The sequence below is a fragment of the Arachis ipaensis genome, chromosome B03, assembly GCF_000816755.2.
Source record: "Arachis ipaensis cultivar K30076 chromosome B03, Araip1.1, whole genome shotgun sequence".
In the NCBI taxonomy this organism is placed as follows: Eukaryota; Viridiplantae; Streptophyta; class Magnoliopsida; order Fabales; family Fabaceae; genus Arachis; species Arachis ipaensis.
In genome coordinates, this window is record NC_029787.2 from 83930074 (window position 1) to 84002162 (window position 72089).

Consider the following 72089-nt stretch of genomic DNA (forward strand, 5'->3'; position numbering starts at 1 on the left):
TAACGTCATCAAGATAACCTCGGCAAACACGGAAAATCCCTAAACAAGCTCTAACTAAACAGCTCCTAACGCCTATATAAACAGATAAGTAACTACGGAGTAAAGCAGGTTACAGAACACACTCTCAGTTATTTCATTATTCTCTCATACTCTTGTTTACTTACTTGAGCGTTGGAGTGCTTTTTGCAGGTGCTCCCGCCGCGGTGTTTCTCCTCAGCCGAAGTATTACTCTCCCGTTCGAGCATAGTCACAAGCAGGAAGGGTTGCTATACCTCGGCAACAATAGGACGGAACATTTGGCACTCACCGTGGGGCCCTGAGTTAATTTAACCCCACTTTTACTCCTACATTGCCCTTTTTCCTTTTCTTTTGTGCAGGGATTTTGACCTTCCAGATATGGCTGAAAACGGAGCTCAACCCTTCAACCAAGCCGAGCTCCTAGCCCAGATGGCCGAGCTCCAAGCAGAAGTTCGAAGACTTGCCGAGCTCTCCACACAGAATAATGCAGGAAAGCACGAGGAGAGTAGCTCTAAAAGCTCGGCCTTGGGAAACTCAGACCCCTTGAGCATCACCCTGCCAAAGGAAAAGTTGACGCTAGACAACCCCGTCTCCGAAGAAATCACAAACTTCAAGATGCCGAAGAATTTCGTGTTGCCTAACTCCCTAGAGCCGTATAAGGGGATTGGTGACCCCCGAGCTCACATTAAAAAATTTCAATCTATGATGTTCTTTAACGGCGCTAATAATGAACCTATACTTTGTCGTTCTTTTCCCACTTACCTTGATGGTGCTGCTTTACTGTGGTTCTCTAAATTATCTGCAGGATCAATTTCATCCTTTGAGGACTTGGCGAGGTCTTTTATTGACTACTTCGCTGCCTCGAGGATATACGTCCACGGATCGGATTACCTCGGGACAATTAAGCAAGGACAACATGAGAGCCTTAAAGATTACCTAACCCGATTCGCCGAAGCCACCATGGAGATTCCAGACTTGGACCCTAAAGTCCACCTACACGCACTTAAGACTGGACTCAGGCCTGGGAAGTTCAGAGAAATAATTGCAATTACCAAACCCAAGTCGTTGGAGGAATTCCGAGAGAGAGTTGCAGGCCAGATGGAGATCGAGGAACTACGAGAGGCACAAAAGCGGACAAATAGCCGACCAGAAAGGAGGAAGAAAGGACGTTCAAGCCGCCGAGCAAGAAAGAACAAAAGAAACCCTTCAAGCTCACACCAAAATTTGATACCTACACCAGATTCAACACAAAAAGGGGGAACATAATCAAAGAAACCCTCAACGCCAAGATAGTTAAACCTCCCGCCAGAGCAGGTAGTTATCAAGATCAACAATTTGTGGACAGAAGCAAGCACTGTGCTTTCCACCAGAAGTACGGACATACAACGGACGAATGCGTGATAACCAAAGATCTGTTGGAAAGGTTAGCTCGACAAGGACTCCTAGACAAATATATCAAAGGACGGAAAAGCAGAGAAACCAAAAGGGAGCCAGAAGAGCGAAACAAGGGGGATCATAAACTGCATATCAGGAGGATACGTAGGAGGAGGCGAAACAAGCTCTGATAAACCACTATTTTATGGTTTATATTGTGTTTAATTGTGTGGTTTTATCATGATCATTACCCACTTATTCATTAAATAAGCATGCATTTATAATTCCTTCCTAAAGTTATCACATGATTGAAAACTTGCTTCCTAGAGACTTTTAATTATGTATTTTATTTCTCCTTTATTCCATTCGATGCCGTGAATTGTGTATTAAGTGTTTTAGGCTTTATAGGGCATGAATAAGTTGGAGATTGGAAAGGAAGCTTGCAAAAATGGAAGGAACACAAGAGATTGAGGAGATGACCAGCGAGAAGCGACGCGGGCGCATGGATGACGCGACCGCGCGAAAGAAAAGAAATCGCAGTGACGCGGCCGCATGGATGACGCGACCGCGTGGCAAAGCAGAAAGCCGAATGACGCGGCCGCATGGATGACGCGACTGCGTGACATGCGCGATCTGCATAATCTGAAGAATCGCTGGGGGCGATTTCGGGCCTTATTTTGACCCAGTTTTCGGCCCAGAAAAGCAGACTAGAGCCAAAGAACATGCAGAAACCAACAACAACATTCATTCCGCGTAGTTTTAGTTTTTTAAATCTAGTTTTCCTCTCCTCTAGGTTTTCTCTCTACACATTCATAGTTTTTAGGATTTGTTATGTTCATTGTTTTGCATTGGGATATTGAGAAGAGTTATTGCCTCATCAAGACTTCGACATTCTAGTTCGTTTTCTTTACATGTCTCTTACTGTTCCATGTTCCTTAATTTACTTAATTTTACTATTGGATTATTTTAGCATTTATTAAATACAAGAATTACTTTTTATTTTCAATTAATCCTTTGATCATTATTTATCATGTCTTTCTTTAATTCCCTTTCTTATGTTATGAATTCTTCATTTACAATGAGTGAGTAGTTCCCTAACTTGATGGGGAGTTGGTTGAAAGAAACCCTTGAGTTGGGATGCTCAAGAGAAAGATTGTAATTGGATTTATTGTTGGATTGCTCTCTAGTCATTAACACCAATCCTCCCAAGAGCGGATTGGAACTTGTGGATAGAACAGCATTCCAACTTGTTTGACTTACCCCTTACTTAGTGATGAGCGGATATTTTATACGCTTTTTGGGGTTAATTTCATATAGATTTTAGTATATTTTAGTTAGTTTTTAGTTTATTCTCATTAGTTTCTAGGCAAAATTCATATTTCTGGACTTTACTATGAGTTTGTGTGTTTTTCTGTAATTTCAAGTATTTTCTGGCTGAAATTGAGGGAGCTGAGCAAAAATCTGATTCAGGCTGAAAAAGGACTGCTGATGCTGTTGGATTCTGACCTCTCTTCACTCAAAATGGAATTTCTTGAGCTACAGGAGTTCAAATGGCGCGCTTCCAATTGCGTTGGAAAGTAGACATCCAGGGCTTTCCAGCAATATATAATAGTCCATACTTTGCTCAAGGATAGACGATGTAAACTGGCGTTCAACGCTAGTTCTATGCTGCTGTCTGGCGTCCAGCGCCAGAAACAAGTTACAAAGTGGAGTTCAACGCCAGAAACAGGTTACAACCTGGCGTTGCACACCCAAAACAGCCCAGGCAATGCAAGTATCTCTGTTTTCCATTCAAACATGCGTGTTCCTATCTAAGATATCCATTCGCGCCTAATTATGGAGAAGGTGATGATCCGTGACATTCATCACCTTCCTCAATCCATGAACGTGTGTCTGACAATCACCTCCGTTCTACATCAGATTGAATGAATATCTCTTAGATTCCTTAATCAGAATCACTGTGGTATAAGCTAGAATCCATTGGCAGCATCCTTGAGAATCCGGAAAGTCTAAACCTTGTCTGTGGTATTCCTAGTAGGATTCTAGGATTGGATGATTGTGACAAGCTTCAAACTCGCGAGTGCTGGGCGTAGTGACAGACGCAAAAGGATAGCAAATCCTATTCCGGTATGATCGAGAACCTACAGATGATTAACCGTGCGGTGACAGCACACCTGGACCATTTTCACTGAAAGGAAGGATGGTAGCCATTGACAACGGTGATCCTCTAACACACAGCTTGCCATAGGAGGGACGTGCGTGCGTGAAGAAGAAGATAAGGAGAAAGCAGAGATTCAAAGGACAAAGCATCTCCAAAACTCCAACATATTCTCCAATACTGCACAACAAGTAATTAATTTGCACTCCTTTATTTTCCACTATTTAAACTGATAAACATAATTGACTTTCTGACTAAGATTTACAAGATAACCATAGATTGCTTCAAACTAACAATCTCTGTGGGATTCGACCCTTACTCACGTAAGGTATTACTTGGACGACCCAGTGTACTTGCTGGTTAGTTGTGCGGAATTACATTGTGAAGTAATTTTCGTGCACCAAGTTTTTGGCGCCGTTGCCGGGGAATCAATTTCGAACAACAATTCACAACCTGAGTAGCAATTTCGCATACCAAGTTTTTGGCGCCGTTGCCGGGGATTGTTCGAGTTTTCGGCAAGCTTTTGGTCCGGTAACATCAGTGCCAAGTTTGATCCGGCAACAACACCAAGTTTTTGGCGCCGTTGCCGGGGATTGTTTGAGTTTGAACAACTGACGGTGAATTTTGTTGCTTAGATTAGGAAAATTTTTCCTTTTGGTTTAGAGTCTCTTATTATTGTTCTTGGTTAAAAATATCCTTCTTCAAAACAAGTGTTACATTTATTGCCCAATTGGCTAGAGTATTGGTTTATGTTCTTGATGATTGGGCACCAGTTTTATTAAAAATCTTTTTCAAAAATAATTTTCCCTTGATTAAATCTTGTGCCAAACTTTAAGTTTGGTGTTTTCTTGTTGATTTTTCTTGGGTTTTCTAAAAATTTTAAGTTTGGTGTTCCTTATTCATGTTCTTGTGTTCTTGTGAATCTTCAAAATGTTCTTGAGTTTTCCTTTTATCTTGATCTTAAAATTTTTAAGTTTGGTGTTCCTTGGTGTTTTCCCTCCAAAATTTTCGAAAACTAGGAGCAGTAGATCTAAAAATTTTAAATCTTGTGCTATTTTGTTGTTTTTCTCTTTCCTCACTAAATTCAAAAAAATATCTTTTCTCTCTATTTCTAAAACAAATTTTCGAAATTCATTTCTAAAATTCAGATTTTTTTTTCAAAATTTAAAATCTTTTCCAAATCATATCTTTTTCAAAACTCCCTTACCACTTTCTCTCTCCTCATTTTTTTCGAAAATCTTCACCTATTTTTATTTATTTTATTTCAATTTATTTCATTTTCGAAATAAATAAATAAATAAATAAATAAAAATAATTTTTTTTTATTTTACATCATCTCCCTTTCTCCATCATGGATCTAAGTGGAAATGAACAGTCCAGGAGGACTCTGGGGTCATATGCTAACCCCTATACTGCTTCAAATGGGAGTAGTATCTGCATACCCTCCATTGGAGCCAGTAGCTTTGAGTTGAATCCTCAGCTCATTATCATGGTGCAGCAAAGTTGCCAGTATTCCGGTCTTCCACAGGAAGAACCTACAGAGTTTTTGGCACAATTTTTACAAATTGCTGACACAGTACATGATAAGAAAATAGATCAGGATGTCTACAGACTATTACTGTTTCCATTTGCTGTAAAAGATCAGGCTAAGAGGTGGTTAAATAACCAACCTAAGGCCAGCATAAGGACATGGAACAGCTGACAGAAAAATTCCTGAATCAATACTTTCCCCCAAAACGGATGACACAGCTAAGGCTGGACATCCAAGGCTTTAAACAAGGAGATAATGAATCTCTTTATGATGCCTGGGAGAGATACAGAGAAATGCTACGAAAATGCCCCTCTGAAATGTTTTCAGAGTGGGTTCAGTTAGACATCTATTATGGGCTTGCAGAAGGAGCTCAGATGTCCCTAGATTACTCAGCTGGTGGATCTATCCACATGAGAAAGACAATTGAAGAGGCTTAAGAGCTCATTGATACAGTTGCCAGGAATCAGCATCTGTACCTAAGCAGTGACTCATCCATGAAAGAAGATGTTAGAACAGTAACTGCTGAACTCAGCCCTGTAAAACAAGCTGCTGAATTCAATCAGCAATTGGACTTTCTAACAAAGCAGTTAGCCGAATTCAAGGATAAACTACAAGAGACAAGGATGGCTAATATAAATATGGAAGAACAATTGAAGCAAACAAAGCAGCAGCTGTCAAGACAAAAAACAGAAGAATGCCAAGCAGTTCAATTAAGAAGTGGGAAAACATTAAATACCCCACCTCAAGGCAGCAAAGAGCTAAGGAATGAGCAAACCACCCAAAATTCACCTGAGGACAGTAAGAGCCCAGGGAAAAGTAATTCTGGCATTAAAATGCCAGCAACCTGGTGGGAGGCTGGCGCTGAACGCCCAGACCATGCCCAAGACTGGCGTTCAACGCCAGTAACAAGCAAGGACTGGCGTTCAACGCCAGAAACAAGCAAGGATCTGGCGCTGAACGCCCAAAATGGGCAAGATCTGGCGTTGAACGCCCAAAATGGGCACAGTTCTGGCATTCAGACGCCAGGAACAAACAAGGAGTTGACGTCTCACGTCACTCCAGCTTCTAACTCTGGCACTCAATTGCTAGTGAAGGATCAGACACACACAAGTGCTGATAACAACCCCTCTAAAAAGGCTTCTTCAACCACTTCTATAGGTAATAAACCTACAGCAACTAAGGTTGAGGAATATAAAGCCAAGATACCTTATCCTCAAAAACTCCGGAAAGAGGAGCAGGATAAGCAATTTGCTCGCTTTGCAGATTATCTCAGGACTCTTGAAATAAAGATTCCATTTGCAGAGGCACTTGAGCAAATACCTTCTTATGCCAAGTTTATGAAAGAGATCTTGAGTCATAAAAAGGATTGGAGAGAAAAAGAAAGAGTTCTCCTCACTGAAGAATGCAGTACAGTCATTCTAAAAAGCTTTCCTGAAAAGCTTAAAGACCCTGGGAGTTTTCTGATACCATGCATATTAGAAGGTAGCTGCACCAAGACAGCTTTGTGCGATCTTGGGGCAAGCATCAACCTAATACCTGCATCCACTATCAGAAAGCTTGGCTTAACTGAAGAAGTTAAACCAACCCGGATATGTCTCCAACTTGCTGATGGCTCCATTAAATACCCATCAGGCGTGATTGAAGATATGATCGTCAGAGTTGGGCCATTCACCTTTCCCACTGACTTTGTAGTGCTGGAAATGGAGGAGCGCAAGAGTGCTACTCTCATTCTAGGAAGACCCTTCCTAGCAACTGGACGAACTCTCATTGATGTCCAACAGGGGGAGATAACCCCGAGAGTCAATGATGATGAGTTTAAGTTGAATGCTGTCAAAGCCATGCAGCATCCAGACACATCAAAAGACTGCACGAAAGTTGATCTTATTGACTCTTTGATTGGGTGAGCCCTGTCCAAGTCGTTCCAAAAAAGGGAGGCATGACAGTGATTCATAATGAAAAAAATGAACTGGTTCTTACAAGAACAGTTACAGGGTGGCGCATGTGTATTGACTACAGAAGACTCAATACAGCCACCAGAAAGGATAATTTTCCTTTACCATTCATAGACCAGATGCTAGAAAGACTGGCAGGTCATGATTATTACTGCTTCTTGGATGGCTACTCAGGCTATAACCAGATTGCAGTAGATCCCAGGATCAAGAGAAAACAGCATTCACATGTCCATCTGGAGTGTTTGCTTATAGAAGGATGCCATTTGGGCTGTGTAATGCGCCTGCAACCTTCCAGAGATGCATGCTCTCTATTTTCTCTGATATGTTGGAAAAATTTCTGGAAATCTTCATGGATGACTTCTCAGTATATGGGGACTCATTCAGCTCTTATCTTGATCACCTGAAACTTGTTCTGAAGAGATGCCAAGAGACCAACCTAGTTTTAAACTGGGAAAAATGTCACTTCATGGTGACTGAAGGGATTGTCCTTGGGCATAAAATCTCAAACAAGGGAATAGAGGTGGATCAAGCAAAAATAGAGGTAATTGAAAAATTACCACCACCTGCCAATGTTAAGGCAATCAGAAGCTTTCTGGGGCATGCAGGATTCTATAGGAGGTTTATAAAGGATTTTTCAAAAATCGCAAAACCTCTAAGCAATCTGCTGGCTGCTGACACGCCATTTGTGTTTGACACAGAGTGTCTGCAGGCGTTTAAAATGCTGAAAGCTAAGCTGGTCACAGCACCAGTTATTTCTGCACCAGACTGGACATTACCATTTGAGCTAATGTGTGATGCCAGTGATCACGCCATTGGTGCAGTATTGGGACAGAGGCATGACAAGCTTCTGCACGTCATTTATTATGCTAGTCGCGTTTTGAATGATGCCCAAAAAAATTACACAACCACAGAAAAAGAATTACTTGCAGTGGTTTATGCCATTGACAAGTTCAGATCATACTTAGTAAGATCAAAAGTGATTGTGTATACTGACCATGCTGCTCTTAAATATCTACTCACAAAGCAGGATTCCAAACCCAGGCTCATCAGATGGGTGTTGCTTCTGCAAGAGTTTGATATAGAAATAAGAGACAGAAAAGGGACAGAGAACCAAGTAGCTGATCATCTGTCCCGGATAGAGCCAGTAGAAGGGACGTCCCTCCCTTCCCTGGAGATCTCTAAGACTTTTCCGGATGAGCATTTATTTGCCATTCAGGAAACACCATGGTTTGCCGATATTGCAAACTATAAAGCTGCAAGGTTCATACCCAAAGAGTACAACAGGCAACAAAAGAAAAAATTAATCACTGATGCAAAGTACTACTTGTGGGATGAACCCTATCTCTTTAAGAGATGTGCAGACGGAATAATCCGTAGGTGTGTTCCTAGAGAAGAAGCACAGAGGATCCTATGGCATTGCCATGGATCTCAATATGGAGGCCATTTCGGAGGTGAACGAACAGCCACCAAGGTCCTCCAATGTGGCTTCTATTGGCCCACACTCTATAAAGATTCCCGAGAGTTTGTACGTAATTGTGACAGTTGCCAAAGAGCTGGTAATCTGCCTCATGGTTACGCCATGCCTCAACAAGGAATCTTGGGGATTGAGTTGTTTGACGTATGGGGAATTGACTTCATGGGACCTTTCCCACCATTATTCTCAAACACTTATATTCTGGTGGCAGTTGACTATGTATCAAAATGGGTTGAGGCCATTGCCTCACCCACCAATGATACTAAAACAGTGCTGAAGTTCCTCCAGAAATATATCTTTAGCAGGTTTGGTGTCCCTAGAGTACTAATCAATGATGGGGGCACTCACTTCTGCAACAAACAACTTTACTCTGCCATGGTTCGGTATGGGATTCGCCACAAGGTGGCGACTCCATATCATCCACAGACTAATGGACAAGCTGAAGTCTCCAACAGAGAGCTAAAAAGAATCCTAGAACGGACTGTAAGCACCCGTAGAAAGGATTGGGCAAGAAGCTTGGATGATGCTCTGTGGGCTTACAAAACAGCATTCAAGACCCCTATAGGGACCTCTCCATACCAACTTGTGTATGGTAAGGCATGTTACCTGCCCGTGGAACTGGAACATAAAGCCTACTGGGCAACCAGATTCCTAAACTTTGATGCTAAATTAGCAGGAGAAAAGAGATTGCTCCAGCTAAATGAGCTAGAGGAATTCAGATTCACTGCTTTCGAAAATGCCAAGCTTTATAAAGAGAAATAAAAAAAGTGGCATGATAGAAAGCTGTCATCTAGAATCTTTGAACCAGGACAGAAGGTTTTGCTGTTTAACTCTAGACTCAAGCTATTCCCCGGGAAACTGAAATCCCGGTGGAGGGGACCATATGTGATTACAAGTGTATCATCATATGGTTATGTGGAGCTTCAAGATATTGATTCTGATAAGAAGTTCATTGTCAATGGACAGAGAATCAAGCACTATCTTGAAGGCAATGTTGAGCAAGAGTGCTCAAGGCTGAAGCTAGATTAAAAGCTCAGCAAGGTCCAGCTAAAGACAATAAAGAAGCGCTTGCTGGGAGGCAACCCAGCCATGGGGCATCAATCCTCTAAGCATTTTGCCCTATTTTTATTTTTATTTGTTTATATAAAGTTCATTGATAACAAGGTAAAGAATCAATTGCATAAGTTCACAGGGTTACAGAAGGATTCTGCACACAAAACAGAGAAAAAGAGCTCACTAGCAAGAAAACGCCAGTAAAAGTCTGTTTTGGGCGTTCAACGCCCAACAGAAGCATCCACTGGGCGTTCAACACCAGTAAGGATAGCCATCTGGGCGTTAAACGCCAGAAAGAAGCTCTTTCTGGGCGTTTAATGCCAGATTTACAGCATTCTGGGCGTTTAGAAAAACACCCAGTAACAAAGGACTTCCTGGCGTTTAACGCCAGAAAGAAGCAGCAGCTGGGCGTTGAATGCCCAGGAGAGGCAGCATTTGGGCGTTGAACGCCCAAAACATGCAGCGTTTGGGTGTTCAAACGCCAGGATGGTGGGGAGGAGGTAAATTCATTTTTTCTTCATATTTTTCATTTTAATCTTAATTTTCATGCTTCAATTCATGATTTCTTGCATAAACATGTTAAGAACCCTGATTTCTAAAATCCCTAATTTCTAAAAACCCTACCTTAAAAATATCAAATGTATCTTAATCCATAAGCACAAACCCTCTTTTTCAAATTCATTCCAACTCTTTTTCAAATTTTCAAAACAAATCTATTTTTTTCAACTAATATCTTTTTCAAATCTCCACATTATCTTTTTCAAAATCTAGATTTATCTTATTCAAAAATTTTTCATATCTTTTCAATTTTAAACTATATCCTCTCTTATCATATCTTCTATCTTATCTTTTCCAAATCAATCTTTTTATCATATCTTTTCAAAAATTTTTGAACCCACCCCCCTCCCTTTATATATGGGTTCGGCCTCCACCCTCCTCCATCAACAATTGCACCTAGCTCTCCTTCTATCCCTCTCCTTTCTTTTCTTTTGCTTGAGGACAAGCAAACCTCTAAGTTTGGTGTGTTTATCCGTGATCACTAAGAGCATGGCTCCTAAGGGAAAACAACCCACTTCAAGAGACAAGAAAGAGAGCGTTCCAAAACCACTTTAGAATCAAGGGAAGTTCTTATCTAAAGAACATTCAGACCATTATTACAAAATAATGGGTCTAAGATCAGTGATCCCGGAAGTTAGATTCGATCTGAAAGAAGACGAATATCCAGGAGCAAATTCGAATCAGAAACTGGGAAGTCCTAGCTAATCCTGAAACAAAAGTGGGAAGGAATATGGTCCAGGAGTTCTATGCTAATATATGGCATACAGACAGGCAAAGACTATCTGGATCTGATATCTATGACTATCGAACCGTGGTCAGAGGAAAGATTATTCATACCCACCCTGACAAGATCAGAGAGATCTTAAAGCTACCTCAGCTGAAAGATGATCCAGACTCCTTCAATAGGAGAATGATGAGAACAAACAAGAGCCTGGATAAGATTTTAGAGGACATATGCATCCTTGGAGCCAGGTGGACCACCAGCACGAAGGGTGTTCCTAATCAACTCAAAAGAGAAGATCTCAAACCAGTAGCCAGAGGCTGGCTGGATTTCATTGGGCATTCTCTGCTGCCCACCAGCAACTGTTCTGAAGTCACTATTAGAAGAGCAGTGATGATCCATTGCATCATGATGGGAAAAGAAGTGGAAGTTCATCAACTGATTTCAACTGAATTCTACAAAATTGTAAATAAAAATTCCAAAGATGCCAGGTTGGCTTATCCAAGTTTGATTTCTATGCTCTGCAAGGACGCTGGAGTAAGGATGGGAATAACTGAGTATATCTCAGTTGAGAAACCAATCACCAAAGCATCAATGGAAAAACAACAAGCACATGATGATCTCATCAAGAAGAAAGCACAGGAATTTCTCCCAGAAATCCCTCAATCTGAATATTGGGAGTATCTTGAAACATCAGCTACCAAGATACGAGAAGCTATGGAACAAATAATAAAGAAACAGAAGGAACACAGTCAAATTCTTTGCTATTTGATTAAAGAACAGGAAGAGCAAGGGCGTGACTTGAGGGAATTAAAGCGCCAGAAGTTATCTCTTGAAGGACCAAGCACCCCACAGATCCGAGGAACATCCACTTCCCAGAACAAAGGTTGTTAAATTTCAATTTCTGCTTTAACTCTGTGATAGTTGTCGTTATAGGAGTTTACCTTAGGAGTCATATAGTAGTAATTAGTGTCTATTTTGATTTTATCTCCAATTAAGTTATAGTCTATTTTTCTCATCATCAGCAAACATGAATAAAATAGCAGATCTTTTGAATAAGAGGCAATAAAATTCGAGTTTTAATAAGAAAAATTCTAATTAGTAACATGTGGTGGCAATGCTTTCTGTCTTCTGAATGAATGCTTGAACAGTGTATATATCTTTTGAATTTGTTGTTTAAGACTGTTAAATATGTTGGCTCTTGAAAGAATGATGAACATGAGACATGTTATTGATAATCTGAAAAATCATAAAAATGATTCTTGAAGCAAGAAAAAGCAGCAAAGAACAAAGCTCGCAGATAAAAAAATATAGAAAGAAAAAGAAAAGCAAGCAGAAAAAGCCAAAAGCTCTTAAAACCAAAAGGCAAGGGTAAATAAAAAGGATCCCAAGGCTTTGAGTATCAGTAGATAGGAGGGCCTAAAGGAACAAAATCCTGGCCTAAGCGGCTAAACCAGGCTGTCCCTAGCCATGTGCTTGTGGCGTGAAGGTGTCAAATGAAAACTTGAGACTGAGCGGTTAAAGTCAAGGTCCAAAGCAAAAAGAAGAGTGCTTAAGAACCCTGGACACCTTCATATAGATTTTAGTATATTTTAGTTAGTTTATAGTTTATTCTCATTAGTTTCTAGGCAAAATTCATATTTCTAGACTTTACTATGAGTTTGTGTGTTTTTCTGTAATTTCAGGTATTTTCTGGCTGAAATTGAGGGAGCTGAGCAAAAATCTGATTTAGGCTGAAAAAGGACTGCTGATGCTGTTGGATTCTTACCTCTCTGCACTCAAAATGGAATTTCTGGAGCTACAGGAGTCCAAATGGCGCGCTTCCATACTTTGTTCAAGGATAGACGACGTAAACTGGCGTTCAACGCCAGTTCCATGCTGCTGTCTGGCGTCCAGCGCCAGAAACAAGTTACAAAGTGGAGTTCAACGCCAGAAACAGGTTACAACCTGGCGTTGAACACCCAAAACAGCCCAGGCACGTGAGAATCTTTAGTCTCAGCCCCAGCACACACCAAGTGGGCCCCAGAAGTGGATTTCTGCACTATCTGTCATAGTCTACTCATTTTCTGTAAACCTAGGTTACCAGTTTAGTATTTAAACAACTTTTAGAGATTTATTTTGCATCTCATGACATTTTAGATCTGAACTTTGTACCTTTTGACGGCATGAGTCTCTAAACTCCATTGTTGGGGGTGAGGAGCTCTGCTGTGCCTTGATGAATTAATGCAAGTATCTCTGTTTTCCATTCAAACATTCGTGTTCCTATCTAAGATATCTATTCGTGCCTAATTATGGAGAAGGTGATGATCCGTGACATTCATCACCTTCCTCAATCCATGAACGTGTGTCTGACAATCACCTCCGTTCTACATCAGATTGAATAAATATCTCTTAGATTCCTTAATCAGAATCTCTGTGGTATAAGCTAGAATCCATTGGCAGCATCCTTGAGAATCCGGAAAGTCTAAACATTGTCTGTGGTATTCCTAGTAGGACTCTGGGATTGGATGACTGTGACGAGCTTCAAACTCGCGAGTGCTGGGCGTAGTGACAGACGCAAAAGGATAGTAAATCCTATTCCGGTACGATTGAGAACCTGCAGATGATTAGCCGTGCGGTGACAGCGCATCTGGACCCTTTTCACTAAAAGGAAGGATGGTAGCCATTGACAACGGTGATCCTCCAACACACAACTTGCCATAGGAGGGACGTGCGTGCGTGAAGAAGAAGATCGGGAGAAAGCAGAGATTCAAAGGACAAAGCATCTCCAAAACTCCAACATATTCTCCAATACTGCACAACAAGTAATTAATTCGTACTCCTTTATTTTCCACTATTTAAATTGATAAACATAATTGACTTTCTGACTAAGATTTACAAGATAACCATAGATTGCTTCAAACCAACAATCTCCGTGGGATTCGACCCTTACTCACGTAAGGTATTACTTGGACGACCCAGTGCACTTGCTGGTTAGTTGTGCGGAATTACATTGTGAAGTAATTTTCGTGCACCACTTAGTAAGGGAAAACTAAATAGAATAACCCCCAATTATCAATTAATCTTGAGAGTACTGCAACAAGAATAGGGCTTCCAGCTAATCAACTCCCAGTCAAGGCTTTTATTTAAATTTATATAAATTCTCTAATTTAATTTTCTGCCATTCAACTCAAATCTTTTTGAAAACAACTGATTAATAAAATAGCACACTTTTCTGCAACTCATTGGGAGACGACCTGGGATTCATACTCCCAGTATTTTGATTTTAATTTCTGTGACACCCTTCTAAATTGATAAGCGGATTTCTGGTTGGTTGAGAACTATACTTGCAACGCATATTTTATAATCATTCTTAACTCGCCAATTTCCGCTCACATCAATTTTTGGTGCCGTTGCCGGGGAGTTACAATAGAGTGCTAAAGTTATTAATTGGAATTTATTTATCTGCATTTTATTTTATTTTGCTACTATGAGTTGCTTGTTTCTTTCGTTAGATGACACGTTCGCTTCCCGATCCAAGCTTGCTAATATTCAATCCTGAGATTGAATGAACTATTTCACGAATAAGGCAAGCTCGGCGTCGGTTGGTCCTCTCTGAGGGCGGATCTGAAACGTCATTTGAGAAAGAAACCAGCCCCTATTCTACTGATTTGGTTGTTTTACGTGCAGGTAACATGGCAGCAGCCAAGAGAGTTACTATCCAGGAGGCTGGAGCCCCTGATTTTACAATGTAACCATTTCAAGCGCATCACCCAATGGTAGCTACAGATTTTGAAATAAAGACCGCACTGCTCAATTTGATGCCCAAGTTTCATGGCTTACCTGCTCAAGAGCCTATCAAGCACTTGAGAGATTTTCAGGCAGCCTGTTCTACTGTCAAGCGTAAGGGTGCAGATGAAACTTCAATTTTGCTGAAAGCTTTCCCGTTTTCTCTTGAGGGGAAGGCAAGAGAGTGGTACTACACTCAACCAGCAGCAATTGTATCTAACTGGGATGCACTGAGAAGAGAATTCTTGGAAAATTTATTTCCAGCTGAAGTTACTGATAAACTGAGGAAAGATATTTCCATGATTGTTCAGGATGATTCTGAAACTCTTTACGAGTATTGGGAGCGCTTCAATAATCTTCTGGAAGCTTGCCCCCACCATATGATTGATAAGATAGTGTTACTCGGTTATGTCACACAGGGAATGAGGCCCCATGATAAGACCACATTGGAAAGTGCTAGCAATGGGTCTATGAAAAAGTACAAGACTACTGATGAGGCATGGCAATTGATCAGTGACTTAGCTGAATCTACTAGGAATCACAGGCAGAAATAAGGCCGTTCAAAAGCTGTTGTAGAACTATCCTCTAGCAGAGAGACTACTGCTTTAACTCAGAGTATCTGTGAAATGACCAATTTGCTGAAGCAGATACAATTGAATCAACAACAAGTTCAGCAAGCTCAACCTTCTCCACCACAGCAAAACCAACAGTTAGTCCCACAGAGAGTCTGCGGAATCTGTGCTGATTATAGCCATTATACTGACGAATTTCCGCAGCTCCAGCAGGAAGACAACACCGTGGCAGCCACACATAACTTCTATGAACGCCCCAACCAAGGGTACAATCAAGGTGGCAATTACAACCACGGATGGCAAGACAATTCTAACCAGAATTAGAGGGACAACAACAACAACAGAGGAGGAAGAGATAATCAGGAAAATCAAAGGTGGAATAACAACAACAACAGGCAGCAGAATCAAAATCAGCCTTACAGAGCACCTCACCTAAGGCAATCCCAAGGACCACAGAATACCCAACAGCAGACCTCTCAATTTACCCATCCTTCTGCATCTGCCAATGATGGCTTACTACAATCTATTGATCGGAGACAACAGACCATGGAAAATAACATTAATGCCACTCTAAATGGTCTGACCGCTACTTTGCAGGCTCTTGTCTCCCAGATAGGATCGATGAATAACTCCAATAACCAACCTTTGAGCTCCAGTGGGATTCCCTTTCAACCATTACCCAATCCCAAGGGTGGTATTAATGCCATCACCCTGATGTCCGGAACCACACTGCAGGAGAGGAATCAAGAGGAGCCAAACCCACCAGAACACGCCTCAGCTGAAGAGGTAGTAGAAATAGAAGATGTTGAAGAGGAAGAGGACATACAGGACATAGCTGGAGAAGAAGAAGTGCAACCACAGGAGGAAGCACTAAAAGGTGCAGACACTGCAGAAAATGCCACTCCCATCCCATTTCCACAACTTGCAAGGAAGCCCAGAAAGCAGCTGGAACCTGATCCCAAAATGGTAGAGATATTCAAAAAGATTGAGGTAACTGTTCCTCTATTTGATGTTATTCAACAGGTACCTAAGTATGCTAAGTTTCTAAAAGATTTATGTATACATAAAGACAAAATTAATGAATTAGAAACTATTCTTTTAGGAAGTTCCATATCTGCTTTAATGGGAGGTTTACCTGAAAAGTGTAGTGACCCAGGTCCTTGTATAGTTAATTGTACTATTGGTGGTGTGATAATTTCTAACTGCATGTGTGATTTAGGAGCATGTGTGAGTATAATGCCTTTGTCTATATATGATATTTTGAGGCTCCCTCCCTTAAAAAGGTCGGCAGCTCATTTTGTGTTAGCAGATAAAAGCATTATTACAGTGGTTAGAGTTGCTGAAGATGTACTAGTAGGCATTAAGGGACTCACATTCCCCACTGATTTTTACATCCTGGAAATGCCCCAAAATGACTCAGACAAGCCATCATCAATTCTACTCGGAAGACCATTCCTGAAGACCTCAAAGTTTAAATTAGATGCTTTTTCAAGAACATACTCTTTTGAAATAGATGGCCGAATAGTGATCTTCAACCTGAATAGAGTTATGACGCACCCTCCGGAGGATCATTCTATCCTCCAGTGTGACATTATAGATGAAACCATGGCTCGAGGGAGCAAGACTTGTCTGTCAACCCCAGAGAAGACTGAACCCCACTATACTAGAGGTTGTCAAAAAGGAAGTGACCAGACTACTAGAGGCAGATATCATCTATCCTATCTCAGACAGTGAATGGGTAAGCCTAGTACAAGTGGTGCCAAAGAAGTCTGGAGTCACTGTAGTGAAGAATGAGCATGGAGAGCTCCTGACAACCAGAGTTCAGAACGCCTGGAGGGTCTGCATTGATTACAGACGCCTCAACCAAGCAACACGTAAGGATCACTATCCTCTTCCATTCATTGATCAAATGCTGGATCGCCTGTCAGGTAAATCGCATTATTATTTTCTAGATGGTTACACAGGTTATTTCCAGATTCATATAGCTCCTGAGGATCAGGAAAAGACCACTTTTACATGTCCTTTTGGGACTTATGCTTATAAGAGAATGCCCTTTGGCTTGTGCAATGCTCCAGCTACTTTTTAGAGGTGCATGATGAGTCTTTTCTCTGATCTTATTGAGGACTGTATGGAGGTTTTTATGGATGATTTTAGTGCTTATGGCGATTCCTTTAGCCTTTGCTTAGATGGATTATCTAGAGTATTAGATAGATGTGTCAGTACAAACCTGGTATTAAATTTTGAAAAATGCCACTTTATGGTTAAACAAGGGATTGTACTAGGACATGTTGTGTCTGATACTGGCATTTCTGTAGATCCAGCAAAGGTAGACGTTATTTCTAGTTTATCTTACCCCTCTTCTGTGAGGGAGGTCCGTTCTTTCCTTGGCCATGCAGGTTTTTACAGGAGGTTCATTAAGGACTTCAGTAAGGTAGCACTTCCCTTATCCAGACTATTGCAGAAAGATATTGAGTTCGAGTTCAGTGAAAATTACAAACAAGCGTTTGATAAGCTGAAGACTGAACTGACTCAAGCCCCAATTGTAAGAGGACCAGACTGGAGCCAACCATTTGAGATAATGTGTGATGCTTCCAACCATGCAGTAGGAGCAACACTGGCTCAGCGTGAAGGTAAGGATCCTTTTGTTATTGCTTACGCGTCTAAAACCTTAGATGCCGCTCAGTCGAATTACACTACTATTGAGAAAGAGCTTCTTGCTATTGTTTTTGCTCTGGATAAATTCCGAGCCTATTTACTTGGTACTAAAGGTAGTAGTGTATTCAGATCACGCAGCTCTAAAGTATTTATTATCTAAAAAGGAGTCCAAGCCAAGGCTTATACGTTGGATACTGCTATTACAAGAATTTGATTTAGAAATTAAGGATAGGAGTGGTAACCAGAATTTAGTGGCAGACCACCTGAGTCGCCTTGAACATATTACAGATGATTCCACTCCTATATCTGATAATTTCCCATTTGATAACCTGGAAGCAGTATCTGAGATAGTCCCTTGGTATGCACCTGTAGCTAATTATCTAGTTAGCCGCACCTTCCCTCTAAACTTTTCTAAGCATCAAAGAGACAAGCTGAAAAGCGAGTCTAAATATTATATATGGGATGACCCATATTTATGGAGATGTGGCGCTGACCAGATAATTAGACGGTGTGTGCCTCAATCAGAATTCCAGTCCATCTTAGAGGCCTGTCACTCGTCTGAGAGTGGAGGACATTTTGGCCCTCAAAGAACTGCTAGAAAAATCTTAGACTGTGGATTCTGGTGGCCTACTCTTTTTAAGGACGCTGCTGAATTTTGTAGATCTTGTTTTCCATGCCAGAAATTTGGTAATATATCCAGGAGGGACGAGATGCCTCAACAGATTATGCTTTTCTGTGAAATTTTTGATGTTTGGGGCATTGACTTCATGGGTCCATTTCCAAATTCTAATGGTTATTTCTATATATTGTTAGCTGTGGATTATGCTTCCAAATGGGTAGAAGCAATTCCTACCCGCAATGATGATGCTAACACTGTTGTTTCCTTTGTGAGAAACCATATTATTTGTCGCTTTGGATCACCACGAGCAATCGTGAGCGATCAAGGCACCCATTTTTGTAATAGGAGACTAACAGGACTAATGAAGAAACATGGGATAATTCATAAAGTTGCAATAGCTTACCATTCTCAGACTAATGGGCAAGCCGAGGTGTCAAATAGAGAGATAAAGCGTATCTTGCAGAAGATGGTCAAACCTCATAGAAGAGACTGGAGCACCAGGCTACAAGATGCACTCTGGGCATACAGACATCATACAAAACACCCATTGGGATGAGTCCTTTCCGCTTAGTTTATGGAAAAGCTTGTCATATCCCTGTTGAAATAGAGCATAAAGCCTTTTGGGCAGTAAAGGAATGCAACATGGGAATTGGAAAATCCGGAGCTGAAAGAAAGTTGCAACTGCAGGAACTAGAAAGCCTTCGCCTAGAAGCTTATGAGAACTTAAGACTATACAAGGAGAAGATGAAGGTTGTACGTGATCAGCACATCAAGAGGAAAGAGTTCCAACCTGGGGACTTAGTCCTCCTTTACAAATCTCGAATGAGACTCATGCCAGGCAAGTTGAGATCAAGATGGGAAGGTCCATACAGAGTAGAGAAGGCCGAACCGTACGGAGTTTATCACCTAAGCCATCCTTCAAGCTCTGAACCTATCAAAGTTAATGGACATCGTTTAAAGCTGTACCATGGCAAGAAGCTGAAGAAAAACAAGGAGCTTGAGATCTTCCTCTTGGAAGATCCCCATATAGCCGAAGACTGAGCTAGTGGAGCATCCAACTTATGGACGTTAAAGCAAAGTGCTAGGTGGGAGACAACCCACCATGGTATGATCGTTCTTTTCTTTATTTTTAGTTTTCTTATTCAATAACTCTTCTCTCCATTTGTATATTTCGTGCATCTGCATTTCCATACTTTTAATTAAAATAATAATAATAATAATATCACGCGACGCGACCGCCTCATTGACGCGTCCGCATCGCAGGGAGCTGGGAGACAATAATAATATGAACAGAGAGTTACGCAGGAGCAGGGCTGGAGGCGTGCCAATGGCACAAACTGTCCCACGCGACCGCGTTGCCGACGCAACCGCGTCATATGGGAACAATGACCTCCCACGCGACCGCGTGCCCTACGCGGCCGCGTGACCTGGATTTCAACGTAATAAGGGTGCACAGCCAAAAGTTGTGCTAGAGTGGTGCTAGACTGGCGCTGGACGCACAGTCCATCTCACGCGACCGCGTGCCTCAAGCGGCCGCGTCACATCCTAATATTTGACCACTCACGCGATCGCATGCCCCATGCGATCGCGTCATCCAAAATTTGGCACTAATATGATTTTGAACAGAGAGTTATGCGAGTGCGAGGCTACCTTCGTGCCATCAGCCTAAAATGGGTCACGCGACCGCGTGACCGACGCGATCGCGTCATTGAGTTTAAGCGCAAGTCGCACGACCGCGTGCCCCACGCGACCGCGTCGCTTGCGCCGCATAGCCTCCCCAATTTTGCCAATTATCATATCTTTTTCTCCCCAAATCCTATTTTCTCTTTTCCCTCCTTATTTCTTCTCCCTCCCTTCTTCCCTTCTTCCTTCTTTCTCACTTTTTACTCTCTCTCACCCCCATTAGCAAGGTTTTTCTTTCTCCTTCCCTCCTTACTTTTCTATTATTCTTCTTATTTTTATATGCCATCTTCTTTTCTTTTCTTTTTACCTTCATTATTCATATTTTCTTTTTCTTTCTTTTCCTTTTTACTTGGTGTTATCAATTTATATGAGTCATTATTTATTATTATATGCTTGTGGATTGTTGTACATTTGTTTGACAATTATATATTACTTTTTAAGGGATTACTTGCATGTTCAAATTCTTATTTTCAAGAACTTCTTCTACATGCATGCTATGTGTTTGTGAAAAAGCCTATATGGCATTATGAACTTCTCTACATTTTTCTACTCTAATATTCAATGCTTGCTTTTCACAAATTCCCTTTACTATTTTATTCATTGAATTTAATTGTCAATACAAACGTGATGGTTTGTTACGAGTGATACTTGATCTATGCTACTTGATGAGATATTTTGGAGGAAAAATAAATCTCTTCCAAAACACCACAAATCTAACCGGCAAGTGCACCGGGTCGCATCAAGTAATAAAAACTCACGGGAGTGAGGTCGATCCCACAAGGATTGAAGGATTGAGCAATTTTAGTTTAGTGGTTGATACATGTACTCATGAGCGTGTGTTAATATCATTTACCTTTTTGTGTGCATTTATAACCATCCTTTCCGTTCTCTTCCTTGCTCTATCTCTTTAAATTTAATTTACTTTCTCTTTCCTTTTTCAGGATGGCCACCAAGAAAGGAAAAGAGAAAGCTACTCCCAAACAACCAGCAAGGAGAGGAACGAAGAGAGCATTAGTGGCAGAGCCCTCTTCAACTGCAGTTAAGCCCTCAACAAAGAAAATTAAGAGGATTATAAAGGTTGATGATAAAGAAAGAGCTTTCCCAGCAAAGGACACTGCGCGATTCCCCAATCGCTACTGTGAGCAGATGTTCCCCACCCTGGCTGAAAGGAGTTACAACAACGAATACCTTCTTCTCCTCCCGCCCAATATTGCTACCTTTGTTGAGCCGCAAATTGCCCGAAGACAATGGGGTTTCCTACAGAGACAGCCAAGGCAGGTCAATCTTTCTTGGGTAGTCGAGTTCTACTCCAACTTCCACCTGTCGACCCTGCAGTCTGTCTATGTCCGTCAGAAGCAAGTCCCCATTACAGAAGAGGCCATTCAAAAAATTCTATGTCTTCCCCCTATTCTAGAAGGATTGGATGCCTTTCAAGAAGCCGCACTCAAGCGCTAGATGTACCAATTTGACTGGGACGCCGTTCTCAGAGTTATCGCACTACCTGGCAGCCAATGGATCTACGGATACCATCGTACCCGCCCTAAGGAAATTTCGGCTTCAGCACTTACCTTGGAGGCTTGCGTATGGGCACAGATTATGTCCCATTACGTCTTTTCGAGCACTCACGAATCCTCCTTCACTGCGGACATGGCCGTTCTACTATGGTGCATCCTTACAGACCAACCTATGAATCTACCAAGACATATCCGGAATGCCATGGGACACGTACAAATCGCTGGCAACCTACCTTTTCCAGCCCTGGTCTCAGATCTTGTCTCAGCAGCCGGAGTCTCCTACAGAGCTGGGGACACCAAAGCCATGCTTCCACGGGATGATCAGTTTGTCCCCAACGGGAAATACCTTAGACTTCCAGCAGCCACTATTAGCCAGCCTACTGAACCAGTTGAAGATATTCCTTCTTCAACACCACAAGCACCTATAACAGCCCAACTGCTCTATCAGATACTTGAAAAGTTGGATCGGCAAGAACACAAAGCTAAGATGAGAGAGCGCTGTAACAAGCGCCGATTCACATACCTCAAGGAGCTGATCATGGGAAAATTCAAGGACTCAGATACCCCGGACTCCACTTCTTTTACCAGCACAGGGAGCCATGATGGTCCCGACTGTGGAGAAACTGCTACCAGCCCACCTTTGTTCTTGACAGATGGTACTGAGGACGGTGCAAAGCCTTAAGTGTGGAGAGGTCGGTCAGTACCTGACTTCCGGAGGTAATTTCTCTTCCCTAGCACCAATAAATTAGGATATTTAATTAGATTTTTCTTTTGTAGAATAGGATAAATTGCATAGTAATAGGTTAGTTGCATGCATGTTCTGCTTGATTGAAAAGACAATAAATTTCTTCTAAGACCCTATCTTTGGAACAAAATTTCACTAATTTTAACTAAAATTTTTATGTTAAATTTGCTTGAAGTTGTATTTGGAACATGATTTTTGAGCTAAAGAATACACAACCTGTGAGATTTGAGCCTTTATGAATGGTTACATTATTTAACCATAATTATTTTATTCTTGTGTGTTTACTTCTCTATGATTGTAATCTATATTTTGTTTCATCCTATATATCCAATGTTTATTATATTTATATGTTTGCATATGATTGAGGCCATTATTTGTTTAGCTCACTTATCCAAATAAAGCCTACCCTTTCAATCACCTTTGTTAGCCACTTTAAGCCTTTAAATCTCATTTGTTCTATATTTTACCACATTACTAGCCTTAAGCAGAAAAACAAGCGGAAAAACAATTATATATCTCAAATTTAATCTTTGGTTAGCTTAAGATAGGACTGTGTGTGTTATTTAAGTATGGAAAATTGTGGGAACAAAGGATAATAAGGGAATGAGTCATGATAATATAATGGGAATTTGGATACATACTCATGTGAAACTATAAGAATTAAAACTCTATGTGCATTGATAAGCTATGTTTATGTTTATGTTTATATTAAAAAAAATCCAAAAATACTCAATAAATAAATAAGGGGACAAAATTACCCCAATGCCAAGTCAAGCATTCAAAGATCAATGCATGTATGATAAAATCAAAATAAAAGGTTGAAACATGAGTATGGATGTGAAAGAGATTTCTGGGTAGCTAGGTATGAATTCTAAAGTTATATAGAATATATATAGGTTATGTTAAAGCTTGGGTTAATTAAAGATTCAATTTATAAGCTTACTTAGCCATATATGTATCCTTACCCTTACCTTGGCCCCATTACAACCTTGAAAAGACCTCATGATGTTTGCATTGGTATATTAATTGTTTTTGATTGGTTAGGAGAAAAACAAAAATTAGAGAGCATGATTAGAGAAGGATAGAGCGATTACCCTATACACTAGAGAGACTAGAGTGTACATACATCATCAGTGAGGGTTCCATGCTTCAATTTCTATGATCCCTGCTTTCATGAGCTATCTTCTTGCATTTTTATCTGTTCTTACTGTATAAGAATTGAGTTAGTGGAATTTGATTTGTAATTATTTTGAAGAGCTTACTTACTTTTGATCAAGTGGACAAAAATCATATAGTTGCATTCATATATATAGGTTGCATTGCATTTCATAGGTTTTACATGTTCTTACTCATTCATTTTATCTCCTTCAACTAAGCATGAGGACATGCTAATGTTTAAGTGTGGGGAGGTTGATAAACCACTATTTTATGGTTTATATTGTGTTTAATTGTGTGGTTTTATCATGATCTTTACCCACTTATTCATTAAATAAGCATGCATTTATAATTCCTTCCTAAAGTTATCGCATGATTGAAAACTTGCTTCCTAGAGACTTTTAATTATGTATTTTATTTCTCCTTTATTCCATTTGATGCCGTGATCTGTGTGTTAAGTGTTTCAGGCTTTATAGGGCATGAATGAGTTGGAGATTGGAAAGGAAGCTTGCAAAAATGGAAGGAACACAAGAGATTGAGGAGATGACCAGCGAGAAGCGACGCGGCCACATGGATGATGCGACCGCACGAAAGAAAAGAAATCGCAGTGACGCGGCCGCATGGATGACGCGACCGCGTGGCAAAGCAGAAAGCCGAATGATGCGGCCGCATGGATGACGCGACTGCGTGACATGCGCGATCTGCATAATCTACAGAATTGCTGGGGGCGATTTCAGGCCTTATTTTGACCCAGTTTTCGGCCCAGAAAAGCATACTAGAGCCAGAGAACATGCAGAAACCAACAACAACATTCATTCCGTGTAGTTTTAGTTTTTTAGATCTAGTTTTCCTCTCCTCTAGGTTTTCTCTCTACACATTCATAGTTTTTAGGATTTGTTATGTTCATTGTTTTGCATTGGGATATTGAGAAGAGTTATTGTCTCATCAAGACTTCGACATTCTAGTTCGTTTTCTTTACATGTCTCTTACTGTTCCATGTTCCTTAATTTACTTAATTTTACTATTGGATTATTTTAGCATTTATTAAATACAAGAATTACTTTTTATTTTCAATTAATCCTTTGATCATTATTTATCATGTCTTTCTTTAATTCCCTTTCTTATGTTATGAATTCTTCATTTACAATGAGTGAGTAGTTCTCTAACTTGATGGGGAGTTGGTTGAAAGAAACCCTTGAGTTGGGATGCTCAAGAGAAAGATTGTAATTGGGTTTATTGTTGGATTGCTCTCTAGTCATTAACACTAATTCTCCCAAGAGCGGATTGGAACTTGTGGATAGAACAGCATTCCAACTTGTTTGACTTTCCCCTTACTTAGTAAAGGCCAACTAAACAGAATAACCCCCAATTATCAATTAATCTTGAGAGTACTGCAACAAGAATAGGGCTTCCAGCTAATCAACTCCCAGTCAAGGCTTTTATTTAAATTTATATAAATTCTCTAATTTAATTTTCTGCCATTCAACTCAAACCTTTTTGAAAACAACTGATTAATAAAATAGCACACTTTTCTGCAACTCGTTGGGAGACGACTTGGGATTCATACTCCCAGTATTTTGATTTTAATTTCTGTGACACCCTTCTAAATTGATAAGCGAATTTCTAGTTGGTTGAGAACTATACTTGCAACGCATATTTTATAATCATTCTTAACTCGCCAATTTCCGCTCGCATCAAGCTCAGCCAGAAAAAGAAGTTACCGTGCAATGTTGGCAATCAAAGGAACAATACCTACAACACAGCACAACACAAAGGAACCGAAGATAACCTTTAGTCAAGACGACATAGCTTCAATGGGCCCAAACCTCGACGACCCCGTGGTAATCTCCATCCAAACCAGAGAGTTACTGGTAAGAAAGGTCCTTTTGGACCCAGGTAGTAGTGCTAATGTACTTTTCTATTCAACCTTTGTAAAAATGCAACTGTTTGAAAAAGCCATGCAACCATCATCCGGAGAACTGGTTGGGTTCTCCGGAGAAAGAGTCCCAATAAAAGGACACATATGGCTAAAAACGACCATGGGCGACCCCCCATTGGCAAAAACTATTGACATCCAATACCTCATAGTCGACTGTCCTAGCCCTTATAACATTATTCTCGGTTGACCCGCCCTGAATAATTTCAGAGCGGTAGTATCTACATGACACTTGTGTGTTAAGTTTCAGGTACAAAACAACAAAATAGCAATGGTACATTCAGACCGACAACAAGCTCGGCAATGCTACAATGCCAGCCTGAAGAAAACTAGCATACAACTAGGGATAAGCCAGGGGACAAAAACAATTCATGCCACATCCGAGGTATTGACCCTCGTAGAATTGGACCCTAGGGAGGAATTCCAGGAAAGACCTCAGCCAATAGACGAACTCCAGAAGATTCCTTTGACGTCAGGAGCCGAACAGTTCACTTACATTGGGCGAGCATTAGAAGGAGAGGAGAAAAACAAGCTCATAAGAGTACTCCAAGCCAACGCCGACCTATTCGCCTGGACACCAACAGACATGCTAGGAATAGATCCAAACGTAATCTGCCATAAGCTCGCCATAGACAGAGCAAGCAGACCAGTGGCCCAGAAGAATAGAAACCTCGGAGCCAAAAAAACGAAAGCAGCTCTAGAGGAGACCAAGAAGCTGCTCAACGCCGGCTTCATCAAAGAGCTCCGCTTCACCACGTGGCTCTCAAACGTGGTAATGGTAAGGAAAAACTCAGGTAAATGGCACATGTGCGTCGACTTTACGAATTTAAACAAAGCTTGTCCAAAAGATGCTTACCCTCTACCCTGCATTAACAAACTGGTAGATAGTGCTTCTGGGTTTAAAAGCCTGAGCTTCATGGATGCATACTCTGGTTACAACTAGATCGTCATGCATCCAGAGGACCAAAGCAAAATGGCTTTTATAACAGAACACAGAAATTTTTGTTATAAAGTTATGCCTTTCGGCCTTAAGAATGCAGAAGCAACATACCAACGGCTAATGGACAAAGTCTTCCAACAACAAATAGGTCAAAATATAGAGATCTATGTAGATGACATGGTAGCAAAAACCCCGGCACAAGGATCACATTGCGACGACCTACATGAAGTCTTCCAACAAATCCGAGCATATAACATGAGGCTCAACCTAGAAAAATACGCTTTCGGGTTCAAGGAGAGAAATTCCTCGGATTCATGCTAACCTCACGTGGGATTGAAGCAAACCCAGAAAAATGTGAAGCCATCCTCAAAATGAACAGCCCAAAGACAATAAAGGAAGTGCAATAACTGGCAGGAAGAGTGGCTGCACTATCACGATTCTTGCCCGCAGCAGCAAACCGATCATACCATTTTTTCCAGACAATCTCTAAAAACAAAAAGTTCAACTAGACAGAAGACTATGAGCAATCCTTCACCGAGCTTAAACAAATACTATCAACACCACCAATTCTTCAAAAACCAGAACCGAGTAAACCATTATCTTTATATTTATCAGTTTCTAACCACGCCATAAGTTCGGTACTAGTTTTTGAATCAGGAAAAGAACAGAGGCCGGTGTACTTCGTCAGTAGAATATTACAACCTACAGAAACCAGATACCCAAAAATAGAACAGCTTGTATTAGCTTTGGTCACGACAGCAAGAAGACTAAGGCAATATTTCCAAAGCCACATCATAAAAGTTAGAACAAACCACCCGTTAAGACAGATCCTAACAAAGCCTGAGCTAGCTGGATGTTTGACAAAGTGGTCGATTGAACTCTCGGAATATGACATACAATATCAACCAAGGAAAACCCTGAAGCTGCAAATACTAGCCGATTTCATCTCAGAATTAACATCCGAAGACAACCAAACAAAGGAAACCTGGAATTTGTATGTGGACGGTGCATCGAATAAAGAAGGAAGCGGAGCAGGCGTAACACTTAAAAACGGGGAGCAAGTAATAGCCGAACAATCACTTCAGTTCTCCTTTACAACAAGCAACAATCAGGCAGAATATGAAGCACTACTGGCCGGACTAAAACTCGCCCAGGACCTACAAATACCTCATCTCACAGTATACTGTGATTCACTACTAGTCGTACAACAAATAAAAGGTGATTTCCAGGTAAAAGATCCCTTGTTAGAGAAATATTGGCACATAACAAAAGGTCTTATTGCAAAATTTCGTAAGTTTGAAATCATACACATAAACAGAGAACAAAATACAAGAGCTGATGTTTTATCTAAACTAGCCACAATAAGGCCAACACCACATACATGAACACTTTCACAACTAACACTTGAAAAACCGAGCTTTGAGCTAAATACTGTATTGAGTATTATACAGGTAAAAGATTGGAGGACACCTTTTCTTCAGTATATCAAAACAGGAACCGTCCCAAGAGAGGAACAAAATCCACAACTCTTCCGAAGAAGAGCAAGCTACTACACAACAGTAGGAGACAACCTATACAGACGAGGATTCTCACAGCCTCTCTTAAAATGCCTCAGTAAGGACGACGCCAAAATAGTAATGGCAGAAACACATGAAGGAGTATGCGAAAATCATATTGGCGGCCAAGCTTTATCAGCCAAGATACTGCGAACAGGATACTACTGGCCAACAATAAAGAGAGATTGCATGACCAAAGTAAGGACATGCGACAATTGTCAGAAGCATGCCAATACCACAACAACACCCGCCGAGAAGTTACACACCTTGGAGGTAAGATGGCCTTTTGACCGATAGGGACTAGATATCCTCGGCCCCTTCCTGAAAGCGCTACGACAAGTAAAGTTTCTCTTGGTATCAATAGATTACTTCTCCAAATGAATTGAAGCACAACTCCTAGCACGAATTACAGCCGAAAAGGTAAGGTCTTTCCTTTGGAAGAACATCATATGCTGTTACGGCATACTAAGAGAAATAATTTCTGACAATGGAAAGCAGTTCACAGACCACAACCTCGCCATCTTTTTACAAAACTTCAATATAAAACACCACTTTAGTTCGGTTGAACATCCTCAAACAAATGGTCAGGTAGAATCAGCTAACAGAGTTATTTTGCAGGCCCTAAAAAAGAAGTTGGATGACGTAAAAAGCGAATGGACAGACCTTGTACCATAAGTCCTATGGGGGTACAACACAACAATCCAGTCAGCAACAGGAGCAACCCCGTTCAAACTAGTATACGGGGCTGAGGCCCTCATACCCGTAGAAGTCGGAACGACTAGCTTAAGAGCCGAGCTATATGATACGAGCAAAAACAACAACGAACGACTAACAGACTTAGATTTAATTGATGAAGAAAGGGAGATAACAACAATAAAACAGCTAGAAATGAAGCAGTTCATACAAAAGCGACACAACAAAAAGGTCAACCCGAGAACGTTCGAAAGTGGAGAGCTCGTCCTCAGAAAAATAGAGGAAGCAAGGAAGCCCTAAATACATGGAAAGTTAGCAGCAAATTAGGAGGGCCCGTTCTGAATCTCTAAAGTGCTCTGCAGAGGAGCCTATCAACTAGAAACATTACTGGGTAATCCAGTACCAAGAAACTGGAATGTATCCTCTTTGAAGAAATACCAATCATAATGTATATTAAAGCAGATGAAGGTACTCTTTTTCCCATTTTGAGGTTTTATCCCAACAAAATAAGGTTTTACTCAAAAGGGTTTTAATGAGGTCGGACGCCTTATCCAGTCAATCCAACGATATAATTTCAAATCCAAACGACAGATATATTCTACTCTGACTATAATGCAATTCACAAAGCCGCGACCATTCAAAATATGTATCTAAACAGATATATATATAACCAAAACAATTAACCGAGCTTCATACTCGGCAAAAGTCATAACAGTCAAAATATATAACTAACCAAGCAAGTCCCAAAACATCAGCAAACATTTAAAATTCAAAGAAAAAGACAATTCTCATTCTATCTTATCCCCGATACTCGAACTATCGCTTTGCTTGCAAACTTCATCATCGATTAGCTCGACATTAACAATGATCTTCGTCGCGTCCAGCTTAGTAGCATCAACCTCAGGGAACAAAGCTCGGACTTAATCAGTAGCTCGCTCAAAGCCCTGTGCAAAAGCTTCATAAACCTCATGTTCTAACTCCTTCACCCGAGCCGCCAATCAACCGTTCTCAGATTTCAAAACTTTATTACCCTCAACAACCGAACTGTGAAGACGCTTTTCCTCAGCAAGTTCATCCTCTTTTCCCTTCAGAGATGAGGAAAGTTCAACAATCATCTTTTCCTTCTCCTAAACGGCAGTAGACAACTCAGAAATCTCAATAGAATCCTTGACCTCAGATTCAACAGCAAGTTCTTGAACCCTTCCAATTGCAACAAGTCGGGCCCCGATAACCTACGACAAAAACCATAAAACATCAAAAACAGGATACATGAAGGCAAATGTGAGCAAAAGGGATAAAGATACCTGAAGAAAATGACTCATCCCAGCACGACCAACTTCCTCAATCATCTTGAAGTCGTCAGGAAACCGACATAGCTCATCAGCAAGAGTGGCGAAGGGAAAGAACCTTGACCATAAGGACCTCATGTTATCATCCTCGCGATAAGTATGGAGCCTTTTCTGAGATTCGTACGAAGCTTCCACAATAGGCAGAGCGGGGGAATTCTCTTCCTTACTCTCAGCCTTCTCGGCACGAGTCTTCGCCCTTTTTCTTTTTGGACGAGGATTGGCCACGGTCTGAGCAACAGTATCACCACCCTTACCTACATTCGTCGTCGACCTTTCTTTCTCGTTCTTCTTTCTCTGACTAAAAAACGATTTCAGTCCAGCAGTGGTGATAGTGGGGGCTTTCTCGGCTACAAACAAAAACACAATTCAAAACATTAGTAACGACCACACCACCATACCAGGAAACAATGCTAAAACTAGTTACCTAGATAATCTAAAATGGCCTCCTTATCTGAATCCCACTTCAACAAATCCGCAACAGACAACAACCCTACCGATTCTTCTAATAAAAAGTCCAATACAACATTGTCATCAAAATCCCTATCATCAACATCAAGCACCTGGACAGGTTCGGGAGACCAAGAAAGGGAAAATATTTCCTCTAAGAATTCGTTCAAATAAAAAGGAAATTCATTTTCAACACTCCTAACCTTGACAAACATCATTTTAAAATCCTTATACGACGACTTATACAAGGAAAACACTGAACGACGAGGATGGCTATTAAGGTTCACCCACAAACTGTAATGACCCACTTCCAGTACGTCATGATCGTACCAAAAGTAAGGCGTTACTAACCTGTTTTCCTTAATAACTATTTACTATTGAGCCTTTAGTTCGATATCGCGATTCAGTTTTATAGAAAATTCCAGAAAAATTTTGTTTTTATTAATCAAAATCATATAGCAAATATCACCAAGTAATAATAATCACATAATTAATAATAATAATAATAAATATTATACAAAAGAATTCAAATAAAACTCAAGTACAACTCCTATCACTCTGCATAAAATAAAAACTAAAGCTACAATGGTGAGGAAACTCTATGAAAACAACATAACTTATAAATATAGTATAACAATCGCCCGCAGCTTTAAACTGAGTCTTCAAACCTATGTCACTGAAAGGGTGGAATATTTTGGGGTGAGAACAAACCACACGTTCTCAGTAGGGAATGGGAATGCCGTAAAAGTAATGAAATATAATGCAAATAATTAACATACCAAGGAAACTATATCTTTATCAAAACTTTTTAAAAATGCTCCCGGTTTTACTTTAGCTAATTAAGTACATCATTCAAAATCTCTAAACTCAAGAAAAATTTTAAATATAAAACTAGTCACATTAACCATCTCACAACCACATAATTAATTTTCAATCACAACGCCAATTCTTAATCACCTTTATACATCCACAAACTAATAGCGCTAACAAGAGATTCAATTCAACATACAAACAAGTCACAGCAAGACAAACAGCACAATCACAGGGAAGTACAACGAGCAAACCCAATCAAATGCGAATGCACAAACAAGGATGATGCATGTCTAGTCCTAGTGCAGGTAATGAGCTCATCTGTCGGTTTCTACTCGCTCCGACGTAACCCAGCATTACTAGCCGGATATGGCTTTCCTGTTGGCTATACCCCTGTGTACAGGAAATAAACCCTCTGCCACCACAGGGTCCACTGCACGCAGGAAATAACACGTCTGCCACTGCAGGGATGTATGCCGATACACCTATATACAGGAAATAACCCCTCTGCCACTACAGAAATGGAACAGGTGGTCACGGTACTTCTGTAGCAGGAAATAACCCCTCTGCCACTACAGAAATGGAACAGGTGGTCACGGTACTTCTGTAGCAGGAAATAACCCCTCTGCCTTACAGAAATGGAATATGAATCTGTACCGTAGAAAAGCATTCTCAGTGGTCGCACCACTATCTATCTGACTGCCTCATTGTAGCAGATGATCATACAAGTATATCTGGAGTTGCCTTAACGCAACAAATGAATAAACACATCTCTTGGGTTGCCTCAAGCAACAAATGACCTTTCAGCAGGTCCTTTGCTTTTTATTCTCTTTTATAATCATAAATACGCAAGCGGGACAAAACCCACGTCCTTGCCAACAACTTTATAAACCGAATACCTTTCCTCAAAAGAATCAGTATAATTATCATCATAAGTTATCATTCTCGTTATTCATCTCCAGTTACATACTCTTATACAATATCTCTCTCTTTCTTTATTCAATCATGTTGTACAAACTTTACGACTTCCACTTTTGCAACCTCTTAACTCGAACCAATTTTAAAACTATTTTCTAGTTTAATCTTCTTTCAAAAGACTCAAGAAAATCATTTATTTTAAATTCGCTAAATACTTTTCAAAACATCACCCTCTTACTAAAAGTAACCAAATAAAACTCTTTTTCAAGTTTACTAACTTCCCAAAAGACTCAAGAAAATCATTTATTTTAAATTCGCTAAATACTTTTCAAAACATCACCCTCTTACTAAAAGTAACCAAATAAAACTCTTTTTCAAGTTTACTAACTTCCCAAAGACTCAAAAACCATCTCTCTTTACCATTCAAATTCAAATATTATATATTCATTAAACTTCTAAAAAGTAATCCTTTATTTCAAACCCCAAGCATAACTCTCTTCATATTGAATAAATCTCAAAACATAACTTCTTTTATAAATAATTCAAACTTGAACATAAACCTTTTCTTGGTAATTCAAATTCAAAATAGTATAATTCTTTTCTTACCTAAATAAAACTCAAATAATATAATTTTTCAAGTTCAAATCTTCTAAAATGACTTTTCAAATAAAACCTCTGGTTTTTATAAAATTTCGACAGCACCTCCCCTAAAACTCAGACTTAACCACCCTTACGGGTTCCCTTTTTCTCAACATCTCATCAAACCTTTCTCAACAATTATCATAGAAAATTCTCAATCAATCAGAAATTTAACAATTCGCAATAGTTAACAATTCAGCCATAATCCGCAACTTCCACATACTCCTTCAATCCAACTTCAATTTGATCAATTCATAAATTATTTTAACCAAAGGACTAACAATTTTGCACTTTCCAAATACCCAAAACACATTATCACCTAACTTAACCAGAATCTTAGCAATATTGACACCAAAACACATAGAATATGTATTATTTACATAATTCCAGTTCTCTTATAATATGTTCACCCAAAAATTATGCTCCATATAGTTTCCAATTATCACAAGTTATCCTTATACTTTTAGAGCTACTGATTTTATCTCTAAATTCAGATTTCATAAAAAAGTCAATTTAATAATCAAGCTTCAATCTTTTAACAGTTCTCAAACTTAATTCTAATTAATCATGAACCAACATTAACAACTACCAAAACCAACTCCAACCAGTCACAAGTCAATTTCACAGCCAATCCGATACATCAGATAACTAAAAACAACAACAAGCACTTACTCTCAATAACCAGAATACAGCCACACAACTCAACTAATTCAGTATAATCAGATAGAATCAGAACCTTTCAACAATTCCATCAAAATAAAAAAAACCAATATCAATTACAGCTTTAAAAACTCACGACAAAGCCCAAAGACATTCACAGCAATAACCTGAATTCAATACTCCAATTGAAACACTAAAACATCATCAAACTTAATCCAAATTTCATAACCTCAAACCAAGCTTATTTCTATCAATTAGTCTCTCATAACCACAAAACCAATTACATTCACAGCAACAATCCAAACTCAATTCATCAATTATCCATACGACAGCTTTTCAATGATTAACTCGGCATATTTCAATTTAATAAATTATACTAAATTAATCATTATTCACAACAGCATCTAGATTCAATCACAGCTTAGAATAATCACAACAACTAACTAATTTCAAATGCATTTCAAGTCATTCATGTCATTTAAGAAATTCTTAACCATTGTTAACCATTTGCACTTATCCAAATAACTTTGTAGGAATTCTAAATTAAAATCGTTTAACTTTAAAAATAAATCTCCTACCTTGATTAGCCGAAATTCGATATTCAAATGCAATAAAGCCTTCTTTTATTTTTAATTCGCAGTGGCAGCAACCTTGAACCGAACTAACAGTAGTGGCTTTTCTGATCACTTCTCAGTAGCAGCAGTAGGAGCATTAACCGGAATAACAGCAGTCTCACTTTTCTAAGGCAGTGACGATGGTTGCAACAGGACAAAGGATTTGAATCGAATAGGAAGCAAGAGCAAACACAACTCTGGAAAATTCAGGACAAGGAATGTACTAAAAATCAAATCGTTAACAAGGATGGCAGTGACAAAGGAAGTGTGTAAATGGAACAGAATCAAATAAAGTAATAGACCAGAGCCAGAACAGCAACTCCGGTGGTCTTCTCCAGCAACAAGGACGACGGTTTGGCTTACCATCTTCAGCAGCGGCATGGATTGGCGGTGATGGACCTTCAGTGGCAGCAGTGACACGACAGCCGTGGAACCTTCTTCCCTTCGTTGATTGCGTCTTCTTCCTCTCGCATAGGTCACAGCGGCGATTTAAGGCCCAACGACAATGACTGTGACGGTGACGAGCGGCTTCTTCCTTGCGGTGTCTGGCTCTCTCTCCGCGCTTGACAGCGTTCGGTGGCAATGGAGGCATGGCGGCGACGCAGCAAAGGTTCCTTCCTCCCTTGGCTCTCGCCCGGTTCTTCCTTCCTCCTTGAATAGCGACGACGTCGTCCTCTTCGTCGGCAATAATGACGGCGGCGATGGTGAGGCAGGCTGGACGTGGTGCAGCTCCGTTCACAATGTGTGGGTGTGTGACAGAAGAAGTGTGTGTGTGCCGCGATGAGGCTAAGGGAGAGCGGGTGAATCTGTATGCTTGTGATGAGGGTGATGGCGCTGAGGAGAGTGCGGGAGGGTTAGGGTTTGTTTGTGAATTTGGGAATTAGGTTTCTGAGTTAATTTTGGAAATTAGGGTTAGAAATTAGGGATTTTATAAAGTAATAGGGATAGATATGAATAGATATTTTGATGAAATTGAAGGGTAGAATAATTTTAAAATAAAATGTATTCCATTAAAAATATTTAAAAACATTGTTTATCAACATATTGCTAAATTCAATTAATTTTTTTTAATTTAAAATATAAAATAAACATACTAATCACATTTTTATAAAATATAGTTTAAACTTAATATTAATTATTCAAATTAAATGATATAACTTTTCATTATTTTTCTTTCATCAAAAATCTAATTTCAATTTATAAAATAACTAATAATAAAAATTGTACAAAAATATTAATTGACTTAAACTTAGAGTATTCATAAAATCAATTTAATCATGCTCGATAGATTATTTTCTAAAAATAAAGAACTCAAATTAAATCATAATTTATTTATAATAGAATTTATTTAAATTAAATTATACAATTCTTATTTATTTTTCAATTACTAAAATTATAATTTCAATTATATCAAATATCCAATTAAGATTATATAAAAATCCTAATTAGTTTAAATTCCAATTATCATAAAGCTCTATTTAATTACCTTTAGTAAAATAATTTTCTTAAAATAAAATTATCAACAAATAAAATAAATCACAAATAACTAATTATTTGATTTTCAAAAACTAGGGTTGTTACACAAACCCCGCCTGACTCCCTTAGATTGACACAAGGAGAAGAACACCCTCAAGGAAGGAGGATATTCCAGAATACTCATCAAGATCTCAAAGGCACGCACAAAGCCCCAGGAGTTGGGGTATAGCTGGGAAGGAGCACAATTCAACCAGAACAACACACCACAACACACCACATTCGAAGTTTGTAAAGGGGAACCGGACACCAAGCTCAGTCAACAAACAAGAATAAACGTAGAAATACGACCAACCATCAACCGCTCGCACACACGATCCCCCTCCTCACAAGGTAAAAGCTCTATCCTAATCCTATGTCCCTCCCTAACCCATATATTAGAACCTAACACCTTCACAGACTCAAGATCATTAAACCTAGACACATACTGCTTCACCTGCTCACTAATCTGGTTACAAGGATCGCCCTCTGCTACAGTAACCTTACCCTTTTCCATAACAACAGAACAAACAAAAAATATGAAGAAAATAAGGGAGAAGACCGGAATCCTTCAAAACAAACCTTTGATACTCATTCTTTTTTCTTCCTCTGATAGCAAATGCAATATTGAAAACTCAGAATAACATGAAGCAGGGGTTACCTATAGCAATCCCAGTAATAAAACATGGGGTAGTGAAACAGTTTTCATACTACAACTTAAAACCGCCCCAATCTTAGCCGTCCAAAAGCCACAATAAAAACCAACGACTAGGATTGCACAGGAAACTGAACCGGGAACTCACATTAATCATTTCAGCGCGGGAAACAAAACGGCTATTAAATGCACACTTTCCTCTTTCCCAAGGAAACCAAGATAAACGCGAAACGTAAAGCCACGACAACAAATCCAAGACAGAAGGAGTAAAAGCTCGCCCTTGTTCCCTTAAGGACACAAGGCGACCTTGGGGGCTATGATACGTAGCCTAAAACCTCGGTCAATGAAGCGTATCTCGTCAAACAAAATCAAATAAATAACAAACACCACCAAATCCGAGGACCTAAATAGAACTCAGAATCCCAACTGACTAGGATTAACGTCATCAAGATAATCTCGGCAAACACGGAAAATCCCTAAACAAGCTCTAACTAAACAGCTCCTAACGCCTATATAAACAGATAAGTAACTACGGAGTAAAGCAGGTTAAAGAACACACTCTCAGTTATTTCATTATTCTCTCATACTCTTGTTTACTTACTTGAGCGTCGGAGTGCTTTTTGCAGGTGCTCCCGCCGCGGTGTTTCTCCTCAGCCGAAGTATTACTCTCCCGTCCGAGCATAGTCACAAGCAGGAAGGATTGCTATACATCGACAGCAATAGGACGGAACAAGAGTAAATAGCCATTTTTGACCATGAAAGATTTGGATACTGACAAAACTGACCATAAAAAATTGAAACTAAAATTATACCTATATAAGATAAGTTTTGTCCGACAAAAATAACCAATTATTAAAATTTTGTTCATAATTCCGTAAATACCGCTGACCTTTCATCTTTCTTTATCTCTAAATCCAATCCCTAACCCTATCAATTTAACCCCTTCCTCTTCCTCTACCCTCCAACCTTCTCCGCCGTCACAATCCCCTTTCATGACCTCCATTCCCTCACCCTCCCTTCTCTGTCGATTATCACCAACTCCAACACCACCACCGCTTCATTTCCTTTTCCACCCCTCTCCTCCAACCACTTCCTCCACCGCCATAAAGATCTCCTCAGCTCCTCCAGAGAGAAAAAATTTTTCAAATTGGAAACCCCGTCGTACCTAATATATATGTATTATCCATCATAAATAATTATTTCACTTTCAAATTGGAATCCTGTTACAAAAATTTGAAGTGCAAGTAGAATTAAAATTTCTATATTAGTTTTCAGTCTAACACATTATTTGATTAGAATTTAAAAGTGAGAAAGAAACTAATAACATTCTTCTCATCAAACGCATTATTGACACACAGATCAGTTTCTCCAACAGCGGCGGCAATGATGGAGACAAAAATCTATTCATGCCAAGACGTATGTGCTGCGGTACTAGGGCAAAGCCATTCAAAACACGCTTCCAAAGCCATCCTTCCCCACCTCCAAGGCCTCACCACTAACCGTTATCCAAGCCGCTAAGTATGCCAAACTCGCCGCCACCAACGCCCTCACCACGTGCCTCCCTGAGTTCTGTTCCGCCGCGCACCTTCTTTGCCTCCCGAACATCAAGCCCAATCTCTCCAATCGAGACAAGAGCTAAAGCTTCACCGGCTATGAAGACGGCCATAACTTCACCAACTACGACATCGACAAAGCCAGAAGCGTCAACGACTTCAAGAACTACTCCGACAGCTTTGGCAACCTCGGGTTTAATGAGTTTCGCTCCTATAGCCGCAATTTTAACAATGAAAATGAGACCTTCACAAGCTACGGTTAAGGCAACAGTAACTTCGAACAATGCTTCAATACCTACAGCAAGCTTTCCGGAGGCGGCACCGGCGAATTCACACAGTACGGAACCAATACAAATGACCCAACCCTCCGGTTCTTGTCGTTCAACGAGAAAACAGGTGGAAGGCAAGAACATTGGGAGTGCGATAGAATCATCGACACTGGGGTTTTCAATTTGAAAATTTTTTTCTCTCTGAAGGAGCTGAAGAAGGTCTTTAATGGCAGTGGAAGAAGTGATTAAAAGGGAGGGTGGGGAAGGGAATGGAGCAATAGTGGTGTTGGAGTTGGTGATGGTTGCCGGGAAGGGGAGGGTAAGGGGGATGGAGGGGATGGTGGTGGTGGAATAGGATTGTGATGGCGGATGAGATTGGAGGGTAGAGACCGAAGAGGAGGGAGCTGGGTTAAATTGATAGGGTTTGGGATTGGATTTAGAGATAGAGGAAGATGAAAGGCTAAGGGTATTTACGGAATTATGAACAAAAATTTAATAATTGGTTATTTTTGTCGGACAAAACTTATCTTATATGGGTATAACTTTAGTTTTAATTTTTATGGTCAGTTTTGTCAGTATCCGAATCTTTCATGGTCAGAAATGACTATTTACTTTAATATAAATAAAAATAGCATAACAAATAAAAAAATTACATAACTAATTAAATTTGTATTAACATAACTTATTAAATAACTTTTTAAATAGTAAATTTAAATTCTCCCTAGAGAATTTATTAAATATTTTAATATGGTGAGAGTTCTTTTAAATACCATTATATATAAAATTTTAATATTCTTTAAATTGTTAATATATAAAATTAATTTTAAAAACATATATAAAATACAATTTTAATTATTTTAAAATAAAGAGAAGAAACTTTATAAGCATATCAGATCTTGACTATATCTCGGATGCAGTGTCCCTGTCTTGCATCCTCGCATGTATCTCGGATACACTGGTCCATATCAGAATATAAGCATATCTCAGATGCAGTGTATTCGAGATGCGCTCATGTTCATATTTCGGATGCACCCAAGATATGACTCTCAGACTCATATCACAGAACGGAGTCAGTACACTCGCGATATGTTTGTTTTTTGGTTTTTTCACTATTTTTGAAATGTCACTAGAAATATATTTTAGTAAATACTTACACGTTTATTTAAATCGATAAATATTATATTATTTTTAATTTAAGTAAAAAATTCTAAAAAAGATGAATATAATAGGTAAACTTATTCAAGAATTTCACCTAATTGGTAAAACTATGCTTATACAGAATAGTTTGTCAATGAAGACTTACTTTTCTCGTCTATATCAATGCACACAAAACAAAACAATTCATGATTTCAGATTAAGACCTTTCATCTCTATCGTAAAATAAACAAAAGAAGAAATTCATTAAGAACATGAGAAGAAAATTATAATGAATTTCCAGAATAAGCTTCCTCAATAAAAAAGGTAAAAAAGATAAAGAATAAAGAACAAAAAAATTAGAACCTCACAATTCGTGAATATAAAATTGCCAATTTCAAAAAGGGCCGTGAATTAAGGTAATCGCATGGGATCGGATAACATAATCTATGAATGCCAAAACAAGAACAAAGCAATGATCCATGTACACGGAGACCTAAATTAAAATCCAAAAAGAACATGTGTCATAATTACAAGCAGATGCGCTAAATTTTCAATTGTACCCCAATCAGATAACATAGAATAATTAGGCGAATCGTTAATAGAGTTATAGTATAAAGTAAGGCGGCGTGTGCACGAAATAATTTTCCACTAAAAATATCATAAGTCTCAAAATCATTCTCCCATAACTCCTTTAACTCCTTCAAAAATAGTTTTTAGGTTGAATTATATATCATATATTCAAGTTAGTCTCAGTAATTGAAACTCACAAAGTATCGCCACTCTTTGAACCAATTTCTAGTGTAATAAAAAAGTAGTGTAAAAGAATTTTCAGCTAATTCAAATATTAATTTTTTTAAAATAATATTTAGAATCCAAGACGAAATTAGAATATTTTTCAACAATTCTAAATTTTTAAAGTTGAAGAATAAAAACTCAATTATGAATTAAATTAAAGTATAAACCTCATATAAAATAAAATACTTAGATTAATAATCTATTAAAATATTAACTGAACTCCTAACCTTAACTTAAGAGATTAGTAGCTCATGCTTGAAAAAACAAAAACAAAAAATATGGAAAAAAGAAAAAAAACGGCTAAAGGGCTGATCTCCGGATGGTGGATCTCCTTTTCTAAGTTCCTTAAAGGACTTTATATACTAAACATCAAAACAAAACCTAATCATTAAATTCAAAATTAATTCAAAATAAAATAAAATAAAATCAAATCAAATCTAATCTTCCATATTTTTTTTTTGTCATGGACTATGAACCTAACAAGATAATCCACCCAAAACCTGAACCCAATCTGGTTTCCCTCTCTAAAAAATCTTCCATATTAAATCCTAAGTTTTGTATCTTCTCTTCATGTCTTCATGGTCCCAAGTTTGGGCTTTGAGCATTGCAAAAATTGGCCTGTGGAGACTTGGGTCAGGTGGCGTGTGAAACGTCCTCCCTTAGCGTGCAAAATGCCATACTTTTTCTTTCTTCGGAGTGCTCCCCTATTTGGCATGTGGAAGTGGAACGCCCATGTGTGACGTTAAACGCCACTTTTTCTATGGTTTCTGGAGCTCTTATTTTTTGATGTGTGACACGTTTTTGTTGCAGCATGTGACACACCCAAATAGGTCTTTGAAGTGACCTTCTGAAAAGTTGGTTCGACGTTACACGCCAAATCACGGCCTGTAAAACGCTACAAATAAAATCACGTTCTGGAAGGTACATTCTGACGTGTAATACGCTAACAATTGGCCCTAAACGCCCATATTATTTGCTTCAAGAAATAGGATCGAAGGCGTGTACCACACGCCCTTATTGTTTTGGCGTTAAACGCCACTCCCTTGTTTCATTATTGGCTACATGCTTGCTTGCTTCATGCATTCATTAGCACATTATTCACGTTAATGCATGCATGCTTTCTTGATTCATTAGCTAATAATGCCTTATTGCATGCATTGCTTAATATGAATAACGCCACATGAATGCCTCATTCTTCACGGGTATTTATTAACTCCCCATGCATGCAACGTTATATGCCTTGCTTCATATATATATATTAATTAACGCCACTTCCTTTGATTGTTTTGCATGCTTCTTTATTGATCCATCAATTAATCTGCATGCCTTTTGCTTCATTAATTGGCATATGCATCATTGGCCCATGGGCCACACTTTTTTTAAAGGCCACAATTTTAAAAGCATAGCCTAAAGATTTATAATGTATTTTAAACTTTAAAGTGTGGCAAAAATTCTTTTTTTCTTCTTTTAATATTGTTTTATGTTTTTTACTTTTTTTTCTATTATTTTTTACAAAATTCATCAAATCAAAAGATTAAAAAATAATCCAACTTAAGCACCAAAATATTCTATAATTAATCATTATATATTAATTTTTTATATAAAAAAAACATAAAAAGACACAACATGATGCGCATGGATCACATACAACACCAAACTTAAAGTTTACTTGTCCTCAAGCAAAAATAAAGAATCATGCAGTGTAATTTAACAATCTAAGGTGAGAATTGAATAGCAATTTTTAATGTTTATGGTTGGCTACAAGGTTATCAAACTCGCGAGTCAAGGTAAACTCGTGGAGCTGACCTAGACTCGACTCGTAGATTCAACTTGTAGACTCGTACGAGTTTACCTGTTGATGAGCGGATAATTTATACGCTTTTTGGCATTGTTTTTAGTATGTTTTTAGTAGGATCTAGTTACTTTTAGGGATGTTTTCATTAGTTTTTATGTTAAATTCACATTTCTGGACTTTACTATGAGTTTGTGTGTTTTTCTGTGATTTTAGGTATGAAATTCTCACCAATGAATTACATAAGTATCCATATCCTATTTTAATTTTCGTTCACTATAATTTCTTAAAACTATTTGAATCAGCCTAACTGAGATTTACAAGGTGACCATAGCTTGCTTCAAGCCGACAATCTCTGTGGGATCGATCCTTACTCACGTAAGGTTTTATTACTTGGACGACCTAGTGCACTTGTTGGTTAGTTGTATCGAAGTTGTGACAAATTATGAATTAAGATTAGAGCACCAAGTTTTTGGAGCCATTACCAGGGATCACAATTTCGTACACCAAGTTTTTGGCACCGTTGCCGGAGATTGTTCGAGTTTGGACAACTGACGGTCCATCTTGTTGCTCAGATTAGGTAATTTTCTTTTTGTTTTATTTTCAAAAATTTTTCAAAAATCTTTCAAAAATTTCTCATCTGTTTTCGAAAATTATTCTAAATTTTTAAGAATGAATTCTAGTGTTTCATGAAGCATGTTGAAGCCTGGCTGGCTGTAAAGCCATATCCAATTCTTTTGGACTGTGGCTTCCAACCATCAGCATAGAGGCAAGTTAATCGGAATATCAGCTGTTGCATGCCTGATTTATATGCTAAAGCTGGCTGGCTATTAAGCCATGCCCAACCCTTGGATTGGAGCTTTAGGCCAACATTGAAAGATTCCTGGGATTCCTATTAAAAATTTTAAATTTCTTATTTTCTTTTTCCTATATGTTTTTCAAAAAAATTTAAAAGAAAAAAAAATTTATAAAATCAAAAAAATCAAAAATATTTTGTGTTTTTTGTTTGAGTCTTGAGTTAATTTTTATGTTTGGTGTCAATTGTATTTTTTTCAAAAAAATTTATGCATTTTTCGAAAATTCATGCATTCATAGTGTTCTTCATGATCTTCAAGTTGTTCTTAGCCAGTCTTCTTGTTTGATCTTCATATTTTCGTGTTTTGTGTCTTTTCTTGTTTTTCATATGCATTCTTACATTCATAGTGTCTATGCATGAAAATTTTCTAAGTTTGGTGTCTTGCATGTTTTCTTTTCTTGAAAATTTTTCAAAAATAAGTTCTTGATATTCATCTTGACATTCAAAGTGTTCTTGGTGTTCATCTTGACATTCATAGTGTTCTTGCATGCATCATGTGTTTTGATTCATAATTTTCATGTTGTGAGTCATTTTTTTTGTTTTTCTCTTTCATCATTAAAAATTCAAAAATCAAAAAAATATCTTTCATTTTTTCTCTCATAACTTTCGAAAATTTGGATTGACTTTTTCAAAAATTTTTAAAATTCAATTGTTTCTTATGAGTCAAATCAAATTTTCAATTTAAAAATCTTATATTTTTAAAATCTTTTTCAAAAATCAAATCTTTTTTATTTTTCTTATTTATTTTCGAAAATATCATCAACAATTAATGTTTTGATTCAAAAATTTCAAGTTTGTTACTTACTTGTTAAGAAAGATTCAAACTTTAAGTTCTAGAATCATATCTTGTGATTTCTTGAGAATCAAGTCATTAATTATGATTTTAAAAATCAAATATTTTTCAAAACTAATTTCAATCATATCTTTTCAAAAATATCTTTTTATCTTATCTTTTTCAAATACCTTTTCTAACTTCTTATCTTCTTATCTTTTAAAAATTGAATTTCAAATCTCTTTCAACTAACCACTTAACTTTTTATTTGATTCTTATCTTTAGTAAAACTGCCCAACTAACTTTTTACCTTTAATTTTCGAAAATCCCTTTCCTCTTTTTCAAAATTTCTTTTTAATTAACTAATTATTTCAATTTTTTATTTTAATTTTATTTCATTCCTAATTTTCGAAAACTACTAACCTTTTTCAAAAACTATTTTCGAAATTTAACTTTAAATTTTAATTTTTATTTTTCGAATTCTCTCACCTCCTATCTCCTTCTATTTATTTATTCATTTACTAACACTTCTCTTCATTTCATATCTCTGCTCTCCTCACCCTTCTGTTTGGATTCTCCTTTCTTTTCTCTTCTACTCTTCTTTTCTTCTACTCACAACAAGGGAACCTCTATACTGTGGTAAAAAGGATCCCTATTATTATTTTTTCTGTTCCCTTCTTTTTCATATGAGTAGGAGTAAAGACAAGAACATTCTTGTTGAAGCAGATCCTGAACCTGAAAGGACTCTAAAAAGAAAACTAAGAGAAGTTAAAATACAACAATCCAGAGACAACCTTACTGAAAGTTTCGAACATGAAGATGAGATGGTAGCCGAAAATAATAATAATGCAAGGAGGATGCTTGGTGACTTTACTGCACCTAATTCCAATTTACATGGAAGAAGCATCTCCATTCCTGCCATTGGAGCAAACAATTTTGAGCTGAAATCTCAATTAGTTTCTCTGATGCAACAGAACTGCAAGTTTCATGGACTTCCATCTGAAGATCTTTTTCAGTTCTTAACTGAGTTCTTGCAGATCTGTGATACTATTAAGACCAATGAGGTTGACCCCGAGGTCTACAGGCTTATGCTTTTCCCGTTTGCTGTAAGAGACAAAGCTAGAGTGTGGTTGGACTCTCAACCCAAAAATAGCCTGAACTCTTGGGATAAACTGGTCACGGCTTTCTTAGCCAAGTTCTTTCCTCCTCAAAAGCTGAGTAAGCTTAGAGTGGATGTTCAAACCTTCAGACAGAAAGAAGGTGAATCCCTCTATGAAGCTTGGGAGAGATATAAGCAACTGACCAAAAGGTGTCCTTCGGACATGCTTTCAGAATGGACCATCCTGGATATATTCTATGATGGTCTGTCTGAATTAGCTAAGATGTCATTGGATACTTCTGCTGGTGGATCCATTCACTTAAAGAAAATGCTTGCAGAAGCTCAAGAACTCATTGACATGGTTGCTAATAACCAGTTCATGTATATTTCTGAGAGGAATCCTGTGAGTAATGGGACGCCTCAGAAGAAGGGAGTTCTTGAAATTGATGCTCTGAATGCCATATTGGTTCAGAACAAACTATTGACTCAGCAGGTCAATATGATTTCTCAGAGTCTAAATAGAATGCAAGCTGCATCCAACAGTACTCAAGAAGCATCTCCTGAAGAAGAAGCTTATGATCCTGAGAACCCTGCAATAGTAGAGGTGAATTACATGGGTGAACCTTATGGAAACACCTATAATCCCTCATGGAGAAATCACCCAAAATTTTCATGGAAGGATCAACAAAAGCCTAAACAAGGATTTAATAATGGTGGAAGAAACAGGTTTAACAATAGTAAACCTTTTCCATCATCCACTCAGCAACAGACAGAGAATTCTGAGCAGAATCCATCTAGCTTAGCAAATTTAGTCTCTGATCTATCTAAGGCCACTGTGAGTTTCATGAATGAAACAAGGTCCTCTATTAGAAATTTGGAGGCACAAGTGGGCCAGCTGAGTAAGAAAATCACTGAAACTCCTCCTAGTACTCTCCCAAGCAATACAGAAGAAAATCCAAAAGGAGAGTGCAAGGCCATTGAAATGACCATCATGGCCGAAACCACAAAAGAGGAGGAGGACGTGAACACCAGTGAAGAAGACCTCCTGGGACGTCCAGAGATCAAAACGGAGTTTCCCTCTGAGGAACCAAAGGAATCTGAGGCTCATCTAGAGACCATAGAGATTCTATTGAACCTCCTTATGCCATTCATGAGCTCTGATGAGTATTCTTCTTCTGAAAAGAATGAAGATGTTACTGAAGAGCAAGTTGCCAAGTACCTTGGTGCAATCATGAAGCTGAATGCCAAATTATTTGGTAATAAAACTTGGGAAGATGAACCTCCCTTGCTCACCAATGAACTGAGTGATCTGGATCAACTAAGATTGCCTCAGAAGAAACAGGATCCTAGAAAGTTCTTAATACCTTGTACCATAGGCACCATGACCTTTGAGAAGGCTCTGTGTGACCTTGGGTCAGGGATAAACCTCATGCCCCTCTCTGTAATGGAGAAACTGGGAATCTTTGAGGTGAAAGTTGCTAGAATCTCATTAGAGATGGCAGACAACTCAAGAAAACAGGCTTATAGACTAGTAGAGGACATGTTAGTAAAGGTTAAAGACCTTTACATCCCAGCTAATTTCATAATCTTGGATACTGGGAAGGATGAGGATGAATCCATCATTCTTGGAAGACCCTTCCTCGCCACAGCAAGAGCTGTGATTGATATGGACAGAGGAGAATTGATCCTTCAACTGAATGAGGACAACCTTGTATTTAAAACTCAAGAATCTCCTTCTGTAACAATGGAGAGGAAACATAGAAAGCTTCTCTCAGTACAGTGTCAAATAAAGCCCCCACAATCAAACTTTATGTTTGGTGTTGGGAGGCCTCAGCCAAACTCTAAATTTGGTGTTGAATCCTCACATCCAAACTCTAAGTTTGGTGTTGGGAGTCTATAAAATTGACATGATCTCCTGTGTGGCTCCGTGAGAGCCCACTGTCAAGCTATTGACATTAAAGAAGCGCTTGTTGGGAGGCAACCCAATTTTTATTTATCTAATTTTATTTTTATTTTTATTGTTCTTCCATGTTTTATTAGGTTCATGATCATGTGGAGTCACAAAATAATTACAAAAATTAAAAACAGAATCAAAAATAGCAGAAGGAAAATCACACCCTGGAGGAAGGACTTACTGGCGTTTAAACGCCAGTAAGGAGCATCTGGCTGGCGTTCAACGCCAGAACAGAGCATGGAGCTGGCACTGAATGCCAGAAACAAGCATGAAGCTGGCGTTCAACGCCAGAAATATGCTGCATATGGGCGTTGAACGCCCAGAACAAGCATCACTTCGGCGTCTAAATGCCAGAAATGCATGTAAAGGCATTTTACATGCCTAATTGGTGCAGGGATGTAAATCCTTGACACCTCAGGATCTGTGGACCCCACAGGATCACCTCAGGATCTGTGGACCCCACAGGATCACCTCAGGATCTGTGGATCCCACAGGATCCCCACATACCTCCACTTTCCTTTCCTCCTCATAATCCTAGATCACCCTTTCCCAAGAACCCTTCACCAATCACCTCAATCTCTCTTCCCCATCACCTCTTCACCACTCACATCCATACACCCCACCTACCTTTAAAACTCAAAATCTCTTTTTCCCACCCAATCCCATCCATATAGCCGAATACATACATCCCTCCATCTCCTCCATATATTCTTCTTCTTCTTCTATTCTTTCTTCTTTTGCTCGAGGGCGAGCAACATTCTAAGTTTGGTGTGGTAAAAGCATAGCTTTTTTTGTTTTTCCATAACCATTGATGGCACCTAAGGCCAGAGAAGCCTCTAGAAAGAGGAAAGAAAAGACAAAAGCTTCCACCTCCAAGTCATAGGAGATAGAGAGATTCATCTCAAGGGTCTATAGCTCAGTGGTAGAACATTTGACTGCAAATCAAGAGATCCCTGAGATACCTCAGGGGATACATTTTCCTCCACACAATTATTGGGAGCAACTAAAGGTGGAACATCTAGAGCACTCCATTATCCTTCATGAAATTAGAGAAGATCAAAGAGCAATGAGGGAGGAGCAACAAAGACAAGGAAGAGACATAGAAGAGCTCAAGGACATCATTGGTTCCTCAAGAAGGAAACGCCACCATCACTAAGGTGGACTCATTCCTTGTTCTTAAATTTTCTGTTTTTCGTTTTTATGTTAAATGTTTATCTATATTTGTGTCTTATTACATGATCATTAGTATTCAAGTGTCTCTGCCTTAAAGTAGTGAATATGAATCCATCACCTCTCTTAAATGGAAAAATGTTTTAATTACAAAAGAACAAGAAGTACATGAGTTTCGAATTTATCCTTGAACTTAGTTTAATTATATTGATGTGGTGACAATACTTTTTGTTTTCTGAATGAATGCTTGAACAGTGCATATGTCTTTTGAAGTTGTTGTTTATGAATGTTAAATATGTTGGCTCTTGAAAGAATGATGAACAGGAGAAATATTATTTGATAATCTGAAAAATCATAAAAATGATTCTTGAAGCAAGAAAAAGTAGTGAATACAAAAGCTTGCAGAAAAAAAAATGGCAAAAAAAAAAGAGAAAGAGAAAGAGAAAGCAAGCAGAAAAAGCCAAAAGCTCTTAAAACCAAGAGGCAAGAGCAAAAAGCCAGTAACCCTTAAAACCAAAAGGCAAGGGTAAATAAAAAGGATCCCAAGGCTTTGAGCATCAGTGAATAGGAGGGCCTAAAGGAATAAAATCCTGGCCTAAGCAGCTAAACCAAGCTGTCCCTAACCATGTGCTTGTGGCGTGAAGGTGTCAAGTGAAAACTTGAGACTGAGCGGTTAAAGTCAAGGTCCAAAGTAAAAGAAGAGTGTGCTTAAGAACCCTGGACACCTCTAATTGGGGACTTTAGCAAAGCTGAGTCACAATCTGAAAAGGTTCACCCAATTATGTGTCTGTGGCATTTATGTATCCAGTGGTAATACTGGAAAACAAAGTGCTTAGGGCCACGGCCAAGACTCATAAAGTAGCTGTGTTCAAGAATCAACATATTGAACTAGGAGAATCAATAACACTATTTGAACTCTAAGTTCCTATAGATGCCAATCATTCTGAACCTCAATGGATAAAGTGAGATGCCGAAACTATTTAAGAGGCAAAAAGCTACAAGTCCCGCTCATCTGATTGGAGCAATGTTTCATCGATAGTTTGGAATTTATAGTATATTCTATTCTTTTTATCCTATTTGATTTTCAGTTGCTTGGGGACAAGCAACAATTTAAGTTTGGTGTTGTGATGAGCAGATAATTTATACACTTTTTGACATTGTTTTTAGTATATTTTTAGTAGGATCTAGTTACTTTTAGGGATGTTTTCATTAGTTTTTATGTTAAATTCACATTTCTTTGGCGTTCAACTCAAAGAATGACCTCTCCATGTGTAAACTTCAAGCTCAGCCCAAGCACACACCAAGTGGGCCCCAGAAGTAGATTTATGCATCAAATACTTATTTCTGTAAACCCTAGTAACTAGTTTAGTATAAATAGGACTTTTTACTATTGTATTTATATATCTTTGGATTACTTTTTGATCCTTTGATCATGTTTAGGGGGCTGGCCTCTCGGCCATGCCTGGACTTTATCACTTATGTATTTTCAACGGTAGAGTTTCTACACACCATAGATTAAGGTGTGGAGCTCTGCTGTTCCTCAAAGATTAATGCAAAGTACTACCGTTTTTCTATTCAATTCAACTTATTCCGCTTCTAAGATATTCATTCGCACTTCAATATGATAGATGTGATGATCGTGACAGTCATCATCATTCTCAACTTATGAACGCGTGCCTGACAACCACTTCTGTTCTACCTTAGATTGAATGGATATCTCTTGGATATCTAATACAGGGGACCGAGTCAGAGTTATTAGCGTCTTCGTGGTATAAGTTAGAACCCATGGATGGCCATTCCTGAGATCCGGAAAGTTTAAACCTTGTTTGTGGTATTCCGAGTAGGATCTGGGAAGGGATGGCTGTGACGAACTTCAAACTCGTGAGTGCTGGGCGTAGTGACAGATGCAAAAGGAGGGTGAATCCTATTCCAGTATGATCGAGAATCTCCAGATGATTAGCCGTGGCATGACAGAGCATTTGGACCTTTTTCACAGAGAGGATGGGTTGTAGCCATTGACAACGGTGATGCCATACATAAAGCTTGCCATGGAAAGGAGTAGGATTGATTGGATGAAGACAGCAGGAAAGCAGAGATTAGAGGAACGAAAGCATCTCTATACGCTTATCTGAAATTCTCACCAATGAATTACATAAGTATCCATATCCTATTTTAATTTTCGTTCACTATAATTTCTTAAAACTATTTGAATCAGCCTAACTAAGATTTACAAGGTGACCATAGCTTGCTTCAAGCCGACAATCTCCGTGGGATCGACCCTTACTCACGTAAGGTTTTATTACTTGGATGACCCAGTGCACTTGCTGGTTAGTTGTATCGAAGTTGTGACAAATTATGAATTAAGATTAGAGCACCAAGTTTTTGGAGCCATTACCAGGGATCATAATTTCGTACACCACCTGTTATACATTTTTTTATAAAAAAATATATATCATGTATAATATATATATTTACTCAGATATAGACATTCAAACTTAACAATTTCAACATCAAAACATATAATAAATTAACATAATACTACAATTACAAGTTACAACAAGTACTCTAGATAACACATTTAAATTCTTCACAAGTATGTATCTAGTTCAATATAAAACACACAATCACACAATCAAAGCTTCATAAGACACAACCAAAACACAAAAGAAAACAACAAAGCAACAATTAAATATTCTAATAAAGTCTAAAACTCAAATCCTCCAATATCTTCATCTTCCATGGCATTAACATCATCATCTTCACCATCTTCATCAGAAACATTATTTCTTTCAAACATTTTGTATTTTTATCCCTACAAATCAACAACCCAGATAACAAATTTAGATTCAGATTATCCACTAACAAATTCAGATTCAGATTATCCACTAACTAAATTCAAATTTAGATTATCCACTAACTAAATTCATAACTAACACAGTAACACTAACATTTCAGACTTCAGAGTTTCAGTCAGATATTCAGAAACACTAACAAAAAAAAAACCACAAAGTATTAAGTAACAGTTTAAAGTTTAAACCAGACAAGAGACAACCAGTAAACCACAGTACCACACATTTTAACCATGAAGCATGAAGCATGAAGCATGAAGCAACATCAGTTTAATTTTTTTTCAACATATCAAATCTCATTAACTAATTCTGTGTATGATTTAAACTAAACTAAAAAAAATTTAACCATCTTAACATCAGAAGTTCAGAACCAAAATTGCAGAATTGCTAGCAAGATTGTTAATATTCGAATTTGTTTAAAAAAAATTACCTTGGAGAACAGGGCAGAATTGAAGCAGATCGGCAGTGAAGAACAATGGCAACGAATAGGGGAGGGGAGGCAAACGTAGTGAAGCAGAACAGGGAGGAGTGTGACGGCCGACGAACGCAGAACAGGGGCAGTAAACCTTCACTGCGTGGTGGTGGGCTCTGCAACTCTGCGTGACCTCTTCGTGGTGGTGGGCTGGTGTCGACGAGTGAAGGTTGGGCTCTGCGACTCTGCGTGGTGGTAGGCTAGTATCGACGACGAACCTTCACTGCATGGTGGTGGGATCTGCGACTCTGCGTGGCCTCTGCGTTCGATGAGGGATGAAGGATGAGGCGAGGCGACAAGCGAGGGATGAGGGATCCGTTCGGCGTCTGGCCTCTGCGTGGCGACGCAAACAACGGTGCCGGTAGATGGTGGCGATTCAGTGACGTTGGAGAAGAAGAAGAGAGTGAGCAGTGAGGGCTTGGTGCTGGTGAAGTGTGAGCCTTTGAGGGTTTCAAATTAGGGTTACACTCTTACCGGGTCCCTTACAGGGTCTGGATTAGTTAGTGGTTAGCTGTAGTTTTTTTTTCGGGCCCAAAACGATGCCGTTTTGGTGAAAATGGGTACCAAATTCAAACTCGCTGACTCGCTAGCAAACTCGCGAGTTTGAGCGATTATGTCCGAGTCTAGCCGAGTCTACCCAGAAACGAGTTTGTGTCCGAGTCAACTCGATTCCACTACCTAAACTAGTAAACTCGTACGAGTTTATGAGTTAACTTGCGAGTTTGACAACCATGGTTGGCTAGTTTACTATGCATGCAACAATCACAAAAAGTTCAAATTATTGATGTTTCTATCTTGATCACTTTATGAAATCTTTTCTTATATTCCTTCCTTGGAACAAGCTTTTTTCTGTCTTCTTTTTCTTAGCTTAGCTTCTTGGGTGCTTTGCACCATTTGTTTTTAGCTTCGACTCTAAATACTTTGTTTTCAAGTATTACCACCTGATACATAAGCACCACAAGCATATAACTAGAGAACTCTTTAAGCTTTGCTTTTGTTTCTTTTTTTTACTCTCTAACCATTGATGCTCAGAGCTTTGAGCTTTCAGGAGTGCTTTGCACTTGAGTCTAGCTTTGACTCCAAGTGTTTTGTTTTTAAACTTTTTGCTTGATAAATAAATACCACAAGTACTTGACTGATAAATTATCATTGGTACTCAGAGCCTTCAGCTTTCTCATTCTTTCCCTTTTTCTTTATTTGATCTTTACTTGGTTTGCTTCTTCAAGATTTTTAAAATTTCAAAATTTTCATAAAATGTTCCAAATGAAAACTTCAATCAAATCAATTCAACTGTGCTTGAGCAAAAATAGTCACGTTGTAGCCTTCCAATACTTATATGCTTATACTGGCTTCTTCTTTAATTACCATATTTATTTATGATCATAACGCTTAATTACTTTGACTCACAATTTCAAGATAATAATTATGATGTAAAAGCAACATGTTACAATTCAAAGTTAGACTATGCTTATCTAAAAGGAAGAATACACATGCATATAAAAAATGAAAGAAATCATGTAATTAAGAGTATAGGAGACAAATAAGAGAATAAAAAACTTAACCACCTTATAGATCTTCATCATCATCATTGTTGTCATTTTTCTCATATTTTCTTCCTCTATCATCCTCTTCATCCCCTTTTAGGCTATGTAGAGCATAGCCTCCAATACCAAACTTAGAATATTTGCTTGTTCTCAAAAAAAAAAAACAGTGATAATGGACAAAGGAATAATCATGATTATCTAGTAAAAGCAATTGAGTAATGCGAAAGCTTATCCAAGTAAAACAAACAAACTTAAGAACTAAATTAAAGTAAAACAAAAATAATGTAACATAAATGAGTTGCAGATGTTTTTGCATGTGGGTTGGACCTTGCATGAGTAAAGTGTGGCAATACCAAACTTAGTGTGATGCAATGAATGTGAGCTTGGGCCAAGTACCCAAGAAATGCAAGTATCCTGTTGGTTAGCAACACCAAACTTAATCCATGAAACACATACACAATGTGAAATAAAGTAAAAATAAGAAAGAAAAGAAAATACTGAACGTTGGGCTGCCTCCCAACAAGCTCTTCTTTAACATCATTAGCTTGATGGTTGTTCCTTGAATTTTCCTTCTGTTCTTCCTGTTGATTAAAAGAAATGACTTAAAGGGAGAAGATGAGAAAATTGGTGCCCCCTATTTTGATTGTCTCCTAACAAGCTTTCGTTTGCTATTGGCTTGACTGCACTTGCCTGTTAGGATATGTAAGAACCGGCATAACTATTTTAATAAAATAATAATAATTTTTAAGTGTCCGGAGTAGATTCAAAATTTAGAAGTTTTAATTTGAAAATAAAAAGGTGAAATTCGATTTCGATGAATTTTTCTGAGTTGGAAAATGTATCTTTTTCGAAAATTTTTTGTAAAAATGCGTACTGGTGCTTAAGCTGGTAATACCGGTTCTACACTACAAGAAAATAAGCTTTCTGCCACGCTTTTAAAGCATTCCAAAAAGTGCTAAAAAGCGTGCCAATAACTTTTCGCCACACTTTTTGAGTTATCGGTACGCTTTTGAAAGGGTCACATCCGCCAGCGTGCCAGTTGCTCTATCGGCACGCTTTTGTTGATTTATTGGTACACTTTCTCTTTTGCCATGCTTATATCTCTTGCCACGCTTAAAAGCATGGCCATAGGTGTTAACCTATTGCTACGCTTTAAAAGTGTACCGAAAAGCTCACATATCGCCACGCTTTTGAAGCGTGCCCAGAAGAAGGTTGGTTTTGGATACACTTCAAAAGCATGCCGATAGAGAATGATAAGGCTACGCTTTTAAATGTACCTAGAAATGAACCTATTACCACGCTTTTAAAGCGTGGCTATATTCTTAACACCCCCTGAACAAAAGAACTACATGAAGGTGGATATGATAGAAAGTCTGGTAGAGAAAATGTTAGAGGCCACTTGTCAAGAGCAACAGGAAGAAGAAGTGGTAGAAATCTCCATTGAAGATAAGGAGAAGGAGAAGCCAAGACAGGAGTTGAAGCCCCTTTCCCTCACCTTAAATACGCATTCCTTGGAGAAGAAGAGACCTTGCCAGTAATCATTAACTCCTCCCTGAATGTGGAAGAAGAAGCAAGGTTGATTGAAGTATTGAAAGCTCACAAAACAGCTTTGGGGTGGACAATTGAAGACATCAAAGGCATTAGCCCAGCCATTTGTATGCACAAAATTCTGTTGGAAGAAGAATCAAAACCTGTAGTTCAACCCCAAAGAAGGCTCAACCCAGCCATGAAGGAGGTAATTCAAAAAGAAGTCATGAAGCTATGGAATGTTGGGATAATCTTTCCAATCTCTGATAGCTCATGGGTGAGCCCGGTTCAAGTTGTACCAAAAAAGGGAGGAATGACAGTCATCACCAATGAGAAGAATGAGTTAATCCCCACTAGGACAGTGACTGGGTGGAGAATGTGCATAGACTATAGGAGATTGAACGATGCCACCCGAAAAGATCACTTCCCTCTACCCTTCATTGATCAAATGTTGGAGAGATTGGCAGGCCATGCTTATTACTGCTTCCTAGATGGATACTCTGGGTACAATTAAATAGTGGTGGACCCCAAGGATCAAGAGAATACTTCCTTTACATGTCCATTTGGAGTTTTCGCCTACAGGAGGATGCCCTTTGGGCTATGCAATGCCCCAGCCACCTTTCAAAGGTGTATGCTTTCCATTTTTTCTGATATGGTGGAAAAATTTTTGGAAGTCTTCATGGATGATTTTTCTGTCTTTGGCAATTCATTTAACACTTGTCTGCATCATTTAACTCTTGTCTTAAAAAGATGCCAAGAAACTAACCTGGTATTAAATTGGGAGAAATGCAATTTTATGGTTCCTGAAGGGATAGTTCTTGGGCATAAAGTGTCATGCAAAGGTATAGAAGTTGATAAAGTTAAAATAGAAATTATTGAAAAACTTCCTATACCTGTTAATGTGAAAGTAGTAAGGAGTTTTCTTGGGCATGCTGGCTTTTACAGGAGGTTCATCAAAGATTTTTCAAAAATAGCAAAACCTTTGAGCAATTTGCTAATGCTTGACAGCCCTTTCATCTTTGATGACACTTGCAAACATGCCTTTGAAACCTTAAAAGGAAAACTCATTACAGCACCAATTATCACACCTCCTGATTGAAAACTACCTTTTGAACTTATGTGTGATGCAAGTGACCTTGCTATTGGTGCTGTGTTGGGACAGAAGAAAGACAAGCTGCACCATGTCATATATTATGCCAGCAAAGTGTTAAATGAAACACAGAAGAATTATACCACCACTGAGAAAGAACTTTGGGAAATAGTTTATGCATTTGATAATTTTAGACAGTACTTGATTGGTTCAAAAGTTATAGTATATATTGACCATGCTGCCCTCAAGTATTTAATGTCTAAACAGGATTCAAAACCAAGGCTTATTAGGTGGGTGTTGTTGCTGCAAGAGTTCGATATTGAAGCAAGAGATAGAAAGAGAAGTGAGAATCAAGTGGCAGATCATCTATCAAGAGTGCCACAAGAAGCCAATCAGGATAGACCACAGCAAGTGAATGAGAATTTCCCTGATGAGCACCTTTTTCAAGTTCAGCAAGCACCTTGGTTTGCCGATATAGCAAACTACAAAGTGGGAAGGAAGATACCTCAAGAATTTTCCAAGCAACAAGTGAAGAAACTAATCAATGAAGCAAGAAGGTTCTTGTGGGATGAACCTTTCCTGTTCAAGAAATGCTCTGATGGAGTAATTAGGAGGTGTGTTCCTGAAAACGAAATGAGAGATATATTGTGGCATTGCCATGGTTCAGCCTATGGTGGACATTTTGGGCCAGAAAGAACAGCTGCAAAGATATTGCAGAGTGGCTTTTATTGGCCAACTATCTTCAAGGATGCCAGAGAGTTTGTTCACCAATGCAATGAATGCCAAAGAGCTGGAGGATTGACAAAAAGGAATGAGATGCCTCAAAATTTTATTCTGGAAGTGGAGCTGTTTGACCTATGGGAGATCGATTTCATGGGACCCTTTTCCCCTTCCTACTCTTTCAGATACATCTTGGTGGCAGTGGATATGTTTCAAAGTGGGTAGAAGCCATAGCCACAACCACCTGTGATGCACAGATTGTCCTTCAATTCCTTAAGAAGCACATTTTCACTAGATATGGGGTACCCAAGGGTCTTGTTAGTTATAGTGGTGGCCATTTCTGCAACAAATAAATGGAGAAACTCTTTCACAAATATGGAGTAATTCATAAAGTAGCCACACCATACCACCCTCAGACTAATGGCCAGGCTGAATTAGCAAATAGGGAGTTGAAGAAAATCCTAGAGAAAACAGTGGGAATCACAAGAAAAGACTGGACTAGAAAGCTAGAAGATGCACTCTGGGCATATAGGACAGCTTTTAAGACTCCCATTGGAAAGTCCCCCTTTCAGCTATTGTATGACAAGTATTGCCATCTCCCTGTAGAACTTGAACACAAAGCTTTTTGGGCTACTAAACTCCTTAACCTTGATTCTCAGGCACCAGGGGAGAAAAGGTTATTACAACTAAATGAGTTGGATGAATTTAGGCTAGAAGCCTATGAAAATGCTAAGATATACAAGGAAAAGGCCAAGAGGTGGCATGACAAGAAGATCTTAAAGAAGGAGTTCAAACCAGGACAGAAAGTGCTATTGTATAACTCAAGGCTCAAGATTTTTCCTGGCAAACTTAGGTCTAAGTGGACTGGTCCATACTTGGTGACAAAGGTCTTCCCTTATGGAAGTCTTGAATTACTAGATGAAGCAACAAAGAGTCATTTCACAGCAAATTTTCATAGAGCAAAGCCTTACTTAGGAGGGCAATAGGACAAGGAAAAAGAAGTGCAAAATTTAAACTAAGCAAGTAGGACGGATGTCAAGCTAATGACAATAAAGAAGCGCTTGTTGGGAGGCAACCCAACCTGAGGTAGTTCACTTTCCATAGCTATTTCAATAAAAGGGTTAATTAGACTTATCTATATTGCAAGAAGCTAAGTTTGTGTTGCACACCAAAATAAATTAAGGGAGGATGAAGGATTCTAAGTTTGGTGTTCCACCAAAATCTCATTTAAAAGCACATTCTCACCTTTTGCATGCATAATGCTGGCTTCAATACAATCAGATAAACTAGTTAACCAATTTGTTGTTTTCTAGTTTTTAGTTTCATAACCTTTAGTAAGGCCAAAAGAGTTCATAATTAGTTAATTTGTTACATCAGAAAAGCAGTGGCAAGGGACTAAGTTTGGTGTTCACACACCAAAGTAAGTTCAAAAGCCCACAAATAAGCTTTTCATACTAACCAGCTGCCTTAAGGGCTTGAGAAGCAGGCAACTTTTGAGACCCATACAGGAAAGTGGCCAACATTTGGAAACAATCTGCAGTGGGACCCAAAAGAGACACAACAAAAGGAAGAATGAAAAGCTGCAACCCAATAGGTTGTATTTGCACTTGATCCTTGTTGTTGAGAAATGTTTTAATTTTGGGAATTCTTATATAAAGTGTTCATTCGGCTGCAAGCAAAATTGTTTGTCAAGAATGCTGATCTGCATAATAATTGTCATCCTTCATTACCTTGAATTTTGTTTTGTTTCCCATGTGCCTGAATAAAAGAGAAATGCTTGAACTAGGAAGTAAATATCCAATGTTGCAAAAGTTAGAATGAAAGTTAGTGGTGGTATTTTGTTGATTTAATGCATGGTTCATAAAATAAATGCTGCATAATGATATGTTCCTTGGAGTGTGAACTGGTTTGTTGTTATGAAGGCTTGTACCATTTGAGATCCCTTGAGAATAAAATAAAACAGAAAGAAAAAGATAGAGAAAAAGCCAAAAGTGGCAAAGAAAATAAACAATAAGGCTAGGCACCAATAGCTTGGACCCTAGGACACATGCCTGTGGTGTTTTTGTATTAGGATATGCTTGGACAAGTAAGTTCTGAGGAGTATTTCAAAACTAGGCCACTTAGATCAACTGATTTGGGATGGCCAACTGAAAGTCCACAATAAAGAGCAACCTAGCTACAAAACACTTAGCTATCCAAAGAGATGTTGGGCATCAATGATCCTAGGAAGAAAAGGGTAAGCCATGTGTCTGTGGTGAAGAAATGTTGAGCAAAAATAAAGCCAAAGGCTGCTGCAACATTTGCCACCAAGCCTTCAAAGAACAATAAGCTCTCAGAGCAAAACAAAGAAGGAAAAGTTAGCAAGGGAACAAGCCAAAGTAAAGCCTTATAGCAGCAAGCCTAGTAAACCTTTGAGGAAACATCTCTTATGTAACAGCAAGCAATAAATGAACCACCATTGTCTGCATACAAACCCCATGAACTCAATTCAACTATATGCTCAATAAGGATATGCACACTTCTCTGTTTCATGTCATTCTCTCTTATGTTTGATGCTTGCTTGGGGACAAGCAAGATTTAAGTTTGGTGTTGTGATGCCAAGGCATCTTAGCCTAATTTTACTAGTCTTTTTCCTTTGTTTTTAATAGGTTTTATACACTTTCTTGAGTTACAAGTAAGCCATTTGGGTGGAAATTCATGTGTATTTGGATTCAATCATCCATGAGTAAATTGATGCATTTTCATGAGGTTTTGTGCTATAATTGCTTATATGTCAAGAATGATAATAAGTCTCATGATTTTAGCAAAGCTTTGATGCATTTGTTGATTGATGACAGGTAACCAAAAGGCTTGGAGGAAGGTTGAAGAAAGGGGATGGCAGAAGGCAGCAAAACCAATATGGGGAAGCTCAAGTTTGTGCCAATGTTTGCCTCAAACTTGAGGTCAAATGTTGGCTTAAGAAAGAAGCCCTGGAGACGCCCAAGTTTGCACCAACGTTTGCCTCAAACTTGAGGTCAAACATTGGTTCAAAATTATTCCCTGGAGACGCCCAAGTTTGCGCTAATGTTTGCCTCAAACTTGAGGTCAAACGTTGGTGCAACAACTAACCCTGGAGAGCCAACGTTTACGCCAACGTTTGCCTCAAACTTGAGGTCAAACGTTGGCACAATTTCTATACCCAGGGAGGCCAACGTTTGCGCCAACGTTTGCCTCAAACTTAAGCGCAAACGTTGGCACAATTTCTATACTCAGGGGAGGCTAACGTTTGCGCCAACGTTTGCCTCAAACTTGAGGTCAAACGTTGGTGCCAAAAGGTTCTTGGAGGGAGCATGTTTGAGTTCACGTTTGACCTCAAACATGAACTCAAACGTGAGTGACAGATAATTACCGTTCTGCATAATTTTAACACTCCAACGTTTGAGTTAAAGTTTGCCTCAAACTTTGACTCAAACTTAAAGGCTCCAAAGTCCAAATTGCAAACGGATTTCTTCCCATGTCCAAGAGCAACCAACTGAGGCTATCTTCAATCCAATTCCATCAAGGCCAAGGCCCAAATTCAAGGCTTCAAGACCATTAGAAGAAAGTGTATAAAAAGGAATTAATTTGATTTAGAAGAGGACATCAATTTTTACTTTTGAATTTGTACCTCTTGGAGGATTTACTTACTGTAACTTGGATCCTGGAGGAGAATTCAATTCTCTTCCTCTTTGGTTTCTTGTTTTCTTTATTGCAAATCTTGCTTGAGTCTTGGGTGTTGAGAATTGAGGAAATTCTGTCTCAATCTCACCTTGAGGTCTCTTTTTGTTTCTTTCACTGCACCATTGAAGAATTGATATTTGAATTCAAGTTTTCATATTGTGTTGATCTTTAATTTGTTGCAATTGCTTTCTGAATTGGATCAAGGAAGGTAGTGAGATCTAGACTTGGTTTTCTAGTCTCTTGACCCCTGAGATCTGAAATTTCCTTTTAATTCTTCTGTTGAATGCTTCTTCAAGCGAATTTACATTTTCTGTTTGAGATCTACTGCAATGAACTTCATCTTTTACTTCCCTGCTTGTTGCAATTTACTTTTCCTTATTTAATTTCTGCAATTTCAATTCCCAATTCCTTTTATAATTCAAGCAATTTACATTTCTTGCACTTTAAGCTTCAGTCATTTACATTTCTTGCAATCTAAGTTTTTGCAATTTATATTTCTTGCACTTTAAGATTCAACTTATTTAATTTCTCTGCACTTTAAATTCTTGTCAATTATCCCTCTCCCTTTAAATTTCATGCAATTTAGCTTCTGTTGGATACAAATCACTCAACTCAACTCTTGTTCGCTTGACTAAATCAACCACTAAACTAAAATTGCTCAATCCTTCAATCCCTGTGGGATCGACCTCACTCACGTGAGTTATTATTACTTGATGCGACCCGGTACACTTGCCGGTGAGTTTTGTGTTGGATCGTTTTCCACACATCAAAAATATTGATTAAGGAATTTGTCTGATAACTGTGCCCATGTTCTTATGCTTGTTGTGGGTTGGTTATTTAACCATCTCTTAGCTTGATCTTTTACAGCAAACGGAAACAGTAACAGCCTGTATACATCCTGATCTACCTCTTTGTCACGCACTGTGTCAGCAATTTGTAAGAACTGCACCAGAAACTCAGTAGGTTCTTCCTGTGGAAGACCGGAATACTGGCAATTTTGCTGCACCATGACAATGAGCTGAGAATTTAGCTCAAAACTGCTTGCTTTGATGGGAGGTATACAGATGCTACTCCCATATGCAGCAGTAATGGGGTTAGCGTATGACCCCAGAGTTCTTCTGGACTGTTCATTTCCACTTAAATCCATGATGGAGAAAGGGAGATGTTGTGAATTGCAAGTAAAATATATTTTTATTTTTATTTTATTTAATTAAAAATAACCGAAAAAAATGAAATAAAATAAAGTAAAATAATTAGAAGACAAAATATAGATTTCGAAAATTAAAAGAAAAGGGAAATAAAAAGAAATTTGAATGTTGAATTGACTAATTAATTGAAAAGATTTGAAAATTTTTGAATATGATTTTCAAAAAAAGATTTGAATTTTGAATTTTTAAAACTAAGATAAGATAAAATAGGAAGTTTTAAAATAAAAATCTGAATTTTTAAAGGAAAATTTCGAAAATCAATTAGAATAAAAAGGGAAAATATTTTTGAATTTAATGAAGAAAGAGAAAAATAGTAAAAACGACACCAAACTTAAAATTTTTAGATCAAAACAAGGAAAACAAACAAGGAAGATTTGAATATCAAAATGAACACTAAGAGCGACTAATAAAATAAAAAAAATTTAGGAAAACAGGAACACAAAAGACACCAAACTTAAAATATGAAATTAAACTCAAACAGAAGACTAAATTATGAAGTTATTAGTTTTGAAGATTTTCGAAAATAATTTAGAAAAATCAAATAAGGATTTTAAAAATTTAACCAAAAACAATAATAGAAGACTCTAAACCAAAAAGAAAAAGAAATTTTTCCTAATCTAAGCAACAAAATAAGCCGTCAGTTGTCCAAACTCGAACAAATCCCGGCAACTGCGCCAAAAACTTGGTGCACGAAATTGTAAATCACACTTTTTACAACTTGTACCACTAACCAGCAAGTGCACTGGGTCGTCCTAGTAATACCTTACGTGAGTAAAGGTCGAATCCCACGGAGATTGTCGGCTTGAAGCAAGCTATGGTTATCTTGTAACTCTTAGTCAGGATATCAATTATGATTATCAGTTTGAATTGCGAAGAATAAAAGAGCAAGAAATAAATACTTATTATGCAGTAATGGAGAATATGTTGGAGTTTTGGAGATGCTTTATCTTCTGAATCTCTGTTTTTCTACTGTCATCTTCTTCACGCACGCAAGGCTCCTTCCATGGCAAGCTGTATGTTGGTGGATCACCGTTGTCAATGGCTACCATCCGTCCTCTCAGTGAAAAAGGTCCATGTACATGGCTAATCATCTCTAGGTTCTCACTTGTGATGGAACAGGATCCATTGATCCTTTTACGTCTATCACTAAGCCCAGCACTCGCGAGTTTGAAGCTCATTGCAGTCATCCCTTCCTGGATCCTACTCGGAATACCACAGACAAGGTTTAAACTTTCCGGATCTCAAGAATGCTGCCAATGGATTCTAGCTTATACCACGAAGACTCTGGTCTCACGGATCTGAAAGTTCTGTTGTCAGGAGAGGTGATCAGACTCATGAGCCAGGAACCCAATAGATACTCATTCAATCTAAGGTGAAACGGAGGTGGTTGTCAGACACACGTTCATAGGTTGAGAATGGTGATGAGTGTCACGGATCATCACATTCATCATATTGAAGTGCGAATGAATATCTTAGATAGAAACAAGCGTGTTTGAATAGAAAACAGAAATAGTTGCATTAATTCATCGAGACACAGTAGAGCTCCTCACCCCCAACAATGGAGTTTAGAGACTCATACCGTCAAAGATACAAAGTTTAGATCTAAAAATATCATGAGATACAAAATAAATCTCTAAAAGTTGTTTAAATACTAAACTAGTAACCTAGGTTTTGCAGAAAATGAGTAAACTACGATAGATAGTGCAAAAATCCACTTTCGGGACCCACTTGGTGTGTGCTGGGGCTGAGACTTGAGCTTTACACGTGCCTAGGCTGTTTCTGGAGTTAAACGCCAGGTTGTAGCCTGTTTTGGGCGTTTAACTCCAACTTGTAACCTGTTTCTGGCGTTTAACGCCAGAATGGAACATGGAACTGGCGTTGAACGCCAGTTTACGTCATTGATCTTTGACCAAAGTATGCACTATTATATATTGCTGGAAAGCCCTGGATGTTTACTTTCCAACGCAATTGAGAGCGTGCCATTTGAGTTTCTGTAGCTCCAAAAAATCCACTTTGAGTTCAGGGAGGTCAGAATCCAACAGCATCTGCAGTCCTTTTTCAGCCTCAGAATCAGATTTTTGCTCAGGTCCCTCAATTTCAGCCAGAAATTACTTGAAATCATAGAAAAACACAAAAACTCATAGTAAAGTCCAGAAATGTGATTTTTATTTAAAAACTAATAAAAATATATTAAAAACTAACTAAATCATACTAAAAACTACATAAAAACAATGCCAAAAAGCGTATAAATTATCCGCGCATCAGTTGCTCAAGTGGCACGCCTAAATGAAGAATGGTGAATGGTGTGCCATGCCTTTGATATCAAGTGGCACGCCCCATGTAATTGGCCTCCTTCATCCTCTCTGGAAACTTATACCAGCATGCCACGCTTAAAGGCTGGCGTGCCACGCCTAAAGGCTGGCGTGCCATGCCCATGATCTTGTCTTGGTTCCAGTAGTTGGCGTGCCACGCCTCAGCCTTCAAGTGGCATGCCATAGTGAAATGCTAAGGTTGGCGTGCCACACCTTTGATACCAAGTGGCACGCCCAGTCCTTGCTTTTGGTCTTTTGTGCATTGGTGTGCCACGCCTGGTTGCTCAAGTGGCACGCCCAGTCTTCAATTGCCTTCAGCCCCTTCTCTGGATTATTGTACCAGCGTGCCACGCCATGTTGCTCAAGTGGCACGCTCATAGATTTGTGAACTCTTCAAGCTTGGCGTGCCATGCTTGGGTTCTCAAGTGGCACGCCCAAGTGACTTCTTGGGGCTGGCGTGCCACGCCTTCGACACCAAGTGGCACACCATAGTGAAGGTTCTTTTTGGAATGGTGAGTTGGCGTGCCACGTCCCTTTGCTCAAGTGGCACGCCCATAGTAATTGATGGGCAAGGCATGCCACGCCCAGCTTGGTGTGCCACGCCCCTTTTGTGTCCTCCATTGTAGCTCTTTGGAATTTTGTATTAGCATGCCACGCCCAGTCTCTGGCGTGCCACGCCCACATGCATGCTTGGACTTCTTCTCTGGACTTTAGTACTGGCGTGCCACGCCCGGCTCCTGGCGTGCCACGCCAGTGTATTTTTGTGGCGTTTGCTTCAAGTGGCACGCCAGTTTCACACGCCCAGCTTCTTGTTTGTCTTCTACCCAATTTTTTATGCTTTTCTCACCTGAAATTCAGCACAACTCATCTCAAAGTAGTGTACCATAATATTCATCAAATAATGCATGAATTGTATTGATCAAATGAGATTTATGATCTTTTATGGTCTTCTTTATGCAAGAAAGAAGGGTAGATGATGCAAGTCATCAATTGCCTTTAAAGCATTTTAAATCTTTTGAATTGCATGTTTTGGCCACCATGTGATTTGAATTCATTATTTTGAAGAGGCAATTGTGTATTATCAATGCATTTTTTATTAGGTGATGCTTGTTTATGATTGACCCTCATTCACATCACCTTTTTCATGCATTGAGATTTTGGAATTGTGAAATTGGATCGAAAGCTTACCTAGTGACATATTTTTGAGCTTTGTAAGGCTTTGTGGACCATGCTTGCTATGTGATTGATTTTAACTCTTATATCTCTTTTCCTTAGTTCCATAGCATCTATGTCTTCCACCCTTTTCTCACTTAGGTGTTGCAACGACTTCAATATTTGTCATTGTTTGATGTGTGAGCTCTATATTTCATTTGGTTCACTAAGTTCACTTACACATCAATCAATGTCCATTCATTATCCAATTCACAATTGCTTGATTTTTGCGTGAATGCTTATATGCTTCTTTATGTCTTGTGTGTTTATCTTAACCTACAAGTTACTTTGAAGCATTTCAAGCACACTAGAATGTGTAACACCCTAATATTCAAATCCTTATGCTCGAGTCATAAGTCAATGATAACACGGTGGTACGACTCTCAAGGTGGATTTTTAATACATAGTTTATAAGTAAAATTGAAAGGAGTATTAAGCGAGAAGCCTAAAAAGGAGTAAAAATAAAATTGCGAATTCGTAGCACTCACATATTGACAACTAAAAGATAAGCGTGAAGTCAAAAATGATATATTGATAGAGGCATTAAGGAGAAGAAGAGAAGGACAGTATATAGATATATAACATAAGAAAATAGCCACTAGTCACAAACCGCGAAGTTCAGGCTGGCTAGGGTACAGTATAACAGTAGTTGACAACAGTATCTCCTAATCTCTCCCAAAAGAAACATAAAAACCTCTATAGGCAAGTTCAAAACAGTTCAATACATAATTTAGGCATTTCAAAATAAAGGTGGAGAGATTCTAAGCAAAATATAAAGTGGGGGCTATAAAGATCGTCGCCATCTCTCAGATGAACCACAGCTCACTTCTGAGCACCTGGACTTGTATCTGAAAAACAAGAGATATATATGAAATGAGAACCCCCGACCCATGGGTTTCCAGTACGGTAAAAGTGCCAAATAAATACAATGCATTGTAATAAAAACTCCCTAAGCATCCTAAACTTCCTTTCACCCAATATTCATCCTATGTTCTCGCTAATCCATGAATAGGCAACTGTCATAAGGGAATGCTAAATCTAATTCCTCTTCTTCATGCTTCCCGATGTGTCTGATAGATAACCCAGGCACAGTCTCTCTGTTGCGCCTTATTACCATTAGAGGGAATACATGCCCTGTCACCATTAGAGGGTATATGTGTCCTGTCACCATTAGAGGGTATTGGTGCCCTGTCACCCTTACAACCAGAGAGAAAACACAAGCATATTCACATTCAAGCATTTTCCATCATTATTCATTTACCATATTCATTCATAATCACTCTTCATTATTACCAATTCTCAAACAATGACCCAGAGCAAGCGGGACGAACCATGACCCTTGCTACTACCCAGGTATCACAAATACATTCATTCAAAACTCCATAATTAAACTCATTTATCATAATTCTCCTTCTCCATCTCATACCCGGAGCAAGTGGACAACGCCACTGCCTACTACCCGGGGTCACACGTCACATTCATTTTCAAACCATCATTACTGCACTTCCTCAATCACAATTCATTACTCCAAGCCTTTCTTCATCAACAAGTTATCACATTTCCTAGCCTCTTCTCATTACTAGGCATACAATACAAATTTAGGACTTAAAGGATGAAAATGGAGGCTTAGAAGTGATGACTGCGCATCATGTTATGTTTTTCTATGTTTTTTCACCTTTAATTTATATTAATAATGCCCAATTATTGAGTATTTGTTGTGCTTAAGTTGTATATTGCTTTGATCTTTTGATTTGATGAATTTTGTAGAAAATGGTGGAAAAAGAAGCAAAAAGCACAAAACAAGCTCAAAAGAAGAAAAGAGCTTAAAGGGCGAAGCAGGGAAGATAAGAAACAGGGGGGAACGCCTTTGATGCTACGTTTTTCCCAAAAGAGTCCCTCATATCAGGAGAGTGCCTTTGGCACAACGCTTTCCTCAAAGAACGCTTTGCATTACCAGAAGGGCGCCTTTGGCGCTACGCTTTTCTCGAAAGCGCCTGCGATAAGTTGGAAAATTTCGCCGGTGACGCGTACACGTGAAAGTGATAATTTTGAAAGACCACTCGAACACGTGGGTGATGCGTACGCATGGAAGAACTTCATTGACACTAACGCTATGCCTTTGACACCAACGCTGAGGGTCACGCACACGCTTGGGCGACGCGTACGCGTGACAAGAGCCAAAACCAGTGATGACGTGCACGTGTGGGTGTACGAGCGCTACGCTTTCCAGAAAAATGCTACGCAAGCCAGGAAGCATCATTCTAGCTTAATTAATCTCATTCCAAGTCTATTTAAACTTCAAGCAAGCAAGCCCACAATTGTCAACCAATCAAGGCCACAAGAATCATCTAGAATAGTTAATTTTCATTTGATTATAATTTGCTTTCAATTTCATTTCAATTTGTAATTTAGGAAAGCCTATATAAAAGCCTTTGTTTCATAGAATTAGAAGAAGAATTCAGAGCCCAAAAAGAAAGAGGGGGCTTCGGACCTTCTCTCCACATTTCTCTTCTCTTCCATTTTCTTTCTCACCTTGTAAATATTTTAGTTATGAATCACTAACTCTTTCCATTGAGAAAGAGAGCTCTATTGCTATTTGATGGATTGATTATTTTTATTCTTCTTCTTCTCTTCATCTCTCTTTGATTTACTAGAAAGAATTTCGTTCTTCATTATAGCATCCAATCATCTTGGGAAAGAGGATGAATGAACTTGGATTTTATGTGAACCTTGGAAGAGGAATCATAAAATCATGCTTGAAATTCTTTCTCACACTTGAATAGATTTGGGTTTGGGTTGGATATTGTGACATTTAATCTTCCCAATACTTGGATTTAGGAAAGTAGTGGTATAATCAGGAACCAAGCTTCATCTCCTCTCATGAGCAACTAGACTAAGAAATTGGCTATTGATCAAGATTGGGGAGACTGAGTTACCAAGGAATTGGGACTCAATCACTCATGATTGCCAAGAGGTCAATGAGTTGCATGATTGAAGATGAGATGAAATCAATTAATCCGGAGAATGCAATATCTCTTGATCCCAATATTTATTTTATCTTTTCTTTCTTTTACTTACTTTATGGTTGTTTACATTTTTTGCACTTTACATTTCCAGCACTTTACTTTCTTGTACTTTACTTTTACGCCATTTACTTTTCTTGCACTTTATTGCTTTCCTTTACTTTCATGTAATTTACATTTCCTTGTTGCTTATCATCACTTCAATATGTTTGTCTAACTAGAATAATCAATTAACTATTGCTTGCTTAATCCGTTAATCCTGGTGGGATCGACCTCACTCTTGTGAGTTATTACCTGACAACAATTCGGTATACTTGCCAAAGGAATTTTTGTATTGATACATCAAATCGACATATCAAGTTTTTGGCGCAGTCATCACAACACAAAACTTAAACTTTGCTTGTCCTCAAGAAAATGAAGAATCATGCAATAAATTTTGACAAACCAAGGTGAGAAGAGTAGCAACTTTTATGTTCATGGTTGGCTAGTTTCTTGTGCATGCTACAATCACAAAAGAGATTCAAATGATTGATGCTTCTATCTAGCTCATTTTATGAAATCTTTTTCTTTATGTTCCTTCCTTGAAGCAAGCTTTTCATTCTTTTCTTAGCTTAGCTTTTTGTGTGCTTTTCACCATGTGTTGAAAGCTACGACTCTAAATGCTTTGTTTTCAAGATTACCACTTGATTCATAAGCACCACAAGCATTTAATTAGAGGACTCTTTAAGCTCATTTGTTTCGTTTCTTTACTCTCTAATCATTGATGCTCAGAGCTTTGAGCTTGGAGGGAGTGCTTTTGCACTTGAGCCTAGCCTTGACTCTAAGTGTTTTGTTTTCAAGCTTTTTGCTTGATACATAAACACCACAAGTACTTGACAAATGAATTGTCATTGGTACTCAAAGCCTTCAGCTTTCTCATTCTTTCTCTTTTTCTTTCTTGCCTTAATTGCATTTGCTTTTTCAAGGTTTTCATGATTTCAAAAATTTCATAAAATGTCCTATATGAAAACTTCAATTAAACAAATTCAAATACAATTGAGCAACAATAGTCATGCTAGCTTCCCAATACTTATAAGCTGATGCTAACTTCTTCTTTAATTACCTTGTTTGTTTATGATCATGATACTTAATTACTTTGAACTCACAAAACTCAAGATGGTAGTCATAATGTCATAGCACATGTTACAATTCAGCAATCAAGCTATGCTTATTCAATAACCACACATGCATACAGAGAAAGTAAGAGACATTCATGCAATTGAATATTCTGGGAATAAATAAGGGAAAAAGGAACTTTACCACCTTGTAGTTTATCTTCATTGTTGTTTTCACTTTCCTCCTATTCTTCCCCTTTCCACACCAAACTTAGAATGATTGCTTGTCCTCAAGCAACACATAAAAATAGTGGTGATGGGGTTTATGATGGGTCATAACTGTCTTTGACAATGAAATGTGAGTAATGCATGTGCTTAAGCAAGCAAAGTTAAGGATACAATAAGGGCACAAGAAGTAAAAACATGAGACATTGTGATTGCATTAATAAGTGGCGTGCATAGTACATAGCATGAAAAATAAGTGGCAACACCAAACTTAGTGCGACAACTTCATTTTAGAATGATCCAAGTACCCAGTGAAGATTGAAAATCAAATTATTGCATGGAAACACCAAACTTAGAATGTAATCATATGCTAAATTATTGAAAATAAACAAAGCAAAGAAAGGAAATGTTACCTACGGTTGGGTTGCCTCCCAACAAGCACTCTTTTAATATCATTAACTTGACATGTTGTTCATGACTTTCTTCCTCTTCTTCCAGTTGGTTAAGAGGAGTTGGTTAAGAGGAATGACTTCAAGAGGAAAGAGGAGCCAGTAATGCCCCCTATTTTAAGTGCCTCTCCCTAACAAGCTTTCTTTTGTTTTTAGCTTGAGTAAACTTGCTTGTTGGGGGTAGGGGTGGGATTGTTTTTGGTTGACCTTTTCTTCTTCAGGGATATTGTCCTTCTTTTCTTGGTCACCACCCTCTTTTTAGTGCTTTTGTTGATTGCCTTCACTTCTTGGATTTCAAGACTTGGTTGTTGTATATTGGTTGGAGTGTCTTTTTCATCAAGAGCTTCTTGAATTGGTGGTTCAATAAACTTACCCTTTATGAAACTCTCTATTTCATTGCAGTGTGGACTCCCTTGATTGACTTCCTCTCTTTCTTCTACATGATGTTGCATTAAGTCTTTTGGGAGTGAGTTTGTATGTTCCTTTGTCACCCGTAGTAGCCTTTGTGGGTATGGAGCTTTAGGCTTATATACTCTCACAACCTCCTCCTTCTTCATTAGAATATCACTTGGTATGGGTGCCTCTTTTTCTTGTTCTTCCAATTCCTCCCTTATACCCACCATTTGATCTTCATCCTCCTTGCTTAGCACTACTCCTTTTGTGGTATTGCATTCTTCCTTTAGCCAGGGAAAGAGAATGGCTGGATTTTCAGCATAGAATTGTGCTAAGCGTCTCATTTCTTCTTCATGGTCCCTTTTGAACATTTCCAAATTTTCTCTAAATTTTCTTAACTCCTCTTTCGATTATTTGTTAGCTCTTTTTTTGCACTCTTCATAATGTAATTCTAGCCTAGAAAAGCATATCTAAGGGAGGTTGTAGTAGTTGGTTAGAGTTGGCTTGTGAATGGAATTGGTTGTTTTGTGGTTACATGTTCTGAGAGTGGTATGAGCTTTGTGGGTGATGGAATGATTTTTGTGGACTGTGAAAAGAATCTTGTATGTAGTGGAATAAATTTTGTGGATGATGGAATGAATTGTATGGATTTTGGAAGGAATTTTGTGTTGAAGCATGCTCAAGTGATGAAGAATTTGGATATGTAAACCTAGGATGTGAGGTTAGATAATTAAGAGGTGATGGCTCTTGATGAATGGGATATGAATGAGTGAAATCTCTTTGATTTTGATCTTCCCAACCACAACATGAGTAGTGATTACACTCATCAAAATATGGACCATTTTGTGGCCCCGGGAAGCACCCCATTTCATGTTCTCGATACTCCCACCCACCATGAGTATAATAACGTGGATCATTTTGTGGTGGTGGAATGTTTCCCATGGAATTTGATTGATCATTTTGTAGCCCTGGAGCATATCCCAATTGTGATGATTGCTCATAATTTATCATTTCTTCGTGATATTCCCAGCCACTATTAAGATAATAACTTGAATAATTTTGTGGTGGTGGAGAATATTCCATATGATATGATTGATCAGAATGTGAAGTAAACTCCTTCTGAATTTTGTAAAACACAATCACCAAGAAAAATTGAAATTCCTTATATCAAAGATAAGGAGTTCTTAGTGAGGCAATAACAGAAACACCTTAGTAGCAAGAGAAAATTAAAAGAAATTAAATGACAAAAACAAAAAGAAAGAAAGAAAGTGTCTAATCTAGGTAATCAACCACCGGTAGTTTGTTAATCACAATTAATCCCCGGCAACAGTGCCAAAAACTTGATATGTGGAATTGATGTATCACTACAAAAATTCCTTCGGCAAGTATACTGAATTGTCGTCAAGTAATAACTCACAAGAGTGAGGTCGATCCCACGAGGATTAACGGATTAAGCAAGAAATAGTTAATTGATTATTCTAGTTAGACAAACATATTGAAGTGATGATAAGCAACAAGGAAATATAAATTGCATGAAAGTAAAGGAAAGCAATAAAGTGCAAGAAAAGTAAATGACGTAAAAGTAAAGTACAAGAAAGTAAAGTGCTGGAAATTTAAAGTGCAGAAAATGTAAACAACCATAAAGTAAGTAAAAGAAAAAATAAACATTGGGATCAAGAGATATTGCATTCTCCGGATTAATTGATTTCATCTCATCTTCAATCATGCAACTCATTGACCTCTTGGCAATCATGAGTGATTGAGTCCTAATTCCTTGGTAACTCAATCTCCCCAATCTTGATCAATAGCTAATTCCTTGGTCTAGTTGCTCATGAGAGGAGATGAAGCTTGGTCCCTGATTATACCACACACATTCCTAAATCCAAGTATTGGGAAGATTAAATGTCACAATATCCAACCCAAACCCAAATGTATTCAAGTGTGAGAAAGAATTTCAAGCATGATTTTATGATTCCTTTTCCAAGGTTCATATAAAACCCAGGTTTATTCAACCTATTTCCCAAGATGATTGAATGCTAGAATGAAGAACGAAATTCTTTCTAGTAAATCAAAGAGAGATGAAGAGAAGAAGAAGAATAAAAACAATCAATCCATCAAATAACAATAGAGCTCTCTTTCTCAATGGAAAGAGTTAGTGATTCATAACTAAAATATTTACAAGGTGAGAAAGAAAATGGAAGAGAAGAGAAATGTGGAGAGAAGGTCCGAAGACCCGTCTTTCCTTTCGGGCTCTGAATTCCTCTTCTAATTCTATGAAACTAAGGCTTTTATATAGGCTTTCCTAAATTACAAATTGAAATGAAATTGAAAGCAAATTACAATCAAATGAAAATTAACTATTCTAGATGATTCTTGTGGCCTTTATTGGTTGACAATTGTGGGCTTGATTGCTTGAAGTTTAAATGGACTTGGAATGAGATTAATTTAGCTAGAATGATGCTTCCAGGCTTGCGTAGTGTTTTTCTGGAAAGCGTAGCGCTCGTACACCCACGTGTACGCGTCACCCACGCGTGAGCATCATCACTTGTTTTGGCTCTTGTCACGCGTACGCGACGCCCACGCGTGTGCGTGACCC

General features: G+C 38.5%; 1 protein-coding gene across 1 annotated transcript in view; it reads left to right on the forward strand.

Moving 5' to 3' along the window:
- The window catches only part of LOC107633346, a 1676-nt gene extending 392 nt beyond the window's left edge, over positions 1-1284 (forward strand). Inside the window, exons 2-3 of the mRNA XM_016336985.1 lie at positions 190-262; positions 378-1284. Coding sequence (XP_016192471.1) covers positions 190-262; positions 378-1284 — 980 coding nt within the window. The remainder of the gene's footprint in view (positions 1-189; positions 263-377) is intronic.